Here is a 57351-nt window from a genome sequence, read left to right on the forward strand (position 1 = left end):
ATATATATATATATATATATATATATATATATATATATATATATATATATATATATATATATATATGTATATATACTATCTCCATTTTGCAATAAATATCACTATAGCACAAAACAATGAATGTCATTTTCAATTTTCACCTTGAGGTTAATTATTATTTTTCCAATTGTACACCAAAACAAACCACAGAAGGAAAAGCATGCAATCATATTTCTTCTATAACTATTGATAATTTAATGAAAGAAAAGGAAAAATGTCGTTAATGCATTGTATTTGAGAATTTCGAAGAAAAATGTTCAATAAAGTGTTCTGACGATCAAGAAATCCCACAAGAGAATCAAAATGCTTTATATAAAATGTTTTAACTTCAATTTATCTTAAACTTAAGTGTCTAAGAACTAAGATCATCCCCTATGGCTGTGTTTGGTAAGAAACCTTGTAGCTTAATAGTAATTCTGGTTTTATGTTCAGAGACATAAATACCAAATTATTTTACACATGGGGATTAATATTCCGCAAGGCAGCTTAAAAATTTGTAGAGTTAAAGTTGGCAATTAGTGCAAGCAGAAAATGGGAAAGTAACGTTTTTGGTTTCAGAAAATATTTTCATTTTTAATCATGAAAATGTTACATTGTTTTCAAACTGTTTCATGTTTTCAAATATTAATACAGCAAACAGTAAAAAAATACTTTCAAGTTGGCAATTATGCAAGTAGAACTTTTTTTTCACGCATAACTCCTAAGCATCCTTTGCTGACTTGAAAGATAAATGCTAGTACAAAATTGAAGCAAATAAACCTTTTTCATCCTTTTGCCTCTATACGCACACAATTAATTGAACATAAGTTTAACTGAAAATACATGTTGGATCATGCCCTACTATTTGTTTTGGTGGGAGAGAGGAGAGGGGGACTTCAATGGCTAAAAGTAGTGTTTAAACATATATTAACTACCAAGTTTATCAACCATTCCCTTCAAAATACAGCAATATAGCTGATTTTACTCACCAGTCCAAAGTCTTCTCATAAATAGTCAAAATTAAGCAGCTGGAACCTTTTTCCCATCTTCTATAAAGAAAATTGCTTTTTCTGGTACCTGCAGAAAGAAGGTAGATTTTCAATCATATAAAAGTTCTCTAATATTGGGATAAAGAGAAAACTTATAAAGAAACAGTGACATGATATGCATAATATAGATAAGAGCTATATAAAAAGCAGGGAGATTAGCCTCAAAACCTGCTCAAATAGACCATGGAAGATAGAACACAATGCTAACCACCTCTTTTACTCAGATCCATATTTTCCAGGCTTAAAAGTTACATGGGTAGATTATACTTGTATCATGTCTATTCATGAGCATTGGATGTGTTTCTTGAGGGTTTAATGTTACTATACAAACAAATCCAGCATAGTCTAAATTACTAATTGGCTCTATTACGTAGTTATACCCCTAGGTTAATGAAATGTTCCATTAATCAAATAGTATCTTTTCCACAAATGAATAAGCAAATTAGAACAAAAATTATACATACAACAGAAAAATGATAGCACTACATTTTTGAATTAGTATATCACTTAATGGTTACTAGTGATACACATTAAATACTCCCTCCGGTCCTTTTTATAAAAGACAATTGAGTTATAATTTGGTCAACAAAAGTTGATGTATTTGGTCTATATACATCAACTTTTGTTGACCAAATTATAACACAATTGTCTCATATAAAAAACACCGGAGGGAGTAGATTATAATGTCAAAAATTAGACAACAAAAATCACTCACGTCAGGCCATGTATCTGTAATGAACTCTACGATGTCATAAGATATATCCCCTTGAACATCAATTTGCTCTTTCTCAGTTGGGCCCTGACACCAATCAAAGAATAGTATAAGACATTATATGAAATTACTAAGCAACTATACATGTCCAATATGTATACGCAAATAAACCTTGACAACAGAGGCTCCTGTGGCAAACTTTTTCCCGAGTTTCTTTGAAGCGTCACTGAGCTTGACACCTAACATGCAATAAAAGTGTTTGAGTTAAATACCACCAACACATGTGTAATGATAACACAAGGCTATGCTTATATTAATAAAATAAAAAAAGCTTTGAACAAGGTTACTCCAAAATTAAAGGCGTGGCGTGGATACGTCCCAAAAATGTTTCTCAACCCCCCAAAAAAAAAACTCAGTATTAAATTTGGGAACGTAAGGGTATCGTTTCAGTATGTACCAAACTGTACCCACAGCCAAATATATACAAAACGTTGTTCAGTAAAAAAAAATAAAAAAATTAGGTTTTCCCCATTCCTTTTGTTGATAATGATGATAATTTATCTTTTACCTAGTGGATTCTTTACCTATTTCCTGCTACCCAAATTACAATATACTTTCCCTATTTTTTGCTATGTAAATGTCCCCTCCCCTAATTTCTAATTCAAGTGACTGAGTAGCAATTCAGTACCAATTCTAGTCTCTTATTCAGGAAATTCAAGTTCTTTTTCCTCTCAAATCTAGGTCTTTATAGTAATTATATACAATTACAATTTGGTCATGTTTAAATAGATTTTTGGGATGAAAATACTTATTGTAATAATCTCATGTCATTCCATTTCTCTTCCAAACAATGGAATAAGAACTTTATTTCTTTTACTCAAATTCAGTTTCCTTCCATTCTGCATATCATCATTCATTAGATATCCAAACAAAACCTAAGAGAATGAAAAACATAACTCACCAAAAAGTTCCAAGCCTTTCACGGTGGTGATACTTTTTCGTTTGTTACGTACAACCTTCTCAATAATAACTTCTTGCTTATCCTGAAATGAAAATACTGAGTATTGGAATCAATCAAATGATTGGAATCATGGAATTTAACATCAAGATTGCATTCAAGAATTCCAACAACATGCCTTTTTCTTTATCTTCCCACCAGGAAGACGCTTGACCTCTTCTTGCTTCGTTGCTTCAATATCAAAACAGGGAATTGATACAGAACTCCATTAACAATGACAAAGAAAAGATAAACCTTTAATGTGGTCCATGAACTATAGAAATATAAGAAATAGTCTCTAACTATTCTCACTCCATCTAGCTAGTACCTTAGTTACTATCAAAATAGGAGATGGAGTAGTAGTTCAGGGACTAACATGATAGTTTGTGAATTTATAATGAACTACTCACTCTGAAATGAGAAAGCTTATAGCATTTCATTAATAATAATGGATTGAATACATGTTGGAATATCAATAATAATGTGGACATTGGCTAATACATGAACTGCCTTTGCTAATACATGAACTGCCTTATTGACTTGTCTCCTAACAAACTCAACACAAGAGTTTTAAAAATCATCTAATATGGCACCAAACTCAGAGAAATATTCCTTATGACTATAAAAGTTTTCAACAACACACTTGGAATCTAGTTCAAAATCAACCGTCTCTAACTGCAACTCATAGACCCAATTTAAAGCGAATAAAAGGCAACAAGCTTCTCCTACATCAACCAAACACAACAGAGATAACCATTCCGTTCTAGCCAAAACAAAGCCTCAATGTTAATCTCTAATACACATGCCCATCTCTCTAGAATGAAACATAAACAAGTAGGATTTAAAAAAGTACATGTATTTGGTCCAAAATACACATATTTTTTAAAATTTCTTCGGCTTATATTTCATTTCTTATGGATTATTGATTATATTTCTATAGTTCAGGCCATATAGGGGAGCGAGGTATAGTTTGGGGACCAATTCGAAGGTTTACTCAAAAATAAATTACAATAAAATGCTAAACAAAATATCAAAATTATTGGTTACATTGATAAATTAGGTCTTAAATTTATAGAATTCGCTTTCTTCAACAGCATTCAATTACAGAAAAAACATAAACATAAATAATAGCTATTAAGATACATAAAAAAAAAAAAAAAAAACCTGAGGAAGCAGCAGCATCACTAGAACCAGAAGATATAGCAGTGCCTTGTAACTTATCAGCAACTTTATCAGCTTCCTTCTCATTAGCCTCTGCACAAAAACAACAATAATAATAATTATGACGATGAGTAATAAATAAATAGAATAAATCGCATTAAAAAGTAAAACAAAAATTGAATGGATTGATTATTGAAGATACCGTTAATAAGATGAGGATATAGGTCAGGCACATTTTGGATCAACCAGGGTTTACATTTATCGAAATCGGATCCGAATTCACAATACTCGGGTGGTAAACTGCAAACTTGGCAGTATTGTACCCGAACCGGTTGGGGTTTCTCTGCCATTGTTACGCAGTGACGTTAACTTTAACCTTTTTTCGCCGCTTCCTTCACTTGTTTTAAGAAGAAGAAGAAGAATGAAGAATAAAAGCGATTTTTTTCGAAACGCAGCTTCTGAATAAAGACGGTGTGATTAGAAGACGGTGGAATTTTTGGAATTTACTTATCGTGTCCATACGACGTCGTTTTGAGGTGACCTCTTTTATCAAATTAATACTCCATCTTGTCCTTAATAAAATTACAAAAATCGCAAACGTGATATTTTTTTTTATTTAATTATACTTTTGATTCCTCTATTATTATTAATTTATGAAATTAATTATCTTATTTTAAAATTTTAATTTTAAATTTTTTATTCAGATTTTTTAATTAAAAAATAATAATTTGACATATTTTAAATGACGTGACATATAATTCAATATGTTATTAATTAAATTAAAAATATAAAAAAATTAAAATTAAAATCTTAGTTTTTACAGCGTTTTATTTCAAATTCATATGTATTAATCAATCTACGTTGTCATATCATATCTCACATTTTTTTAACCATCTCATGTTATCATTTTTTAGTTAAAAAAAATCAAAATGAAAGATTAAAATTATCGACTTTTAAAATAAATAATCAATTTCATAAATCAATAGAAATAGAGAGGTTAAAATTACAATTAAATTTTTTTTTACAACCTATTGGGATGTGTTAGTTGATCAAACAAACTTAATACTTTAAAATTTAAAATTTAAAATTTAAATGATATTCTAAATATATCATAACATTAATTAAATATCTTTATTCACACTATATGATTATATTTTATTTTATTATCATCATTATTTATAAGTTTAAAGAAGGAACAAACCTGAAGAAGGACGGTCATCAAGAAAGTATTCTATAAGTTAACTTAAATAGGATTCAACACTAAAAAGGTACTCAAATCAAAATTTGACTATGAATAGCATCATGAGTTTTCATGTTATGAATATCAGTGAAGTCCCCATTTACTTTATAAAAATATTTTTTGTTTTTATTTATTAAAATGTGTGTTCATTTTACTTTGATAATAGATTCTTGATGTAAATAATTGTCATAGATAAAAGATGAAATGCTAGTTGATGAAGAAGCATTTTCAGAAACAATGAAAACAATTGTTTGATATTTTCATTGTTAGAAATAACAAATAAAAGTAACACAAATTTTAAAAAATAAAAATAGAAAAATTTTCAGAAAATAAACAACTTATTGATCTTAAAGATCAAGGTTAATAGAAGACTAAAAGAATTCAATTCTGATGTTAAAAAGGCTTGAGACAAAAAGGCTTGAATCATAAGGCTATAGTCAAGATGACTAATATTATGGAGGTTTAAGTCAATAATACAAGCAATATGATATGCAAGGCAATATAATAAGTCCATCAATCATCCTCTTCTGTATCATTGAATTTCACTAATTTCGAGATAATAAAGATATAAAAGCCATCTACTATCTTGTGAGTTGATGTGTCTAATTAGAGTAAATTAATATTTAACATATTTCTTTAATGGTGCTCCGCTTTTATATAAGATAGTTCCAACCAATATAACTTTCTTCACTGCTTTCTCAGTCATCATTAAATCCTACTTATACATATGCATACACATGTGATATAACAAATAATCATCAATGTCACTATTACACACGACACAACTCATATCCTTAAATGTGGACATCATAACATATTAACATTATAAACAACAGAGTCCTAATAACTAATTCTTATTAATTATTAGTTTAACACCTATGAATCATCACTTATCAATAACCCATCATTACCAAATATTTTCTCCCTTACCTAATCAATTAATCTATCCTTCCTCATCGATTATTAACTCACTAATATATTAATATCTTTATACTAATCGATTATTTAACCTAATCTATTGAGTATATGTTCAACTTAATCCCATATTATATCCACCTAATCCAATATTATATCCACCTAATCGATTAATCATTCTCCAAAATCAATTACATAATCAAGATCAAAGAAGACAAATGATGCTCTAAATAACTTGATAGTTACTTTATTTAAACAAGTCCAACTCATGAAGAATTGAAGTCCAAGATAGTGATTTGCATAATCCAAATTAAAGAAGTTAAGAAATGAAGGTTGCATCTATATGTTATCAAATTTTAATATTAGTTTTATTTAAAGTAGTAGAATGAATTAGTGAAAATATTTGGGTCTAATTGTAAAAACTTGAATTGAGCCAAATTTAGAGCGTTTGTAAGGTGGTACCAATATAAAAGACAAACCCCTAGCTAATGCAAAAGGAGATTTTAAACATTATTTTTGTGAGGCTTTGCTCTTTAGAGTTCTTAAAAGAATTCACTTTGAACTTATCAAAGTTGTTAATCCTTGTGGCGTTCTTGTTGGCTTATCAATCTCTAAATTGTGGCGCTATTATGTTCCTGGTTTGTTTGCTGAATTATAGTTTTAAGTTTCCTTTACATCAAAACCATAATACACAAATTTTATCAATTTTCGTGTTTCTGTAACATGCAATCATATATTGAGTTCTACATACTCTTTTTCAGTGATTCAACAGCCTAACCTGCGTTTTATAACGTCATATTTCACCTCATTTTGAAATTGTTCAATTATGAGTTTTGTAGCTCCGGTTATCGCCTTCTCCAACAAAACATGATTTTGGCTTCAATATATAAGTTTCCAACCTAGAATTATCCTTAAAGTGATTCATGACAAATAGGACCATATTATTTAGTACCAGAGCTTGTCTCTAGGTTTGGAATCGTAAAGTTCTATTTATGCATTTTTTGGTGAAACATAAATTGTTAGTTGTATTGCTTTTGTTTAATTGTGTCGTTGGTTATTTAATTTGTGTATTGAAACAATATTATTGTGTTGTGAAAAGTATTGCACACTACTTATTTGACAAAATTCTCAAGAGTACTTTTCAATCACATTACTATTGTTTTGTGTTACTTTAATTTCTTCTAACCAATTTCGGTTCAACAATCTTGAGGTTCTTGGTGATTCAATTAAGAACTTTAAAGTTAAAAATTGAGTGGAAAAAGGTAAGAGAGATACATTATAGAAAAAACCTAAATTGAGTGAAACACGAGGGACAAATTCAAAAGTGTAAACATATGAGTTACACATGATTTTGTTTTTAAAATTTAAATTGTTTATTTAGTAGTGTCAATGGATAGTTTTAATATAAAATTATTTCATTACTTATTTAATATTTTTGTTAATTTATAATATTTAAAATATAATAAATTAATTTTTAAAAAAACTAATATGTAATTGTTCACAATGATAATTTTGTTATTTTAATATAATATATATTATAATATATCATGATGAGATGTGTATCAAATACATGACAAAATAAAATATTACCATAGTTATCATGTGTTATACACATGATATAATAATGTTTATCATGTTACTTTTCTATCATATATTTATCAAATTTTATATCTTATCATGTCTCTTTGAGGCCATAAAAGTCAGATATCGTTACGATAAAAATCGATTTAGTTTCAATTTGCAGAATTTTCTTTTGTCTGACGTGTGATAATTTTTTACATCTACACTTGACCCTTGGATCTATTGTTTACATCTATTTGCACGCAATACAAGTAAAGTAGTCATTTATTTATCAAGACCCATGAATAAAATATATTAGTTGGAATAAGCATGTAATTCACTAATTCTAAAGATTATGGTTCCCCAATGAAACAATTGACACCAACACTTTGAAGGGGATCGATAAAAAATGGAAGATATACCTCGACCTCGAGTGAAGCTTGGAAGCCAAGGCCTAGAGGCAAGTATATATCCTTCACTCTACATGTGTGAATATAATTATAACAATAATATTTTGTTGATTGGTTTTATACTATGGTTTTTTGTTTGTTTGTTGACAAAATTAATATATACTATGGTTGTTGTAGGTTTCAAAGTTGGGGTTTGGATGCTCAGGTATGACTAGAATGTATTACGCCCCTGTTCCTGAAGAGGTTGGAATCGCTTTGATCAAATATGCATTCAACAAAGGAATCACTTTCTTTGACACAGCAGATGTTTATGGACCACCCCATGGTGCCAACGAAATCATTGTCGGAAAGGTTCATTTATAACTTCTACTTTTAAGTCAACGCTTCTAATACTAGCTAACAGATCTATTCTTTAAGAATAAGCACTCAAAATTTAAAACTTTTTATATATTCATTTTTTAATAATTATATCTTGTTATTCAATCATTTTAGTCTTGTGGGTAGTTGTTTCTATAGTTTTTAAGAATATCAAAATTACAAATATATGCTTAAATATGTTTTTTTTAGTTAATTTGGTTTTTATTTGTTCATTTCTTAGGTTAAATTGGTTCTTATAAGTAGTTTATGTTAATCAATTTGGTCCAAAAAATAAGGTATATAAGACATTGATGCTTTTGTAATTTCAACACACACACATATAAGGGTTCCCGTGACACTATCTCATAAATTTAAAGAGTAAAATGACTATGACTTTTTATTTGAATTGTTGAGATTAGGGATGGTAAAAAAATTGTATTCGAGATACAGATAAAATTTGCAATTGACACAATACGAATAGTTTAACGAGTACATACAAATTAAATAAATGAATATTTTAACTATCTGTTAATTAGTAAATACAGAGGTGGGTGTAATGATATTTGTTTCTACTATACCCGTAACTGATAACAAATCACTAAAATTGATATGTTGTAACGTTTTTTGTTTATGTTTTAATGAATTTATGATGTAATATGTTATTTATTTTATATTTAATTGCAGTTTTAGTCTCTCTATTTTTATCAATTCATGAAATTAGTTTAACTACTTTAAAATATGAAAATTTTGATCCCCATTCTTATTTTATAACTAAAAAATGGTAATGTGACATACTTTAAATAAAATGGTATATGATACGATGATATACAATGATAAACACACATGAAATCGCAATAAAACCCTATAAAAATTTAACTTTCAACTTCAAAAAAATTTCATCTTGTAATTTAATTAACGACATATGAATAATTAATGTATCTAGATGGTTTTATATCATGAAATCGTATGACACATTATTTAAAATATGTCAAATCGTTAGTTTTTAGTTCTAAAATCTGATGGAGGAACCAAAACTGTCGACTTTTAAAATAGGGAGATCAATTTCATGAATTGGTGAAAATAAAAGGACAAAAACTACAATTAAACCTGTATTTTATTATTGTGTTAATGAATTAATGTTTTTATGTGTAATATTTTTGTTGAGAAAATAGGAGAAGAAATTCTAGGTAACTGCAACAAAAAAATAATTTTTATAAATAAATCCATTTTTTATTTAAAAGATGATATTTGTATATTTCGTTAATACTTGTAGATACTTAAAAATCTACAATATTTGTTAAGAGAATGCCCACACGAATATATTCAGATACGAATATTATTTTTATCTAACAAATAAAGTGGCGGAATAGTACTATCTATATTAGTAGATATCCATTGCGATCCCTAGTTGATATTAGGAGTGAAGATAGGTCAGATCGATCGATAAGGGCCTACGACCTAGTCTACGTCAAGCCCAAGCTAGATTAGACTTTTCTTTTAAATATACTAGGTCAAAGCTTTTAAAAAAGCATATTTATTTAAAAAGGTGAGGCTACAGACACATAATAAATCTTTTAGACCTATTAGGTTGACCTATTTAAATAAATATAAATAATATTTATTTACTACTATAATTAATATATTAAATTTTGATATTTTAGTTAGATATTCAACTTGTAGTAATTTTCATATATGAATCTTCTTTAGTTTTTTGACATATTTAAATCTATTATTATAAAATAAAATTGTAGTATAATATGTATAAAGTCATATTTTTCAAAATGTCATGTTAAATATCAAAATAGAACTTAATTTCATTTTCATATTAACTCACTAATCTACTTAAAAATATGTTTGATTATGTATTCATAAATGGTAAAATAAAATAAGTTTTAAGCAGGCTATTAAGGTCAAACTCAAACCTTAAAAATAAGTCTATGACTGATCACATATCAAACTTAAGCCTTGAAAACGAAGTCTAGCCATACCCAGAGGTCATCATATTCCCATGCCTAGTTGATATATTATAGGAATCATGGTCTTGATGAGATTTAATTGAATGCTAAAACAATTATACAATGTCTAAAATATTTTAGGGAGTACATATTCTTTAAACTTTTATTGTATTCTTAGTGATTAGAGATGAATAAAATGTTTGTTAAGACTAAATTCAAATTATATTAATTGTATAAAAGTCACAAATATTTTTTAGTTCGCTTTCAAAAGCAAATATAACTTTTAGTTAATTTGAATTTAAGGAAAAGCTTGATATACAAATATGTTGTATCATGGCATTTGATCTGTCAGGCGCTGAAGGATTTGCCACGAGATCAAATTCAAATAGCCACAAAGTTTGGAATTGTGAAAATGGAACCAAATAATGTCATAATAAATGGTACACCAGAATATGTTCGATCATGTTGTGAAGCTAGCCTCCAACGCCTTGGGGTGAATTACATTGATCTCTATTATCAACACCGTATTGACACCACAGTACCTATTGAAGACACAGTGAGTACTTTCCCATAAATAAATAAATAACTTATTAATCAATAAATAACTTATTTTATTCGTCGTGAGGTATAGTTTAACCTGTTAAGTTGAATATCGTTTTTTTTACCATTAAATTTCTGGACCATTGATTTTCTTTGAATGAAAGATGGGGGAGCTTAAGAAGTTGGTGGAAGAGAGAAAGATAAAATACATAGGATTATCTGAAGCGAGTCCAAACACAATTAGGAGGGCACATGCAATTCATCCTGTAACCGCTGTTCAAATGGAATGGTCCCTTTGGACTCGTGAAATTGAGCAAGATATTGTTCCACTTTGCAGGTGCTTGTTATTTAAGATTTTCTATCCTTGATTAAAATTCACAGGGAAATTGACCTCCAAAATAAGATCATTTGATCTCAAAATCAACAAAACTCAAATGACATTTGAAATTTAAAATTTCATGTCAGTCCCTAGTCGCTGTATTAATTGATTCAAAATGATAAACGCAATTGAGAATTTTTAATTTCATTGATGACTTTTATAATTTTTATTTTAGTGATTAATTTTATCGGACGCTTATAATTTTGAAAATTAATTTAGTGGAATTAAAAACAATGTTCTATTGTCCTTAAGTTTTAGCTCAACTAATAAATGCTGATATTATTATGTTGAACGTCTTATTTAGGGTTTGAATTCAAAACTTCGCACTGGGAATTAATTATAGTGGAATTTACTGCCTCTTCTAAGATAAAAAAAAAAAAAAAAAATTCTATTTTAGTAGTGTGCGTTTTAATTAAATTAGATACCTTCATCTAAAACTCAACGATGAATGCTTCGTTTCACAAGATAGTATATAAGAGCGATCACCGATGTGTATATCCAAAGTTAACAAAATATTAACAATGTGTGTTATTAAATGATTTGCACACCCTTTTATTTGGTATTTATTCTTACAATGATCTATATATCATTTTAGTCTAGATGTAATTGTTGGGTGTCGAGACACAAAAAATGATAACTTGAATTGTTAGGTTTATACATCTTTAATGAATTAACAATGTGCTATAATCTATCCTTTGCTATTTATTTTTGTGATATTCTTTCAAGAAAAAGATAATTGTTTGATTTCTAGAGATACCTAATGATCAAAATGTTGGATTTGTGTATCCCTAACAAAGTAATTTTTTCTTTTCATTTTATAATTTTGGATATTCTTCATGTACATGACTCTAGAAACAACAATTTCAGGGAACTTGGAATTGGAATAGTATCATACAGCCCTCTTGGCCGCGGATTTTTAGGTGGCAAGGCTGTCACAGAAAACTTAGCTACAAACAGTTTTTTGGTATGAACTTAATCCTTATGTGTGTGATGACAATTGCTTGGACATGCATGTTCATTGTTCACCATTCACCTAACATCTCTTTTCACTAGGTTTCTCATCCAAGGTTCCAAGGGAAGAACCTTGATAAGAACAAAATCTTATATTCTAGGATAGAAAAGTTGGCAGAGAAGCATGGATGTACATCTTCACAACTTGCTCTTGCATGGATTTGCAATCAAGGAGACAATGTGGTACCCATCCCTGGTTAGTGGTTTTAAATTGCAGTTGTAATTATATTTGTGGTTACACTGCAAATTTTAATATTGCGAAAAAAATACTGATAAATACACTCGATACAGTCTAAATTATGATTACAATGTCGTTGAGACGACTTCGAAATCATCAATTTTGTGAGCATCCAAACTGCAATTAATTTAAAAAATTATACGATTTGAATTTAGATATCTAAAACGCATAAAATTAACTCCAAATAGATAAGTGTCACCTATTAATGTGAAGGCCAATAATACATTGAAATCTAAAGCTACTAAAATTATTTTAATCTTGGTTGCAATTTCTTCAAATTATAGACTCCTCTAAATGTGTCTCCTAGTGTTATTTTGAATTAAGAATTTATTTATTGTTTTCACGTTAATCAAACACTCACAAGTGCACTTTGACCCTTCACAATGGCATACAATATATAACATCGTTATCAAAAACATTTAGGGACATTTAATTATTATTATTATTATTATTGCTAGCAAATAACATTTTTGGAACATATATGCTTTGTAGGAACTACCAAGACAAAAAATATTGATAGTAACGTGGGTTCATTTGAAGTGAAGCTCAACAAAGATGATTTGAGGGAGATTACAAATGCCATACCAATCTCTGAGGTGGCAGGGGATCGAATTGCAGATATTTATGTTAAATTTTTATGGAAATTTGCTAATACTCCACTAAAACCATAGCTTAATACTTGTTATAGATATGAAAATTAAGATATCTTTCTGTCTAGTTTTTACTCGTTTGTCACTATGGCCCTTCTAATTAATATTAATTTTATGTTTCACTCATCACATGTTAAAACTAAAGACGGGTCTGCGACCAGAAATTAACCAACAAAGACGGTAGTAAAATAATAGCAACGAAACTATATAGAACAGAAATGTTTTATTGCTGATTTTGATACTTAAAAAACAATAAACAATATAAGTGAAATTAAAGAAAGATAAAGAAAATATAATACCGAGATACATGTGTTCAAACTCAATTACTTATTTGAGATCTACATCACGAATAAAGGAACAAAACAATTCATTATGAATAAGAAATTTACGATTTGAAAGCTTTTACAATTGAAGTATTTTAATACTATTGTGTCAATCACTATGAGTACGTGATATCAATTGAATCCATTGACTTTATACGTCTACTCTGGAATTGAGAAATAAAGAATTGAATATTGTAAGGATGACGTGTGTTGTTGTTGGTAATTAAGTTGATTTTATATTTAGAATTTTGATATTAACAAAAGTATTTTATGAAAACAATATATTTGATTTCAAAGAGTATAAAAGAAGATTTGTGTTTTTGAAGACAATCTAAAATAAAATTTAATTTAGACTTATAATTGAAGAAAATATTATATTAATTAAGTTGAAAAGAAGATATTATCAAGAACTGATTCAACACTATGTTCCTGCCCAGATCAAAGCAAGCAATAGGAAGGAAGTTTCATCTAAAGAATTTGCGAAAGCACTCTTAACAAAATACGATCAATATCAATCTGAAGAATTTACAAAATCAATCTTAACAAAATACGAACAATATCAATCTCAAGAATTTGCAAACTCAATCTTAACAAAATACGAACAATATCAATCTGTAGAATTTACAAACTCAATCTGAACAAAATCAATCTAGAAGAACTGCTCAAATTGGATTTAGAAATAAAGAATTGTCTAAAGAATATACTATCAAAAAATATCTTGTTCAGAATTATTTTTGAATAAGACCATTGTTGATCAAGCTAGAAATGAATATGCAATTCAGAATTAAACAAAAACTAAACTGAAACCATAATTTTATCTATAAATAGATACTTAAGGCTAAAGAAGAAGATTATCAGAAAACTAGAAAAGAGAATAAGAACTCAAGCTCAAAATTTCAAATTCATCTTAGAATTCAAAAAGAGAAACACTTGTTCGGATGAGAAATATTTTGTAAGTGTTTTTCTTAGAGTGTGATAGTTATTGTAATAATCAACTTGTTAGAAGCAAATACTCTAGTCCAAACTTTTGTATTCAAATACCATAATGATGTTAGTGTATCTTCAATAATCTGGGGTTGTCATATTGTGTGGAGAAGACTTGGCTGGTAGAGTCAAGGTGTCTGTGTTCCTCAAAAGTTTGAGGTTGTAATACTGTTTGAGAATACTGACTTGGAGGGTCAGATGCTTTGTAATTCAAGTTGTTGAATTAGTGGATTAAATCATTCTAAGTGAAGGAACTAGATATAACCAAGTTAGTGTGAAGTTGGATAATTTATTTGTGTCACTTTATTTTTGCACTTCTTAATTTTGTTATTGTTTCTACTCCAAATAAACCATCAAGTCTGAACTAGTTTAATCAAATAATAAAAAAATTATCAACTTAGTCAAACACAATGTAACTCTCCTTCTCGTGTTTGCACCTTCAATTGTGACTTGAGTTCAAGTAGACATTTGGACAAAGGGGTGACACAAAATAGTAGTTGCGGTAGGGTTAAATCGTATCACCGATTTTCTCATAATTTGAGTAGCAATGATGTTTTGCTAGATGTCAATCATTGTTTATAATATTTTATATTATATAAACTATATATAATATTTAATACTATTACCATGTCGGTGATAACCAATAAAGATCACATATAATACTAACATCAAAACGAATGATTAAATTAAATAATATTTAATTTGATAAGATGATTAAAATACATTAACATATTTATAATCTGTTTAATTGAATATGATTTGATTAAAAGATTGACAATTAATTTAATTAATTGATTATATTTAGGTCGTATTTTGGATTGAGCCCAAAATATGAGCATCAATATTTTAGTGGTTCATTCTTTATAACTAGATGAAGAGTACACTCCCAAAGTAATCTTCATTAACAGTACCTTCGTAGAATGACCTAGCATCATGTTCTGTTTTTGTACTCGCGTGAACTATGTAGAGACACTAATAAAGCACACTTCAAAATAGATGTTCTTTGTTGGTGATTTGTCTACTCGACGTTTAACACATGCATTTTTCTACCGAAATTTTGTGCTTACGTGATTATAGGTTGAAAGGATTTTTCTACTCTTGAAATTAATTTAATTTTCTTTTAAAAGTATATCTTTTGATTCTCCATCAATAATATCAGTCTTGATAAGAGTCTTGATCGTTATTTCCTTATTTCCAACCGTTTCACATGTAACCGTAACATGTTTAAGATGATGATATGAATATGATTCATGTGTTTCTTAGTTTTACTGTTAAAATGTGCGTGATTCGAAAATCTTGATATAATATAATTTTATACAAGCTTTTGTGAAATATGCTTAAATTATAGTTTTTCATGATGCAATTCATTTACTATTTTTCATTTGTTGACATGATTTTGAATCTTTATGTTTAGTAATTGTTGTCTTGTAATAACAATAGTTTTATTTTAATTTGATTCAAAGGAGAGATCGAAATAATTTTCTGATTATCATATATGGTAAATGAGATCTACTATTGGGAATGATTGGATCGAATTACCATACTGTTTTGATATATATAATTTTGAAATTGACTTTTGATTATTATGGAATTATTGAAAATTGACTTTTGAATTTTAGAGGGGTGATTTTAAAATAAAATAAAAATTGTCTTAAAACATCTCTCTCTAGTGGAGTGGAGGAAGATATGCAAGTTGTGAGACTACATAAGCATTTGAAGGCAAAAACCATGACAACTTATTGAGATTAACAGAAAATAGAAAATTGTACGAAAACATAATTCAAAGATTTTAAAATATTTTATATTATTTCAAGAGACTGCTAAAGGCTCTGCACTCTCTTGAGACAAAAATAGAAGTTAGACTTTGAAGAACAGGAATCAGACTCTAACATTTCCCATTATAAATACATTTGACTGAAAATCACATTAATATATGTTATGTTTACATTTTAGGAGAAATAGTGTGTTTGTAGGTTTTTTTAAAATTAAAATAAAAACTAATACAGTTTAGTATGTGTTTAGTTTTATGATGATAAAAATTAATTTTAATTAAACTGATTTTGTAATATTAGTTTTATTTTAAACAAATTTTAAGATAAAATAAATTATATTTGAATAAGTAAGTTGAAATAGTAAATTTTATTATAAAAATTAAGTTTGGAGACAAAAAATAAAAATATTAACTTCAAATTAGAATTAATGTTAATGATAAAATAAAATTTAAAAGATAATAGTCTAATCTATCAAAATTATGTTTAAGTCCTAATTACTTTTACATTTTAAACACACAATAAAATGATTGAAAATATTTTTGTTATTTAAAAATTTTGGCTAAATTATTTTTTAGTCCTTTAATTTTTTTTAGAATTTTAATTATTTTTCGTTCAATTTTGATCATATAACAATACTTATGCTAGTTAAGTTGATCATTTTCGTTAAAATTGACAAAAATGATAAGTTTTGTTATTTTTTTTATCTCACTATTTTCAAATTCAGATATTTATGACCTCCTTCAACCTAAAAACCTAGATATTTTATTAATATTTCAAATTCATAACTTAAAAATTCCAATACATAACCTTTCATATTTTGAAAAATTAAAAATTCTCAAATTTATTTCTCATTCCTTCATCTTCTCCTCACTTTCTGGTACCCATTTAACCAATTTTGATATTCTATCTTCCCCTTTTCTTAAATCAATAATTAATTTCTCTTTGGTACAAAAGATAATTTGTTTTATTTTTTATTTGAATCCAGTTTCTATTTCTTAAGAATTGGGTTAGCGTAAACCCTTTTGTCTAGATTTTTTTTCTAATATAATTTTAACATATTTAACCAAAGTTGTTTTAAATATTGTTTTTGATTCATTTGATATTAAACTCTTTTTTTATCTCTTTCTCTTTTCCCTGAAGATTATGGTTTTTATGTAAAAATTGGGATAAATTTATTTCTTAAAAAGGATAATTTTAAAGATTAAGAGTAGATTTATATTTTTAACTAATTGATGGAAATACAACTTTACAAACTTATATAAAATACCTATGGAAAAAGAATGTGTGTGAATTTTTTTCATTTTTGAGTTTGAAAGGTTATATAATTGAATTTGTTTTTGATGAATTTGAAAGGTTATGAGTTTGCAGGTCATAGATTTGTTGAACTTTTTAAGTTTTTAGATTGAAGGAGATGATAAATTTATGGATTTATGAGCTTGAAGATGAGTGAGATAACCAATTTAAAGTTTTTTGAGAGAAATTAACAAAAATATCAAATTGACTAACACTTTAGTTAAGGGATCAGAACAATACATAAAATAATCATCTGACTACCATACAATTAGAAAATAAGTTAATAAACTAAAATAGTAATTTAACCATAAAATTTTCATATTTAAGTTAGTTCTTTCAACTTTTTTCTTAATTTTGATCTCTCAAATGTGTTTTTTAATACCAGAAAATATTTATTTCTAAAAATAGTAATAAAAATATATTATATAAATAGATCTTAATTGGTAGTTGAAAGAACGTTGATATCCAAGAGGTTGAGTTTGAAATTCTCCACGTGGAAGTCTATTCATTAAATTATGAATTTAATTATCATTTATCGTTGTTTTAAATTTTTTACATTGTTAGTACATCACAATTATTCATTAGTATGACTTTTGTGATAATCATAGTAAAAGTTAAATATTTCTAATGATTTGGATTGATCGAATGTGTAAAAAAAACTTATACCGACAATATATTTATCTCAAAGAAAAAATTACCATGTCTTTGAGTGACAAAAAAAAAAGAAAAAACAATGCATGTCATCGTTTCAAGCCCATAGACGATTGTTTCATTCAGTCAATAATTGCTCTTTCTCGACCAGTCGTCGTTGTGCCGTCATTTACATGTTTGTCTAGAAGTTGTTTCGTCCAATAGAGATTCAAATTCCCCAACTTTAACGCGGGAATTGCATCACAACTTTGGAACAATCACTATCACATATGTCTGATGAATCACACACTCCAGATGAGGCCATGTTTCCCAGATTTATTGTTTTAAAACACTTAAACAATTTTGCTACCCACACTCTATAAATTTTTCTTAAAATCGAAATACCCAAAATGCCCCGTCACTATTTGCATAATTCTTAAATCCAATTTTTATTTTTTTATTTTTCTCTTTTTATCACCATCACTCACCTCATAATATTTCATACTCATATCACATATTCATAACTTAGCTCATAATTCATTTGATTCATAATTCACACATCTCATTCACCTCATAAGTCTCCTATTCATATTGTGGTTAAAGCTACCAACAAGGTACGTTTACTGATATGCATTTGAGTTCGTTTTTTTTTTGTTTTTTTTTATCAAAATATGGAAATTTTACATGAATGAGTTCATGTATGTTGTAAATAATATATTATACACATACTTAAATCATATAACTTTATGTGATTTGTTTTTAGGTATGTAATGCAATTTTAGAAATTACCAGTGGTACGCAAATACAGTTCACGTACAGCTACGTGAATATAGTTCACGTAAATGCAAATAAATTTAGTTCATGGAAAATTTTATAGTAATTAGGGCAATACATACGTGAACTGATAAAACGTACACCTACATGATTTAAGTTCACGTAGTTTGCGTAAATTCAGTTCACGTATGGTACGTTAACTTAAATCACGTAAACAATATTTCTGAATTTTTGTTATGTTCTTATTGGATGCATATAAATGGACCAAGTGAAATACAATAATGACGAAATATATGATAATTTGGAACTTTATTTTGACGCAATGAATGATGATGTTGAACCTAGTATGATGGATTTCATTGATGTGTTTACCACTGACATGATGTTTGATTTGTGAGATGATTTTCTTAGATGGACTAGAAATGTTAGAAGGGAAAATAGAATTATTGTTGTCGTTTTTAGATTTGAAACCACCACAACATGATCAGGAATAAAGATAAAATTAATTCTTGATTGTGAAAATTGCGACAAATATAGACCTTAGAAGAATCTAAACTTGTAAGAAGTATTTGGACTAAAAAATGTGAATGTTCATTTATATTTAGAGGAACACCATCAAGTGTTGGTGAGAGATGATATTTGCATGTAGCATGTGGTCTTCATAACCACAAGTTGGCCAAAAAATTGGCCAGTCATTCTTTCTTAGGTCGACTGTCTCATGAAGAGAAATATGTTCTTGGTGATACGACGAAGAACATGGTCAAACCAAGAAACATATTGATGACTTTAAATGATCATAATGTTGAAAATTTAGCGACAATCACACAGTATTGATTATGGATAGCACATACATGACTTGCAAATATCAAATGCCATTATTTAAAATTGTTGGTGTAATTTCTACTAAAATGACATTTTGTGTGAGATTTGTATATCTACAGTATGAGTGTGCTGATAAATTCGTGTGAGCACTATAAATGTTGAAAGAGCGTATTACATTTGGTGAAGTTCAAGTCGTCGTTACTGATAGAGACATTGTTTTGATGAATGTAGTTCAATTTGATTTTATCAACCTATTTTTATTGTTAAATAAATGTTTAAATATGTATTTGGTCCTTACAATTATAATATTTTTTATTTTATTTTGGTACTCGTAAGTTTTTTGTTTGATTCACATCCTTACAAATACAGATTCATTTTAAAATGGTTCTTTTGTCCAAGTACAGTTAAAAAAATTCTAACACCGTAAAACTTTTTTAAATAAATAAATTAGAAATTAAAAATCTTAAGTATTTTTTGAAAGGGCGACTAAAATTGGGAACCATAATTTCTATTGCTCCACTATACACAAATTGAACTATGGAAAACTTAATGCAATTTTAACACAAATTATTAACAAAGTTGTATTCAAATAAACGGTAATAAACAAATTGCCTAACATAATTTAATAAAGTTTAATACCTAAAGTATGAGTCTAGCAAAATATATAGTTTCTTGAAGTTTTGATGCTTCAATCGAGTACATGGCTAATAAAAAAACATCATCCAAAAAACCGTAATCTAAAATCATCATCTAAATCACTCAAGTGTGTCTTCTTCATATTTATCATCTACATTGTTCTCTTCAAATTTGTCATCTATGTTGTCCTCTTCAAATACATCGCATTCATCGTCATCTTGAAATAATTCATCATCATTTTCATCATGTTATTGATACCTTGGTGCATAATAAAATAAAAACAAAAATAAATGATGAAATGTAACTCGCAAACAGAAACAGAACATAAAAAATGCACACAAAACAGAATCCCATAAAATGCAAACAAAAACAGAACTGAGCATAAACAAAATAATAATAATAATAATAATAATAATAATAATAATAATAATAATAATAATAATAGCAATAATAATAATATTAATAATTTTTTTTTTACCATTTGCGAAAAATTATAATAATTAATATAAGAATAGTTTTGTTTACGAGTTAATAAGCTTTTCCTTTAAATTTTAATAAAAAATTTAATAAAAAATTTAATATTTAAATATGTATTTGAAAAAATTCATCCAGCAAAAAATGTCGTCAATTTTAAATATTTTAAGTAATATTTTAAAAATGTAGCATTTTGTTGAAAGAAAAGTAACAATTGAAAAATATTCCTAGAAATATCTAAGGGGACAATTATTATATATTGCCAAAAAGCTACCATAGACGTTTTAAAATTATTTTCATAAATATTTTAGGGAACGTTTATAGAATGTTGCAAGAACAGTAATGACAACAAACATAAAATGTTGTCTTATCCACTCTTAAGCAACACTTTGTACACCTTACTTAAAAAAGTGTTTGCTAAAGACCATAATTGTTGTAATGCACCTCTCCAACCTCCCTTTTCTCTCTAATCTCTCCCTCGCCGATAACAAACTCTTTCGCTCCATTCCTCCTTCTTTTTCATCTCTTTTTCTTCACTATGTTTCCTTAACCTCTCCAACAATGTCTTCAACGATACTTTACAATAATAACTCTCTTCTCAACTCTCTCGTCTCTTCAATCTTCATGTTATTGATCTTTACAATAATAACATGTCTAGTTCTTTTCCTCTTTCTGTAACTCGCATGCAAAATCTCTGACATTTGCAGCTTCGTGGAAATTTTTTCACCGGAAAAATCCTACGGGAGTATAGAACTTGGTCTTATCTTAAGTATCTTGTTGTCTTCGACAATGAGCTTTCTAGACCCATTCCGCTAGAGATGGATAACCTCACTTCCTTTTGTGAGATTTGCATTGGTTACTATAATACCTATGACGGTTGTATTCCGCCGAAGATTGGTACTTATCGGTGATGGTGAGGTTTGACGTTGCTTACTATGGATTAACTGAAAAAATTCCACCAGAGCTTGGAAAACTTCAAAACTTGGATACAACTTTGGGAAAACATCTTCACCGGAAGCATTCCTCGAAGTTTAGGGAAAAATGGAAAGCTTACACTTGTTGATGTTACTTCAAACAAATTAACTGGTTCACTACCACCTTATGTATTTCAATATATTATTTAAGGACAAATCTATTAATAGTCTAGTGGTAAATAAACTTTAGTTAAGGATGATTGTTCAGAAGAATCGGAATTCGAATCAGGAATGCGAATCAAATAAAAAAAACTTAGGATAACCAAAATTAGAAAAATATTATAATTACAAATACCAAAGACATATTTAAACCTTTAATAAATTATTTGTTTTAACATGTTTACTAACACGTCCATAACAAATAATGCATAAACTCTTCTATGCTTCCTACAATATGGTATTACATTTGTCCAATTTCTACCACCCATTTGAATACACAACATCACAATTAACTCATTGATGAATTCGATACCATAAGGTAATATCAACTGACAACCAATAAGTTCTTATGCAATTTGTAATGTTGGATGTTGCATTAAAAAGTACAGTAACTAATTTAGATAAAACAATATATGACTAATTAAATATGTCATAAATTTTAAGATATTTACTATTATATCAACAAATGATGGGTCATCTTAAAAAGCCTCTAGAATAGAAAAACCGACATGACCTGGTTCTCGACATATGTCGTAAGGATGAGAAATCTTGTGAAACCACTCCATGTAACAACCCATGCAGTCTGCATGATCCTGTTCAACCAGACCAACATCAAATACATGCACAACATACTGTGTAAACATTATGTCCATTTTCTCTAGAGTGGTCGTTTGATCTACTATCTCTAATGGTGAGCCATAAATGGTTTGAAGACCGTTTTGACACTATCCTATTTGATAGATGTATATACATCTTCAGACCCCCTATATCTACCTTAGAAATAAAAAAGACGCTTGAAATGGTCACATCGCTCTATGCTTTTCATACAGTGTCCAACATATTTGATCAACATTGATTTCATCAAGGGCATTCCTAAATGGAAGAACCAAACTCTTATCCCTTATTGAATTCCATCGAAGTGATATGGGTTTGTCCTTAATATATCTAGGAGAAGGTCAACAACAATCTACACATAAAGTCATGAAATACTCATAGACCCAGGTCTGAACATATATAATAACGTATCATTAGTTTATAATTAATAATAGAATTTATCAACACAATAAACAATAATTGATTTTACCTATAAAGTGTTAGATCCCAAAAACCGTTCTGAAGTGATGCATACTAACTTCACATAGATTGTCATATAAGTAAGCAAGAGCAGCAACATCTCATACATATCTCCCATATGAGTTGAAGTATCAGAAGCACTCTAGGTAGGAAATACTAACTACTAATGCACTCTTGTCACTTAAAATGATGCAACCAACCAAAAATAATAGTTGGTCACCATAGCGCTGATTGTATACTTCAAGTAATCAACTATATCGAACTGTGGTTGTTCGCGTGACATTTAATTCAACACGAGCAGAAGCCTTAGTAATATCGAATAGTTCAACTAATACCTTTGCACCCTCATATTTGTTTAATACATTGACAATAAAGAATGCTCAAGTGATAGATATTTGCAAAAGAAATGAGACATCATAAAGTGTTATCTCTTTAATCCAAAGATGAAAGTTTTTTGTGTCTCAATGTTACCTCTCTACGAAAACAAATATGATCTATTTATTGATCATTTCATAACTACACTTTAGCAAAAGATATAACCTGAAGTCTTAACCAACCATTTCACCTTTTCATGTTCAATGACAACGTCTTTCAAAATTTTGTTCATTACTAAATAACCTTAGCTCCCCAAGATCCTGAAATAGATTAAGAAAAAAAATATAAGTTAAAGCACATTATGACAATAACTACTATAAATTTAATATGATCGAGAAAATCACCACTACATCCCATGTTCGAGTGGCCACATGGTCACCAAATATCCTAAGGACATATTTGTCAACATGACCACCAAAATATCCATTAGTCTGTGGAGGTTGATCCATTTGCTCTAATTAGGTATCCTGTTATACTCCTATTGTGCATGTTGCTCTTGTTATGCTCGATGTTGTTGTTGTTGTAATCGTCATTGTGTCATGCTCTTCCATTGTACTCAATTTGCATAAGCTTACATTATTTCAATTCACGTCACATAACTTTCATTTACATATCAATTTACATAGTTATACCAAAATTGACATAACGTACATCCCTAACCTAGATTAATTTTTCGAAACACTCAGAATCACCAATATTTTTCCATCCCAATAACTATGTTGGCAAAATAAGTTTCATTCTCACTAAAACCTATTCAAACAACAATTCCTATGCACAAATCATAACCTATGGTTACTAAATCAACAATCGAAGAAACCTAACTAAATATTATAAAGAAGAAGTAGTAGAATAAGAGACGAATGCAAATCGATGTATGTGGGAGAAGATGAAGATGATTGAAGTTGTTGAAAACTTTGATGCTTGATGAAGCTTAAGGAAGAAGATGAAAATGGATAATGATGAGGTGTGAAAAAAAAGGTAGAAAATGAATATGAGAAATGAATGGTTAAAAAATTAGGATATATATTTTTATTTTAGGCTTAAATGCAATTTTAGTTTCCCTATTTTAACTGATTCATAATTTTGGTCCCCCTATTTCTATTTTCGTAATTTTAGTCCGCCTATTTTAATTGATTCGTAGTTTTAGTCCCCCTATTTCTAATTTCGCAATTTTAATCCCCATAATTTAACTGATTCTTAATTTTGGTTCGGTATTTCTAATTTCACAATTTTGGTTCCCTATTTCTTAAAATTGAGATATTGTATCCTACTTATATATTTAATTATTAATATTATTTCGGTCAATGATGACGTTGTCTTATTTTATTTTTAATGATTACTTGGACTTCTTTTTAAAAAAATTGTAGCTCATGTTTTAAAACAATAAAATTCACTACTCATATTTTAAAAATAATTTTTAAAACAATTGCTAACTCTGATTATTAATTAAAATAAACACAATAAAATAAGATGGTTAAAAATACATTTTTAAAAATTATTGTGATTTTATGTACACCTTTGAGGAAAAAAATAGACGTATACCGCTTATAACAATAATTTTTAAAAAGTAAAAATAGATTATTGATCCCTTATTTCATATTATGGTTATTTAAATTAATAATTGGAGCTAATATTTTTTTTTTTAAAAAACAATAATATAATTGTAACAATATTATTAATAGTAATTTAAATTACTAGCTCTAATTATTAATTAAAATCTCAAGATAAGAAAAAATGTCTCAATTTTAAAGAATAAGGGGACCAAAATTGTGAAATTAAAAATAGATGTACTAAAATTAAGAATCAATTAAAATAAAGGGATTAAAATTACAAAATTAGAAATATGGGGACTAAAATTACAAATCAGTTAAAATAGAAAAACTAAAATTACAAAATTAGAAATAAAAGACCAAAATTATGAATTAATTAAAATAGGTGGATTAAAACTGTATTTAAGGTTTTATTTTAATGGTAAAGAAAATTTAATCTTTTTATTAAGGGGAAGTAGGGATGACAATGGGTAGGGTTTGGATAAAGTACTATAGTATCCGTTCTCATACGCGCGATTTAAAAAAACACCAATACCCATGTCTGTATCCTCTTGCGTATCAACTTTAATACATGTACTCTTACCCTTTCTGGATACCTAAGTACTCGTACTCATACCCATTACCCACGTTTTTACGAAAAAAATTGATAAATAAATAATATTGTTGTGATTAAATTTAAAAGTTATTCAAATATTTGAAATCCAATCATATAATATTATGAACCAAAATATTTTCTAAGTCAAAATATTTCAAATGAACACTCATTACAATACATATTTAAATATTCATAATAATATTTTATGAAGTTGCAAGTCATACGACAATATTATTTGAGATAATTGATACAAAGTTACAAATATAATTATAAAGTCACAATTAATAAGATATAACTATTAGTTATCAGATAACAATTATTTACTTATTTATCATAATAAGATTCTTAAAAAATTTATAAATATTTATTTTTTAATTATAAATATTGTAGTGATTAAATACTATTAATAAATATTAAAACATAATAAAAACATTAAATTAAATTAAATACTAATATAATAAAGTAATAATATATTTATATAAATACAGAAGTGGTTAATCACCCGTCTCCGTACCTATCCGGGTATAATTGGGGAAGCCTTGTAACTATCAAATATGAATCAAATACGAGGAGGTATAGCGAGATTGAAATTTAAAATACCTAAACCCGAAAACTAAAAACATATAGCGATCAAGGTGCGGCGCCACCTGACAATCCCAAGTCGCCCTACTGCGCCGCTGCAATACAGCCGCCAAAGTGCCGCCGCATCTCGACAGTTGCCTTGCCGTAACCGTGCCGCTGCAATACCGTGGCCGCAGTCTTGCTGCATCTCCACCGTTGCCTCACCGTAGTCAGCGTCAACATTTTATAGGTATCAACAAAACATAACGTCTGTTCTAGACTGTTTAGGTCAGTGATATGTGTTTGATTCATATGCCTTCATCTATTTAGCACCAACACTTCATAAACATTCTCAAATTATCATCAGTTTGGATGTGTCAGTTTGTTACCAGTTGCCAATTCGGAAAGAGGTAGGTTTTAAAGAAGGCTTTAGCAACCAAGTCATTCTCCTCCGTTGATTTCGGGAACTCAGAACTACACTACCTAATAGCTGATCTATCTGACCTAGTTCTTGCCAAGCTCCAGCAATTCCAGTCGATAAGCAGCGAGGCACTTGAAAACAAGGGACAGGGAACTTCTTTAACAACCGTGAGCTAGGATTAAGGTCTCACGGATTACTCCTTTTAACAGATAGGTTTGTTAACCCGGAATATTTTTTATATGTCACTGCCCTATGCTTTATTGGTCTTAATGTTTGAAAATTTGTCATGTAATCATGTGTTGGTTACTTGTGCAGCGTGGTGAGCCTTGTTGCGTGAAAAGATTTGAGATTGAATTCATTCACATCAAACAGAACCACCATATTCTAAAGACAGGTTTTTGCTTGTAAGCGGAAACATGTCTGCTACTACATCCCAAATAGAAGAACAAGCAGATAAGGTCTCAATTAGAGCCATCCACAAAGGGCTAACCCTATGTGAACAATGCAAATCTAACCCATCAAAGTACAAGTGCCCTGGTTGCTCCATACAATCATGCAGTCTTCCTTGTGTAAAAGCTCACAAACAGCGTACCGGGTGTACTGGAAAGAGGAACCAAACTCAATTTGTTCCTATTTCTCAGTTCAATGACGATATCTTATTATCTGGTACTTACTCCTGAAACTTTGTGTTATTCCTTTGAATCATCAGAACCTTTATGTAGCATTGACACTTTAGATTAAAGGCATATCCGATGTCTAACACCGCCAAGACACATTTGCTTTTATTTTCTTAAATTATTATTTTTGTCTACGTGTCAGTTAGTTTGGTTCTAGTGTCTGTGTATGTATCAGTGTCTTTTGCTATTATATTTCGAGTCCATCAAAAGGACCTTTCATTTTTGGTTCCTTAAGATATTTTACATTAGTGTTTTTTTATTTAAATTTAAAATCCAATGTTCTTATTTGGCAAGATCTTATACTTATTTTGTTTATTTTTCTGTTTTCTTCATCTAGATTATAATTTGCTTGAGGAAGTGAAGAGGGTGGCTGAAGCTTCTGAGAGAAAGAGAAGTAAATTAGGCATGTATACATATTTTAAGTTACCTTATCACCTCAAAAGCCTACGAGATGCTGCTGGAAGCCGGAGCACTAAACTGTTTTTTCTCCCTAATGGAATGTCAAAAAGAGAGAATAATAAGTCTCAATATAACCAAAGGTATTTTAATCTTTCATGACAAATATTTGTTGTTTTAGGAGGATGGTATTAAAGAAAATTTTTCCTCTTATACTTACCTCATCATTTTTTCCTTGGTTTTTTTTTTCCAACTTTCTTGTGTACATGATATGTAATATACAAAGGCCAGGTTTGGATAAACAACTCAATTAAGCGTTTATAGCATAAATGCTTATTATATAAAAAAGACCATGTTTGAACTTTCTGTGTGTACATGATATGTAATATACAAAGGCCATGTTTGGATAAACAACTCAATTAAGCGCTTATAGCATAAATGCTTATTATATAAGTGTTTATATATAAGCTATTTCTATAACAAAATATAAAATAAAGTCAAACTATTTCCATATAAGTTATAAATTGTTTTCATAAGCTATCTTGAAAAACTTATGAGAATAAGTTTAAAATAGCTTATGGACATATCATAAGCTTTTTCTATAAGCTCTCACAAATAATTTCACAAGTACTTATGCTAGTAGATAAGTTCAAATAAGTCCATTCAAACAGGCTCAAAGTGGATATGTTTAGATTAAAATTTTATTGAGGTGTGGCTTCTTCTTAATGCATTGATTGATGCCAGATGGAGATATTGATTTTAAGAATGTTTCATATCTAGATTTATTGAGAGGTGGAAGCTTTTGTTTCAAATAGATTACAAATATGTTTTATGTTATGCTTTCAGGAAGAAGTTTATATCTTGGACAATAGAATGGCGTTTTCACTCAACAAATATTGTTTTACACGACCACGGGTAAGTCACTTACATGATATCTTTGATTTTGAGTCAGAAGATGCACATTATCTACTTATTTTGTGTGCTTTTGAGTTAGAGAATACATTTTTAAAATGATATTACACTCATTTCTTCTAGAGTTCATGAAAGTACAAGCTTTTGCTCTGTTCTTGAGAAGCACCTCAAACCTGGTCCTTGGAATCATCAACTAAAGGAATTTTGTAATGACCAACTGGATCGTCTCAAGCTCTTCATTCGTAAATATCCAAAGGTGGTTTTCTTTACCTTTTATCTATGAAGCACTGATACAGGCAAAAACACCAAACATAACACTAGCACGAAAACACGGATAATAATTTGATAAAATGGAAATGACTAAAAGTAACCACACATGTTTGTTTTATGTCGATATCGGACACCAGATACATCTTCAATATGAAGTGTCGGGTGTTACATAGCTTTTTATGTGGTTGAAATCTAGTATAAAAGTTGGCAGACTCTTGCGTCATTGATTGAATATATCAATACTTTACTTTATTTTAGTTATAAATTTCATATTTTTTATCATATTAATATAGGGTCCCAAGTCACCCTTCAAAGAGTTGGATATGAAAGCACCAATCAGAGAGCAATTGAAAAATGTAGTCATTTTGGAGTTTCCTGTTGTTTTTGTTTTCTTGCCGTCTCACAACATCAATTTTGAAGTTATTAAGGACGTCGATTGTAGTACACCTAAATCACCGCTGAAAGATAGTGAAATCAACCTAAGTCCAGAAGGTATAACGTTCAGGGAAGAAGTAGTGATAGAAGATGACAACAGTGATCCTAAGGTTTTTGATCTCCTGAAGTTCGTGGAAACCGTGGAACCAAGTTCATCGCATCAAGCACCAAATGATTCATTAGATAAACCAGTGTTTGAAGGAGAGATTGAGGGTAATCTTTCCCCCGCTTCTCTGATAGACAGGGAACTAAAAATGTCTGAAGGTGTGACATTTGACTTTGAGCAAGAATTTATGGATGATATCTATGCTGATCTTATGTCTCACTTGAATCCTGATGAATTCCTCAATTTTGATAATGAATTTGCCAAAAAAGATGAAGTAGATCTGTTTGGTGCTGATGGCGAGTTCCGCGTGCCAAAGGAATTGGAGGAAGGGGAAATTCTAGAATGATTGGTAGCTATAGTATTTGTTTGGACCTTTGGTGAGAAATGAAATTATTGCGTTCAAATGCATATTTACCGTTAAATTTCAGAAGCTTCAAGATGTAGCTTTCGTGTGGACGTGTGGCTGGTGTCCTGCGAACAAAAAAAAACAGACATATAGCCATATTTGCTGAAGGTCAAATTTTGGTATTCAATTATTTTACTTGTTTGCTAGCATACTTTTAAAGAGATTTTTTATTACAATTTCATGGATTTTTCCAAGCTGTCTTTTCTTGCTTCCAGGGTAAATTCAAAATTGTATTATTAATCTATAATAATTTATATAAAAGGATATAAGGTGAGATTTTGGTGCTGCTTTTGTCTTTCCAGTTACATATTACAGATGAAAAAGCAACTGAAAAGAGAATTTAAAAATTTGCACATGGTTTTGGTTTCGATAGCAGTTCCTTTAAATGGAATTAATTCAATCATATTAAAAATGGACAGGTAAGAACATTTCTATAGTTTCTCTGTTTTTCAACATAAGATCCAAAACAGAATCTATGATGTAAATAAATTACACAACTGAATTTGAATAAGTAGATTCCACATCAGTAAAATCTAATGAGTTTATGGATCCCATTAAATTGTATAATTCAGTAACTTATGGATCTCATTGTATTTTGTGATCCATTTACCAAATCACCATTCTATATTAAAATGAGAAAACAATGGAACAAAAGAAAATGAGAAAACAATGGAACAAAAGAAAATGAGAAAACAATGGAACAAAAGAACAAGGATGCATGATATGATAACTTCAACAACATTATCTAGACACAAAACAATATTAAAAGTAAAAATTGTGAAGTCTCAACCTAGAGTTAACTAGACAGTTGTCACCTTAAAATATGAGCTAAACCACATAGTTACAAAATCTTACTAGTTACCTAAGAACAATATGGATCTTCTAAACAATACACCTAAAATAGGAAAAATAAAATGGAACTTCTTTATTTGATCTTCTCCAATGCAATAATCTTCAATATGTTTGCTTTGCTAACCTTATGATTTTCCTCAAATTCAATGAATTACTAATTCCATCATTGCATTAGATAAGAAGTTTGAAAACAAAGTTATAGCTTCTCTCAAGTAGCACAAGTCAAAATGAACTAAGAGTCTTTTGCACTATATGGAGTCGAAGGATGGTTACTGTGTAAGATATTCTAAGATCCTTAGATATGTTAACAAAGCTCTCCTTTAACAGATTGTTGGAAGAATATGAAATATGATAGAAGAATTGTAGCCGAGTAAATAAACTTTTATAAGATACAAATAGAGTAAGATTCAACATGACCAAAGCATGCAAGAATTATTTAGGAAAATTAATGAAATATGTGCTTACATTCTTATAACAAGTTATATTTAACAAAACATATAATATTTTATAATAAATACGTAGCCAACATGAAATACTGCGAGAAACAAATGGAGAGAAGAATCTCAACAAACAGAGTCATGCTGCTCATTAGCTTATCATTTATAAAATTGGAGGCCGTTGAGTAAAGTAAAATTATCATTCGTGAAAATGACATTACAAAATATAACAATTTGCAAACAAAAAGAGAGTAAAGATCAAAATAAAATCCATAAAACAAGATTCATATCATTAACCAAGTTTTAATTTCTCATATACTTAATAATTATTATTATAACAAGCCAATTTGTAAGCATGACAAATCTTAATAACCACTATCATAAAAACCTCTCTAGTGAAACGATTAAACATTAAACAAGAAAAATAATCGATCATGTATTCGTCCAATGAGAAAGAATACTTTTCTTCAATCATATGTGGTATTGTAATTAAATCAAACTATTTCATCATATTTTCTTTTAAAGAATAAATCATCGTTATTTTCTTCTCTGGAAGGATGCTCAATGCAAAGTATAGACCAAATAACTAAAAGTTTAGTCCATAATTTGTTCACACCGAACTCACCAAAAATTGATATGCAAAAAGTACTCGTCTCTAAAATTTGAATTATTTGATCTTGATTCAATTACTTTGGATATGTCGATTGTATAAATGCGGTTTTTCCAAATAATTTTAATTATTTGTGGTGTTGTTAATTTATGTTTTTTTCTTCGCAATTATTGAATTATTTTACAATTTGTTTTTGAAGAAGAATTATTTAACAATTACCTCAAAATGTTTGTCTACCATGAATACAATTTGGTCCTCGGAATTATAAATTTTAGAATCACTCAATTTTATAAATTGAAAAATACTTCCTTAAAGTTTTAAAGTATACAATGATAACTCCATTGATTTATGTTGTAAGAGCATCTCAAATCTAGAGAGTTTAACTATACTTTATTTTGTAAGTTATATCCCTTAACTATTTTTATCTGTGTAGTGTGTTGATTTCTTATCTTCTGTTGCTTAAGACTAAATTGCATTACTTAGATCATCTCCAATTGAGGGTAACTCCAATGATTTCTTTAAAAGGAATGGGTTAAGGTATTAAGCTAACAAACTTTCCACAGCCTAATATCTAGTGATCCTCTAAAAGTTTAGTAGAATGATCATCACAAGTATCTCATCTCACATTACTTTCGATATCTAATGCTGCATTGTTAGATAAAAGTGGTTTTTATAATACCACAATTATACTTGGCTCGGGCTAGTTGAACCAAAAAAATGTCCTTGTCCGCAACCAATTGCAATACTAGTTTGGTCACGTAGGCATGATTAAGGGCGTTGAGATTCTTGAAGCCAAGTTCGCCTTCTCGGTTTAGCTTACGAATTATTCCCAAGTGATCAAATGACATGTTTTATGTTTAGTTGTACCCCCAAATGAAGTTGGGACATAATCTCTCTGCTTCGTCACATATAAAACTAGGAATTGACATGAGTTGCATCATGTAATCAAGAATGCTTGATATATAGAGATAAATCAACAATAGTGACTCGTCGATGGATATGAGGACTACCAAGGTGTGCCCCAAGATTTGTAGTCGGGTCAGTCCCCAAACTTTGACATAAAGAAGCACTTTTCCTAGTTGACATATTTTTAGAGAAGAAAACCTTGAATTTCTGCATGTTGATGTTTTGGCCAGAACTATGACATAAGTCTTTCAAAATGGATTTAATGAGTTGAATTTGTTTTATGGTAGTGTCAGCAACCAAAAAAATATCATCAACGAAGAACATGTGTGAGAGGTAGAATCCCACACCCTACCAAAATTAAGAGGGTGTCATTGGCAGTCTGTAACCGAATCTTTAATTTTTTGTCTCAATCTCTCCAGAGCATTTACAAAGAGATAAAGAGGGATATGGTCCCTTTGCCTAAACCGTCTAGAAGTGCCAAATGGATTGGTTTAAACACTATATCAATTGATAGTCATAGATTCAAGGGCAAGACAATGTCAAATATTCTTTAGCATCAAAGGCAATCCTAACATGTTAATGGACTCCATGATAAATTGTCATTCACGTCTATCATAAGTTTTTTCGAGATCAAACTTGGGAATCATGAAACCTTTAATATCATGTAGATGAGATAGGATATGGATGATTTCTTAGAGTACTAGAATGTTATTAGAAGTATATTGTCCTAAATAAAACTATTTTGATTATGGGATACCACATAAAGTATAACACTTATGAGTTTCTGAGCAATAATTTTATAAATAATTTTATAGCTCCGCGTTAAAAATAATTTTATCACTGGTACATAAATAATTTTATAGTTCGCATTAAATAATTTTATCACTTGTACATAAATTTGTTTTTACATAAGTCAAAATTGACATTTTACATTGAATCTACAAACAATGTAAGATGTTGCATATTTTCACATCGGATAAATAATCGATGTGAAAGCTACATTTTACATCTACTATATATAAAATACCGATTTAAATAAATACAATGAATGAGGTTTCACATCGGTAATATATAAAATGATTTCATATGTGATAAGTAGTTTAAAAAATGATTTCACATCAGTGTTATATGAATGAGGTTTCACATATGATAAGTAGTTTAAAAAATGATTTCACATCAGTGTTATATATAGACCGATATAAAAAGTATTTCTTGTGTGTGTGTTATATATAGACCGATATAAGAAGAATTTTGTGAGTGTGTGTGGTTATATTAACAATCCTCCCATTTGAACAATCAGTAAACAAACCAACATGTATAAAAATCCTTCGATATTAAATAACAAAAAATGACAACAACAATAAAAGAACATTGTTACAATTATAAACAAATTACGTAAACCAAAGATTTAATAGTTACCTTTAATCTTCAACTTTATTTATGCATTGCTCTCGAATCATTGAATATCTACAATTAATACCATATGTAAATCACAATTAACACTATACTCAAATTACTTATTAACCACAATAATATATAACTCATAAGTAGTAAACATATTATTATTTTATAATCTGTTAATTGTGTTTTTATCAATTTCTCGGTAATGTTAGCAAAGACAATGTTGAACATATACATCATCACATAATAGCCACACTCGTGACCTTATATCCTTGAGTAAAAATGAAAATCATAGAGCAATTAGTATCAAAAAATTCTATTGTGTTGATAAAAAAGAATTGCTATTGTAGTATATGTGATACTTTAAAAAAAAAGTATATTTAAAAAGAAAATATATTTTAACATATAAAAAGTAATGAAAACTCAAATAATTACCAAACATTGATCACATTAAAAATAAACAAAATATACTAATTTTTATGTGTTTTTAGGGAGTTGATTTCCATTTTAAAAATTCTAAATGCGGTCTAATATATATCACTTTTTGACATGAAAATCTACAAAATTAAATTTTTGTATTACAAGGACATTTTCATTACTTATTTGTATTACTACTACATAAAATGTTAATAATGTATATTTACCCTATTATAGTCAAATAAGATAGATTAATAAAGTGGGTTGAGTCTAGCAAAGTAGGCTTAAACTACTCCTGCTTCATGGTTAACTCGGGTTCAGATTTAGATCTTTATTGTGAGAGGTATCTTTAATTGAAATACTTTTCAATTACGTTTTCCATATTATATAAATAAATAAATAAATATCATTAGAAAAATGCTACAACCATTTATTAATTTAATTTTTTTTGTATTTTCCCTTCTTCTCTAGAGTTTAAATTAATATAATTCTTTTACTTCTTTATTTCCTCGATTTCCTCGATCCTCAGCTCAGGCGAGTTAAGATATCCGACCTCCAATAAATCGTTTTATTTATCCATTACATATTTGTATTTTATCCTTGATTAAATTTATATATTTTTACTAAAACCATTGATTGATTTATTGCATATTTTCATTCAAGGATATTTATCTCAAATAAATCCTTTAATTTTTTTTAAGATTTAATCTTCTGGCTTGAAAAACATATATTCTTTCAATATTTATTTATTTATTTTATTGCTATTTAATGTAATTAATGTGACATTTAAAAAACCATAATTAGATGAGAAGAATAATAAAATTGTATGTGCTTTTTATTCAAATACATTCTTTTTGTTTGGTTTTTCATTCCTCCACTGGAAGAAATCCCTATTTGAGTTTTTTTTTTCTTTCTTTTTTATATGGGAAAAGAATGAAAATAGATTGCATATTATCTAATTATGAATTAGTTTTTGCAGGAGCAATTTCTATATTTCATTTTCGTTTTGTAAATATCAAAAACAAAATAAATTGAATCTTTTCCACTATTTAATAGTAAGCTATTATTTTGAAGAATAAATATTTAATTGTTGAGTATTATAAATTTAAATTTAAATATTATTTTCTATTTTTTTTGTTGTCAATATTCGTCTGGATTTCCAAATTCATTTTTTATAAAAGTTCAAATTGTTAACACTATTGATTTGTATATTATTATTTAGGTGTATTTAGATCCAATAAATTATTTCAAATTATTTATTTTTTATGTGACAAATTTGAAAATAATTCATAATTGTCTCTATTCAAAATTATTTTATTTTTTTAGGGAATTTTTAATGATAATTACATTGAAATTGAAAATGAAATTTCAAAATTTAATCTTCTAACATTTATTGCTCAATAGTATATGATTTGAATTTGTATTAACATGTAATTAACACTTTATTATTTGAAAAACAATGATAAAATGAAGATTATATAATAGTGCAATATTTACTTTTTATTGAAATATATTTTTTTATTTGTTATGATTATAGATAAATTGTTGAGTAACAAAAGATTATAGATAATTTGTAGATCAAATATGTTATATATTATAATGTGATAACCTGTGTCAATATGAATAAAGTTTGACGAGAAAACAACTCTGCTTACGATGATATGCCTAACATATGTGTTTTACAAATATTGTAATCTTGCAAAAAAGACAAATTTGAAAATTTGAAAAATTTGCATGTATAGTGACCAAAAAAGTTATAAAAAATGTTGCATTTAATATGGTTGAGATAAGCAAGAGAAGTAGACACATCTAACATTAGATTCAATGAACATATCAAACATATCATATGGTAGGAACTCTTATGCTATTGAGAAAACTCGTTAGTGTTGTCTACACATATTGTATATAAAACATAATTTATCTTCAACTAAATAAATCTATCGGAAGGAGAAATTATATAATGAATAAATTATGTACAGAATTTTAAAATGAATGGAAGAAAACAAACACAGCAAAGAACAAATGAATCAGAAAAAAAAATCAAGTATCTTTTATTGTTCCTTTTGAGTTATGACACAATATATTGTTTAGTTTCTATGACATTCATAAAAAGAAATAAAAAAGTAAATGATAAAAACATTGTCGGAATTAACATTGAAGACGAGTCCACGCTTAAAAAAATAAAGTTAAAAGGTACTTCTAACAAAATAATGAGTTATCGTTGTCTCACGATGAGTCATCGGGGTAGTTAGTCCCTTCTAAATTATTAATTGACATCCTGATGTAGAATATTCTTAAAGCAATCCATCAACCAGAAATTTATCACAATTAAATTATTAATTAACCTTTTTTTTTAATCAATCCTTATCATTTAACAAAAATTGAAACAAAGATTTTTCATTTAGCAGGTAACGTAAACAACTATTTTTACTCGAAGTTAGTATAACAATCATAAAACTAAAATAAATCTCGTTGTGCATAAATCATTTTAGTGGTTAATCAATACTCTAAAATTTGATTTCAAACACTTAAATTATTTTAAAAGGATAACTAATATTTTAATACCATAAAATAATTATTCATCAGAATTTCAAACTTTTCCTTGAATTACTTCTTAATACATCTTACGATTTTTTTTTTCAAACTATTTTTATAATCAATATGATTACTAAAATTTTACCAATACCTTAACCATCAAAAATACCCCTCAAAATATTTAAGCAGTCTTAAAACCATATATTTCAACCTATATTTTAAAATAAAATCAAATCATGTATATAAAAATAGATACAAAATTTTGTAACACCAAAACTTCTAAAATAGATATATTTTTTTCTTCCTAATTTCTGAAAACTATTTTTACAACAAATCTTCTTTAAAAAAAACAACACATAGTAAAACTTGACATAAATTATTTTTCTATTGTGTGGCTAATCTAAATTTTAAATATTAAGAATCAACACAACTCCAACACAATTTATTTCTTTGAAATAAGTCAACAATGACTCAAACATAAAATATTTCCTTTTGTAAAATAAATCAACTTTAATTCCTTCACAATTTTCTTTCTTTTTAAAAGTCTAACTTTAAAAATTCAACAAACCTTGAATATTCGAAAAATACTATTGTTAATATAATGAATTTTATATTATTTTAAAATCATTACGAACGTCATAATTTAATTTCAAAAGCAATATAAAAACATTAATCATTTAGATATACATTATAAATAGACACCAAATCAAATTAAGTTTAATTCCAAATCAAATCATTTAGATACACACTAATCGTTTAATTCCACAAGATCCTGTTCGATTCTAATGTACTAGTGTACACATTATAAATAGAAGCCATAACACACATCAATTTCAAACATCTCCTAACCAACAATGGCGACTAATAATTATGCCATATTTTCAATTTCAATTCTTATGGCTATGTTATGCCTATCCAAAATCAAATGTGAAAAATCACACAAATTACAACCATTATTTAGTTTGCCAGAAACACTAGCCTCAAAGCTTAGTCGTGACCCACAAATCCTTTTAGAAGCCTCAACCGATTATGGGCACATAATTCACAAAAGCCCTTATGCAGTTTTGGAGCCATCATCTATCGATGATATTGCAAACTTGATTAAGTTCTCAAACTCACTTTCTAACCCATTTACCATATCTCCTAGAGGAAAAGCCCATTCAGTTCTTGGACAAGCCATGGCACAAAATGGGGTTGTGGTGAATATGACTCAACTTAATGGGTTTAGAAATGGATCAGGGATTGTAGTGTCTAATTGTGATGTGAAAAGCCCATTGGATTGTTATGTTGATGTGGGTGGGGAACAATTGTGGATTGATGTTTTACATGCAACAACTAAACTTGGACTTGCACCTCTCTCTTGGACTGATTACTTGTATTTAACTGTTGGTGGTACACTTTCTAATGCTGGAATTAGTGGACAAACATTTAGATTTGGACCTCAAATCTCCAATGTTCTTGAATTAGATGTTATTACAGGTATTATCACTTTATTCAATTAATTTTTCGGTTAAATATATTTTTCGTCTCTGTCTTACTTAGTTTTTGTTTATACTGATACTATGAAATTTCATTTGTTTGGTGAAATTAATTTTATTTTGTTGGTCTAAATAAAATAATGTTGGTCTATATAACTATTGGAGTGGTATTTAACAAATGTTGATAATGTTAGATTGAATATTTTGTCGTGATTTTGAATCAGATTGTATGAGTTAATTATGATAAAATTTACCATATATTTTAAAATAAAAAAATTATTAGAATGATAAACAATGGTTGGTCAAAATAATTAATGCTAATAAAAAATTGGTTTTTTTATTTTTTATTTTTTTTTGTAAATGTCAACTAGAGATGAGAATAGGCTATGCCATCCGTAGAGGCCTATGACATGACCTACTTATGGTCCTACCTTATCTGACCTATTTAATAAAAAGGCTAGCCTCATACTATTTTTAAAGCCTATTTATTTAAAAAGGTCAGACTCAGTCTTATAAAAAAGACTCTTAAACCTGACCGACTTATGTATATATATATATATATATATATATATTACTTATTAATAATATTATTTCCTATTTTAAATTCTATCAATTAGGCAATTACTCAATAATTGTTCCATATTTTATAGTCGTTCCATATTCGGTAGCGATTCCATATTCGGTAATCGTTCCATATTCAGTAGCAGTTCTATTAGACAATCACTCAATAGTTATTCCATATTTGTTTCAGATGTAATAATGGATGCATTTGTTTTAGGAAAAAAATCTATTGTTTGAAAACAAAAATTATTTTTAATGGTTTAAATGATGTTTGTTTCATATTTTTTTAAAATCATTTTGTTAGAAAAATTATTTTTTGTTTAATATATATAGATATGTAAAATATAACATTTAAATATTTTAATATTAATTAGACTTTTAAATAGGCTTTCAGGCAAGACTAGACTGGAAAAAAAAGTCTATGATAGACCATAGGACAAACTTAGACCTAAAAAATTAATGTAGGCCAGACTCAGGTCTTTCAAAGTCTGACTTGACTTGACCTATTCCCACCCCTAATATCAACAATAAAAAATAATTGTTTTGTTTTGTGTTTCCATATTTGGTTTTGTTTTTCTTAACAAAATATGTGATGTTGTTACAATTTTATTTTATAAACTTTTTTATTTGAATTATAGGTATAGATAACAAAACAACGATAATAATAATTACAAATTATCCTTAATTAATCCATTTAATTTGTAGGTTGTGTGATTTTATTAATTATTTAATATTAAAATAAATTATTAAATTGGTCCATCGTCTATTAATTTTTTAGATTTGCCTCTTACTTTAGACATCGAGCAATATTTTTTAGATTTAAGGTTAATTTGTAGTTAATTAATTTATTTATATTTTGGAGAGAACAATAGACGTTTTGTAAGCTATTTTAAACGATAAATATTAATTGGTAGTATAAATCTTAGAAAAAATAAAATTAGCAACAAAAATTTGTGAAAGAAAAATTGAAATTCTTCTCCATTCTCCTCGTCACTAAATCTAGTGAGGGAATAAGAGAGATCTCTCATTTGTCTTCTATAAATTTCCCATTTATTTAATAGTCTCATATATGCATTAGTACATTACTACTAAACAATATATATAACTATTCTATATAAAATTAGTACAAAAAAAAAAAACTTCTCTATTTAATGAGCAATTTTCTTCACTTCCAAACTATCCAAAGGGATGTTTTTTTTTTTTTTTTTTTTTCATGCAGCATCAATAAATATTAAATAAATTTAACTCAAATGACTATGATAGCTTTATAATTCCCAACACACAAATGAGTAATATTGTTATATCATGTTTATATGTGGTTTTTTTTTACAGGGGAAGGTGAGTTTGTGACTTGTTCAAGAGAGAATAACTCAGAGTTATTTTATTCTGTACTTGGAGGATTAGGTCAATTTGGGGTGATAACGAGAGCAAGACTACCTCTTGGACCTTCACCAACAAGGGCAAGTTTTATCATTCTTTATTTCTATTAACCTATTTATATTTAAACGTTCAAGCTATCAATATTCAACCAATAAAAAAAAAAGATATGATATCGATTGTATATTCCATTATTTATAAACTTTTACTTTGATTGCTTGTAGGCGAAGTGGCTGCGTCTAATTTACGATAACTTTTCTATATTTTCGGCAGACCAAGAACATTTAATCTCATTCAATAACAAAAATGACACCAATGCAGCAGATTATGTGGAAGGCATTCTTCTATTTAACAAGCCATTATTAGATCTTTCCTTTTATCCAACTCCTGATCAGCCAAGGATAAAATCCTTGGTAACTAAATGTGGCATTGCCTATGTTATAGAGCTTGTCAAATATTATGACACAAATACTCAATCACGTGTCGATGAGGTAATTTCAAACTTAATTTGTTTGCTATTTTCTATTGTCTTGCTCTAAATTTATTTTCATTGTTTTAATCAAGATTTGAATTTAGATACACTTAATCAATTTGACTTAAACTGAAATTCATTAACAACTTTTATTCAATTAATTGATTTGTTTAATACATTTTTACTTAAAATGTACTTTTGGTCTCTCTATTTTGGAAAGAAAAAAAAAAGAATTTAGTCCCCCAATTTATGAATCTAGAATTTTAGTCAATTTGTTTCACAAATTTTCAGGATTTTTATGTCTACCACTTAATTTAGAGCTTATTTTTATGATGTAGAATTACATTTGATGATGTGTTATTACTGGTTCGAAACAAAAAGTGAACCAGAAATCTCATTAAATATATTTGGTTATATTGATCAAATGTAAATATCTTCGAACAAAATTCACCATTTTTGATCCAAATCAACAATATTATGAGGAAAAGTCTTAACACTTGTGAAACGAGAGGCCAAAATCCCAAATTTAGAAAAAAGAAAATTAAAATCATATTTTAGTTAAATGAAGATTAAAAGTGAAATTAAATTTATATTTTTTTTTATTCTTAATATAGATATTTGAATCAATATTAATTTAACTTTAATTAACTATGTCATTGTTTGTTGACCAATAGGAAGTTGACAATTTGGTCAAAGAATTGAACTTTGTTCCTACGTTCATGTTCGAAAAAGATGTAACATACGAGGAATTTTTAGACAGAGTCCATGTAGAGGAGTTAGTTCTTAGGTCAAAAGGACTCTGGGAGGTTCCTCACCCTTGGTTGAATATGTTCGTACCTAAATCTAGAATTTCAGATTTTAATGAAGGTGTCTTCAAAGGTATTATTCTCAAGCAAAATCTTACTCCCGCAATTCTTCTATTCTACCCGATGAACCAAAACAAGTAAGTTTGTTATGTACTTATTTAGCAATTTGCATTTTATAATTATCTTATATAACAAAGACACAAAATAATCATTTTACAATTTTCTTATATGAGAGTTGAACCTTGTCTTTGACATCTGGAGGAAATTTTATTCATCTTAGAATTACATACTTATGTGAGACTTAATATAATCAGTATATCAATTGATAATTTACAGGTGGGATGATAAGATGTCAGCAGTTATACCAAATGAAGATGTGTTCTACACTTTAAGTCTTTTGAATGCTGCAAGTGGGTTAGATGAGGTGAAGGCATTTGAGGCTCAAATCCAACAGATATTACAATTTTGTAATGATTCTGGTATTGAGATTAGACAATACCTTATAGGAAACAAAACACCACAACAATGGATTCAACACTTTGGCACCAAATGGCAACTTTTTGAAGATAGAAAAGCTAAATTTGATCCCAAAAGAATTTTGTCACCTGGGCAGGGGATATTTCAGTAGACAAAGTACTAGGTTTAAGTTACTGCCCCATCTTAAAATTTATGTTAATTTGAGTTGTTGACATGATTGAGTTACTTACCTTTTGATTAGACTTGTATTTATAACTTTGATTTTTTTGCTCTTTTGTTATAGTGGATAGTTAGAAATACATTTTTCTTTTGATTGACTACTATATGTTTGAAATTATGAATTTAATCGAGGTGATACTAATTATCGATTGATAGACCTTGCCTTTAAGTTCATTACATTATTATTAAAGTCTTGATCTTGCTAATGAAGTCAATTTAGAAAGTTAGCAATAATTTTGAAATATTAGGAAATTCCTATTATTAATAGTAATAATTCTTGAATATTAGAGGCGATAGAACTTATAAGTTAGAAAAAAATTGATGAATGCGTTAGAGTTTGACTTATTTTGTAAAATGAAAAATAACTTTTGTTTGAATTACTCTTGATTATTTTAAAAAAATTAAATTGAGTTTTTATTGTTTATAAAGTAACAATAATCTATACTACTGATTTTATTTACTACTTAAAATAGCTGAAAATTTACACCATATTTTACTATGTGTTGTTTTTAAGAAAATCAAAAAGATATGTTGTTATGTTGGTTTAGAGGGGCTGATGTGAATATTGAATAGTGAGTGTGTTGGGATATTTCCTTTGGAATGATTGATTGATTGATTCTGATATTAGGAACTCATTAGAGTTTAACTTGATATTAGAGTTTTAGATTTTAAGAACTCAATAGTGATTTATAATGGTACTAAAAAAAATGGGGAGTCACATGATAAAATATCTACTAATTGAGAAAGAGAAGAAAAATAAATAAATAAATAAAGGTTAAAAAAATTGATTTTAAAGCGTGTATTTTAATTTTAATTTATTTGAAAGTGTTGATGATTGTATCTAAATGATTAATGTTTTTACATTGCTTTCGAAATCAATTTAGGACATTCGTCGTGATTTGAAATAGTATAAAATTCATACTATTAGCAATAATAATTCTTGAATATTCAAGGTTGGTTGAAATTTTATAGTTAGACTTTTAGAAATAAAGAATTGTGAAGAGATTAAATTTGATTTATTTTATAAAAGGAAATATTTTATGTGTGAATTATTGTTTACTTATTTTAGAGAATTAGATTGTGTTGGAGTTGTGTTGATTCTTAAAATAATATATATATATTTATGGTGATTTTATTTAAAATTTAGATTAGTCACACAAGAGAAAAATAATTTACGCCAAATTTGACTGTGTGCTGTTTTTTTTTTTTTTTAAAAAAAAAATCTTGAAGATTTGTTGAAAACATAGTTTTTAGAAATCAGGAAAAAAAAATATAACTATTTTAGAAATCTTGGCGAATTAAAAATTTTGTATCTAATTTTATATACATGATTTGATTTGATTTCAAAATATAGGTTGAAAAAAAATTGATTTTAAGAGTGCTCGAATATCTTGAAAGGTATTTTTTGGTGGTTAAGATAATGGTGAAATTTTAGTAATCTTTTTTATTTTAAAAGTAGTTAAAAAAATCGTAAGATTTATTAAGAAGTAATCCAAGGTAAAGTTTGAAATTATGAAGAAAAATTATTTTATGGTATTAAAACATTAGTGATCCTTTTAAAATTATTTAGGTGTTTGAAATCAAATTTTAGAGTATTGATTAACCACTAAAATGATTTATGTACTACGAGATTTATTTTAGTTTTATGATTGTTATATTAATTTCGAGTAAAAATAGTTGTTTACTTTACTTGCTAATTAAAAAATCTTTATTTCAATTTTTGTTAAATGATAAGGATTGATTAGAAAAAAAGGTAAATTAATTGTGATAATTTTGTTGTTGTTGGATTGCTATGAAAATATTTTACATCATGATGTCAATTATTCAATTACTTATATGCATGTATATGTGATTATGTGAAGGTGAAAGTGTTTGTGTTTCAGGCGTTCTAAGTGTTGGGAATTTGTAAATAGTTTTAGAGTAATTGAGAGTGTTTAAAAGTAAAATAATTTTATATTTATTTATTTTAATTGGTGATTCATATTGATGCAAGTGTCCTTACTTTTGTTGTTATAACTAATTGTAAATTACAATTAAATTATTAGGAAGGTGTAATTAAATGGGTTTTTAATTTGAAGTAAGGAGTATGAGTTGTAGCGCCACATTCGCACTCTTGAATCATATTAAAGATACTATTAATTACCCATGTTTGAATTTGAATGACTACAATTATGCTTAAGTAGTTGACTACATGAGTAGGAGGGACTAGCTACCCCGATGACTCATCATCAATAAAAGAGACAACGATAACTCATTATTTTTTTAGAAGTAACTTTTAGTTTTATTTTTTTAATAGTTAAAAAACATGTACATTGCTTATATCAATTGAATGAATTTAATTCTTAAATATATGTTATTGGGAAATAGTATCTCTATCATTAGTTTCTTTTTTCTTTTTTCTTTCTCCTTGATTATATACAAATTATGTTAGATGTGTTTAATATTTTAAAAATTGATCTATTTGTCAGATCTAAGTTAAATTTGTTAATGTTTGGTTATAAGATTTAGACTTTATTTTAAGGAATAAAACTAGTAATATCTGGTTTGAAAGAGCTAGTTGAAATCAACGACGTACTTGGAATGTGTTTCATTTAACAAAACTAAATGAACTACATTATTATTGACAAAATCTATATGTTATGCTTTATATGTAAATTACAGTGAGTAACTCTATCGTATTTTATTTCATAATTGAAATATAAATGTGATAGGCATTTTATTTAATAATTGAATGATAAATGTTATATGTTTAATTGATTTATTTGGTCATGTTAGTCTATCATGCTATGTTAGTTGATTTTTTTACATGTTGGGGTTAATTGAAGATTGAATGTCTTAAATATGTTAATAGACTAAGTTTGAATCTTGAAGGTGGTAAGTTAGATATTAGTTCACTCACCACAAATTTCGAGGACGAAATTCTTTAACAAGGGGAGAGTTGTAACACCCCAAATTTTATAATAAACTATTTTATTAAGTAAATAGGATTTTAAATAATTAATTTGATGTTAAAATTATTTTATAATATATGTTGATAAACTTTGGGATAATTTTTGTCATATGGGTGCTTTCTACGATGTGCTAGTTTTATAAATATTATATTAAATATGCGATATAAATAATAAATATTATATTTTATTATTTGATAATTTTTTTTTAAAAAATAATAGTATTTTAGTGTAATATTTTAAAGAAAAAGATTTTATATGATTTTACGTGTATATACGCGTACCCAATTAATGTAATATTTTTCTGTGCGCTTTACTGGTGTTAAGTATGCACGTAGTTATATTTTAATTATTTATAACTATTTTCTATTTTTAGTTGTTTACTTTATAAATAATTATCTTGAGATAGTAGTAATATTGTATTTAATCTTGATTATTATATACTTTTTATGGCATTATGATTTTATATTTATTTATTTTGAATTAGTAATTAATATAAAGTGTTGCTGTTATATTTATTTTATAATTTCAAATATTTTCTAACGTAGTAATTTAATGTAAGTATTTGGAAAAATAAGTATAATTATAGTGATTAATTTGAATATGAGTGTTTTGGTTATTAATGTATTTTAAAAGATTAATTATTTTATTTTATAAATTATTAATTTTGAAATATTAATAATGTTTTACTAATGAAATTGTGTTTTAAAAAATAAAATAGAAATAGTAATCGTAAAACCTAAAAGGAGGCTAATGGGCTTGACGTAAAGGATTTAAATTGTTAACAAAATAAAATAAAAGAATAAGGAAGGAAGCTTATGTTGTTTCTTATATTTAGTTAGTCAATTAAATACATTTTTTCAGATTTTTAACAACCTCAATTTCTCTCTAAAATACCCGACTTCTCTGTTTGTAGAATTCGTTATTTTGTACCGTTTTTCTTCACCGTAAGTCCGATTTGATTGAAATCAATGCAAATGGTTTTCTAATGGTTTTCTGATTTATGGTAATTTTCCTTGACCGATTTTCGAATTTATTTTTTTAGAATATCTTCTCATAATTTATTTTTGACGTTTACCCATAAACTGTCGAGTTAGATCGATTGAAGGACAAAGAGTCAAAGAACAAAGATTGTTTGGGCGTGGAATCGTATTCATAGGTGAAAATGTCGAAATAAGGTAAGGGGTGAGAGATCGTTTGAATTCATGAGTATAATATATTGTGAGATGAACGGGAAAACCGTATTTCCCAACGATTCATCCGGGGCTCGCTACGTACGGAAGTATCTCTTTAAGTGATAAATTAATTAATATGCAAAATGGAAATTGTGAGATTAAAGTATGGAATAGAAATACTTATAAGATGTTGATTGATTCGTTAAATGTGTGGTATTTAATATTATTGTGATATTTGATTTAATTTCGTTAAATGTTGGACATTTGATATTATTGTGATATTTGATTTAATTTTGTTAAATGTGTGACATTTGATATTATTGTAATATTTGATTTATTATCGTTAAATGTGTGATATTTGATATTATGGATGTCGAATGAATTTTATGTTTGATTAGACATGTTTAGGTGATGTGATAATAAAAGGTGGATGCATTTTCATAAGTTTTATGTGATTATGATGATGTATAATTAATAATAATGATGTTATAAATTTGTGATAAGTCTATGTGATGATGTATGATTGATGAGATTGATGTTATACGATTGTGATGAGTATATGTGATGACATGTGATTAATGATAATGATGTTATAAATTGTGATGAGAATATTGTGATTCCAATTTATGTTTGAGATGAAAGTCTTAATTTTTTAAAAACATGATGGCATGAACTCAAGTTAAAAGGGGGACTAAGTATGTATTACTGGGGAGAAAAATTTAAACGATCAAATGCTTTTAAGTCTCACCAACAACAAGACTTTGTCATTATCAAAAAGGGGGAAAATGTAAAATACTTATGTTATAAAACCATTCAAGTTATTGTGTAATTTGAGGAAAGTATTGTTCTTTCTTCAAGTGTTGTAAACTAAGATAGTGGTGTGTTATCTTAGGGTGATTTTAGAAGTTTGTAGCAGAAATCTTAGAGTTAGACTTATACTTATTCTAACAAATAGTGGAAAATCTCTTTTAATGTGCAAGATGACTGGATGTACCCTTGGTTATAAGGGGAACTAGGATAAACTGACGTATTCTTTATTTTTCTGCCATTTATACATTTCCATACATCAATCCTAAACAGAAAAATAACCCATTAAATCTCTAAAAACCAAAAGATATAAATACACCTAATTCACCCCCCTGATGTGTTCTTTATTTTTCTGCCATAACCATCTTCTATTATATCCCATAGTTCACAATTGTGTGATATGAAAATTCTTGAATCTTATCTTTTTGGTACTCAAAGTTATCTCCTTTAAACATAGGAGGTCTCTTGATATACCCACCAAGATTTTCGTTATCAAATTTAGACATCTTTTACTCATTAGATATTTTATTTAACATGATTAAGTGCTCAATCAAGAAATTGAACTCCGATGCTACGTGAAATCTTGAACATTGTAAAAAATACGTAGAAAAAAATATAAGAAATGTTAATTTGAATTGTACTATAATCATTAAATTAAAATAAATTTTGAGGTTCTCTTTATAAACACAATACAAATTTAAAAGAGTTTTTAAATATCCATTGAAATAAATCTTTTGCAAGTTAAAAACATAATTAAGAGGAAACAAAAAGATATAAATAATTATTTTAGTTCACCACATAATTAATAGCCACGTTCGGAATGATTTTCCACCAAATCAAATTAAGTTATGGTTTTCATTGGAGTATATGATAAATAATAATAAGATTCATTTTCTGAAGATATTTTTGGAGTCATTTTTCTAACTTAATTTTTCTTTTTGTTGTACGGAAAAAAATACGAAAGAATACGCAAGTTTAATATATAATATATTTTATTATTGTATATAAATAATTTTTATAAAGGGTTTGACCGAGATGTGAATTGATTTAATATTGGGAAAAGTTGATCCGATGAGAAAAAAATAGGAGGCGGGCCAATTTCTATTCAAAACTAAAATAGGAGTTAGTAGACATTGCAATTGAACCTAAACTGCCCTATATTTAACAGGAAAAACCGTTTTTAATAGATGCAGGTACGAGTGTGGATTTTCCTCGCTTTTTAAAGTTATGGGAGGGTGTCGGGAGGTGTTTCGTCAAATTCGTCCCGCACCCACATCCACCTAGCATAAACACAATTACTTCAATACCTTTATATATCTTAAAATAGTAACAAAATCCTAATTTTGTCATTCTTCCTTCTTTTCCCTTGCTGCCACCGTCCACTTCCACCCTCACTTCTTCTGTCTCGGGCACCCAGCTGTCTGTAAGATTTATGGGTCACATATGTAATTAATTAATAAAGTGTGTTAGGGTCATTATATAATTAGCCAATAAACTAGGGGTCAAATAATATATAATAGTTTATGGCTAAAGAACATAATAGTTATGAAAATTAATAGTGTAGATACCAGGCAGTTTCCAATTTAATGAGGGGCTGAATTGGAAATACTGCAATTTGGGATATAACTAATAATAGTTATATATAGGGGTAATGGTCTCCAAGGCAAACACAACAAGACTATTCAGTTTCAAAACCCTAAAGGAGAAAACTCTCTGGTTCTCTCTATCCCCGTCAAGAGAGCAAGGTCTTCAGGGTGTTTTGCTGAGGAAGATCACCCAACCCATTGGCTCTATCATCATCATCCTAGGATTTCATTAATGGCAATTCCCACAGGTACGCTTCCGCCTTTGGTTATTCATCATGTAATTGACATGGATTATTAACAATTGGTATCAGAGCTTACCATGTTTAATTCATGATGAAATTCGGTTATTGTCTTTGTTTTAAGATGAAATTTGGGAATTTTGATATATATATTATGGAATCCATATTTTTAACGTGTTTGAAAAATTAGGGTTTGTAATTTGGGAATTTGAGAATTTTGATATATATATTATGGATTCCATATTTTTCTTTGGTTCCGGTTATAATTTTTTTTTTTTTGTGTTGATATGCCATTGATGGTTTGCTATAAAGATTTTCTATAATTGTTGATTGTTTTGGATGATTGGAACAATTAATGAGTTGTGAATAATGCCATGAAATTCTGCCATATTTGAATAATGATTGTTTTATTTTTTGGGTCCATTACATGAAAGTTAGAGATGGTAAAGGATTTTGTCTTGAGAAATTGAAGATAAAACCGAGCAGATTCTTATGCAAAATTCAAAGATTAAAACCGAGCAGATGGTAAAGCATTGGATTTACAAATAAACTTTTAGTGTTAGCAGGCATACCACTTTATGATTGGAAAGTTTTCTTTTTTTTTTGACAGAGCAGAAGTTACTGTTCCTGATAATAGGGAAGTGTGACGTAGGTAGATTGTTGGACTAGTTAGTTGCTAGTGTGACTGAGCAGTTGCACACTCTATTATATTAGGAGATTGAAAACCAATTAAACATACGTGCCTGCCTGTATTGTTATTATTAAGATATAGGCATCCTGCAATATATTAGAAGTCTTCTTGCTGAATTTAGCTAGAATATAAGTAGAGGAAATTAAAACGCTGAAGATTTAAATTGGATTACCTTAGTTTGAAGATTTAATAATTTTAAGCAACTTCCTTAAGGGCTTTTAGAAAATTTATTTATTTATTTATTTATTTATTTATCTTTTTTTTTTGATAATTATCAAATGCTAATGAAATAATGTTTATATTAGTAAACAATATTTTTTTTTATATATATATTGTTTTATTTGGATATAATAAATATATGTTCAAGTCAAGTTTGACATTTTGAATGAGTTAATTGAAACTTGACGTCGCCAAAGTGACCTCTCTTGTCTAAATTGCTCGTGAAGAATGTCAAATGGTTGTGTATATATTTATTCATGCGGGTATTGACCGGCCCAAAGGAAGGTTAATATTTGGCAGAATTACATGGTACACCTGCGATGATAAATGTGTGACAATTATTTGGTATACATGTGAGCAGTAAATCGGCCCAAAGGAAGGTTTATTGTTTGACATGTCTTATTGTCAATATTTGATCGTTGCAACAAGAGTACCACTAGCAGTTGGTGTTACTGTCCAAAGACTTGACATCAATGGTGCACTGGGTATCTTGAGATGGGTTAAATTCCATGATGTGAACATATGTATTTATTCATTTATTGATTTATTTTCCTATAATGTGAGTTTCTAAGTTTCGTTCTTTATTTAATTTACAGCATCGGTTGCTTCCATATCTGCAAATTTGAGTTCTATTCCTGTCCTTAATGGGACAAATTTTAAGGAATGGGAAGAGAACATTCTGATTGTTCTTGGCTGCATGGATCTAGACCTTGCATTAAGAATTGATCGACCCTCTACTCCTAAGGACTCTAGTTCTTCTGAAGAAAAATTAGAGTTTGTTGAGATGGAAAAACGCTTTGTAAAAAGTGATAAGGCTGAAACAAGTTCTTTGCTTCAGAATTTAATTTCCATGAAGTATCAAGGCAAGGGAAATATAAGAGAGCACATTATGATGATGTCCAACATTGCTTCTAAGCTTAAAGGTCTAAAGCTTGAGTTGTCAGATGACTTACTCATTCATTTAGTATTGCTGTCTCTTCCTTCGCAATTCAGTCAGTTTAAGGTGACTTATAATTGTCAAAAGGAGAAATGGACTCTTAATGAGCTCATTTCATTATGTGTGCAAGAAGAGGACAGGCTGAAGCAAGATAGGACTGAAAGTGCTCACTTTACTAGCATCTCTAAAGACAAGGGCAAAAGGAAAAGAATTGAGGAGCCCAAGAACAAAGCTGCTGCTAAGGGTCCAGAACAAAAGAAGCAGACTAAGGATAACAACTGCTTCTTCTGCAGGAGTTCTGGACACGTGAAGAAGGATTGTGCCAAATATCACGCTTGGCGTGTTAAGAAAGGTATGATTCTGTCTTTGGTCTGTTCTGAGGTTAATTTAGCTTCAGTACCTAGAAACACTTGGTGGTTAGACTCTGGTGCAACTACTAACATCAGTGTTTCAATGCAGGGTTGCCTGAACTTCCGAAAGCCTAGTGATACTGAAAGATGGATCTATGTAGGAGATGGGAAGAAGGTAGAAGTTGAAGCCATAGGAAAATTTAGATTATTATTAAGTTCCGGTCATTATTTGGATTTAAAAGACACTTTTGTTGTACCGTCATTTAGACGGAATTTGGTCTCTATTTCTTATTTGGACAAATCAGGATATTATTGTTCATTCGGGAATAAAGAATTTACTTTGTCTTTAAATTCGAATGTTGTTGGAACCGGTTTACTTTCTGGTTATGATAATCTTTATTTGTTGGAAACTGTGGCTAACTATAATGAAACCTTGAATGTGGAATCACGTGGTACTAAGCGGAAAATTGACAATTTCAATTCAGGAGTGCTTTGGCACAAACGTCTAGGTCACATCTCTAAAAATAGAGTTGAACGACTTGTGTCAGATGGAATTTTAGATTCCATTGACTTCACAGACTTTAACGTTTGTGTAGCATGCATTAAAGGAAAACAGACTAAAGATAAGAAATTAGGCGCATATAGAGCTACAGACGTCTTAGAATTGATACATACGGACATCTGTGGGCCATTTCCAACTCCTTCTTGGAATGGTCAACAATATTTTATATCATTCATAGACGATTATTCTAGATATGCCTACCTTTACCTAATTCACGAAAAGTCCCAATCAATAGACGTGTTCAAATCCTTTAAGGCAGAAGTTGAGAATCAACTTAATAAAAGAATTAAAAAGGTCAAATCTGATCGTGGTGGTGAATACTACGGCAGATATGACGGTTCAGGTGAACAACGTCCGGGACCATTTGCCAAATACCTAGAGGAATGTGGAATCGTCCCACAATACACTATGCCGGGGTCACCCAGCATGAATGGTGTAGCTGAAAGACGAAACAGGACTCTTAAGGATATGGTAAGGAGTATGATTTGTCATTCCACCTTGCCAGAGTCACTCTGGGGAGAGGCATTAAAAACAGCAGCATACATTCTTAATAGAGTACCAACTAAGACAGCGGCTAAAACACCTTATGAGCTTTGGATTGGGCGTAAGCCTAGTCTGAAGCACCTTCGTGTTTGGGGATGTCCAGCTGAGGCAAGGCCTTGTAGGCCGAATGAAAAGAAATTTGAACCCCGAACAATTAGCAGCTATTTTATAGGGTACTCAGAAAAATCAAGGGGCTATAAATTTTATGATCCTAATTTGAGAACAATTTTTGAGACGGGAACGGCAACGTTCTTTGAGGATATTGAGTTTGGGGGGAAGATTAAGGTTAAAGATTTTGTCTTTGAGGAAGAATCGGTAACAATTCCAGAACTGATTCTTCCACCAATTGACTTTCCCATTATTGAACAAACTCAAGATGATCTGGTTGTTCAGGAAGAACAAAATCCAGATCAAATTCAAGATCCTCAAGAACAAGTGCCTCAAGAGCCAGCTCCATTGCGGAGATCCACTAGAGAAAGGAAAAATGCTATTTCAGATGATTATGTAGTATTTATCAATGAGGTAGAGGAAAATGTTGGCATGACGGAAGACGACCCAGTCAACTTTCATCAAGCCATGCAAGATTCTCGTTCAGATAAGTGGATCGAAGCAATGAATGAGGAGTACAAGTCTATGCAAGACAATTCAGTTTGGGAACTTATCCCATTACCTGAAGGAAAGAAACCCATTGGTTGCAAATGGATTTTTAAAACCAAGCGGGATTCCAATGGTAATGTGGAGAGATATAAGGCACGTCTTGTAGCTAAGGGTTATACTCAAAAGGAAGGGATTGATTATAAAGAGACTTTCTCTCCGGTTTCATCGAAGGACTCTTTAAGAATAATCATGGCTCTTGTTGCTCACTTTAATTTGGAGCTTCATCAAATGGATGTAAAAACAGCTTTTCTCAATGGCGACATTGATGAGACGATCTATATGGTGCAGCCAGAAAACTTTGTGTTGGGAGACCCAAAGAATATGGTGTGCAAACTAAGAAAATCCATTTATGGGCTAAAACAAGCTTCTCGTCAATGGTACCATAAATTTCATCAAGTAATTCTCTCATTTGGTTTTGAGATGAATACAGTTGATGATTGTGTGTATCATAAGTTCAGTGGGAGCAGACATATTTTCCTGGTCTTGTATGTTGATGACATACTGCTTGCCACTAACGATATAGGCATGTTGCACGAAACTAAGAAATTTCTATCAAAGCATTTTGAGATGAAAGATCTTGGTGACGCCTCTTTTGTATTAGGAATTCAGATACACCGAGACAGATCTCGAGGTATTCTTGGATTGTCACAAAAGAGCTATATCGATAAGGTTCTCAAAAGGTTTGGGTTACAGGATTGCAAACCAGGGGACACCCCAGTTGCTAAGGGAGACAAGTTTAGTCTCAAACAGTGCCCTAAGGGAAGTTTGGAAATTCAAGAAATGCAAAAGATCCCTTATGCTTCAGCTGTAGGGAGTCTTATGTATGCCCAAGTATGTACGCGTCCAGACATAGCGTTCATAGTAGGGATTTTAGGCAGATATTTAAGCAATCCAGGTCTTGACCATTGGAAAGCAGCCAAGAGGGTCATGAGATATTTGAAGAGAACAAGAAACTACATGCTCACATATAGGAGGTCAGACCAGTTAGAGATCACTGGGTACTCTGACTCGGATTTTGCGGGATGCCAAGACAGCTTAAGATCAACTTCAGGCTATGTCTTTCTGTTAGCTGGTGGAGCAGTTTCTTGGCGTAGTGCCAAGCAAGGTCTTACTGCTTCATCAACCATGGCAGCAGAATTCGTAGCAATTCATGAGGCATCTGACCAGGGCATTTGGCTGAGAAATTTTGTCACGGGGCTGCAAATAGTTGAAGGGATTGAAAGACCACTCAAGTTGTATTGTGACAATAGATCAGCAGTCCTGTATTCTAACAATAATAGGAGCTCAACCAAGTCAAAGCACATTGACATTAAGTTCCTAGTTGTTAAAGAGAAGGTACAAAGTGGACAGATATCCATAGAACACTTAAGGACAAACTCCATGATTGCGGATCCACTCACTAAAGGTCTACCACCCAAGGTCTTTCATGAGCATACTGCTCACATGGGTGTGCTACAGTTTGAGGAATCTTGATTTTAGTGGGAGTTTCGTCCATTATGTAATTCATGTTCTATGTTTAATTGTAAAGTACAAATACATTGTATTTGGACTTTCTGATCAGAAATAAAGTTTAAAGTATTCAGTTTTTGGTTACTTTGTACATTTAAGTTATGGTATGATCTCATTCGATAAAGTAGGACCAGTTGAAAATTGACATGCATTGACCAACTTCATGTAATTTTCATGCTACACTTTTCATAATGGGTCTATGTCATTTAGTTGTGTCAGTACGGGTGATCATTGATGGGTTTAGTTATGCTTATTATGACGAAAGCCTCTTTGGTTCCATGTGCTGATATGATTAATGGACGGGACAATTTGGATTATACTCAAGGTAATTATAATGACATTTTTGACGTCATAAAGTCTAACACACTCCTAAGGATACATGTGTGACCAGTGGGAGATTGTAAGATTTATGGGTCACATATGTAATTAATTAATAAAGTGTGTTAGGGTCATTATATAATTAGCCAATAAACTAGGGGTCAAATAATATATAATAGTTTATGGCTAAAGAGCATAATAGTTATGAAAATTAATAGTGTAGATACCAGGCAGTTTCCAATTTAATGAGGGGCTGAATTGGAAATACTGCAATTTGGGATATAACTAATAATAGTTATATATAGGGGTAATGGTCCCCAAGGCAAACACAACAAGACTATTCAGTTTCAAAACCCTAAAGGAGAAAACTCTCTGGTTCTCTCTATCCCCGTCAAGAGAGCAAGGTCTTCAGGGTGTATTGCTGAGGAAGATCACCCAACCCATTGGCTCTATCATCATCATCCTAGGATTTCATTAATGGCAATTCCCACAGGTACGCTTCCGCCTTTGGTTATTCATCATGTAATTGACATGGATTATTAACACTGTCCTCCCTCCTCTCTGTGCGCCGTCTTCGTTATCTTTCGTGTGTCGTCTTCTTCATTCTTAATAACAACGACACTTACTCTCTTCTCTTCACCGCTATAATTTTAAGGTTCGATATCAGGTTTTCTGCATATGAGCTAACTACATAGTTGTCACCTTACGTATGAGCTAAACCACAGTTACAAAATCTTACTAGTTATTACCTAAGAACAATACGAATCTTCCGAGCAATACACCACCTAAAATAAGAAAGATAGAATGGATCTTCTTTATTTGATCTTCTCCAATGCAATAATCTTCAATATGTTTGCTTTGCTAACCTTATGATTTTCCTAAAATTCATGAATTACTAATTCCATCATTGCATTAGATAAGAAGTTTGAAAACAAAGTTAAAGCTTCTCTCAAGTAGCACAAGTCAAAATGAACTAAGAGTCTTTTGCACTATAAGGAGTCGAAGGATGGTTACTCTGTAAGATATTCTAAGATCCTTAGATATGTTAACAAAGCTCTTCTTTAACAGATTGTTGGAAGAATATGAAATATGATAGAAGAATTGTAGCCGAGTAAATAAACTTTTATAAGATACAAATAGAGTAAGATTCAACATGACCAAAGCATGCAAGAATGTATTTAAGAAAATTAATGAAATATGTGCTTACATTCTTGTAACAAGTTATATTTAACAAAACATATCATACCATATTTTATAATAAAAACGAAGCCAACATGAAATAGTGCGAGAAACAAACTGAGAGAAGAATCTCAACAAACAGAGTCATGCTCCTCATTAGTTTAATTATCAAGTTCCCTAACATAAATTATTTCTACATAAAATTGGAAGCTATTGAGTAAAGGAAAACTATCATTCTTGAAAATGAAATTAAAAAAAATAACAATTCGCAAACAAAAAGAGAATAAAGATCAAAATAAAATCCATAAAACAAAATTCATATTATTAACCAAATTTTAATTTCTCATATACTTAATAATTATTATGATAACAAGCCAATTTCTATGCATGACAAATCTTAATAACCACGGTCATAAAACCTCTCAGAGTGAAATGATTAAACATTAAACAAGAAAAATAATCAATCATGAATTCGTCCAATGAAAAAGAATACTTTCCTTGTAAATGACAATGTGACAACAATATGCTTCTCCTTTAACATCAACATCAAGCTCTTTAATCATACGTGGTATCTATTATATATATTTAAAACAGACCTCGAATGCCACCTCACCCCCGAATGCCACCTAATTCTATTTCATCCACCTATACAAATATTTCACACATCAGCCAAAAAGCTGACGTGGACCTCTCCTCCTTTCTCCCCTCTCAATCATGCTTTCAATCCTTAATCTCCTTCAATTTTCCTCCTTCACCAACTTCTTTAATCTCTTTAATCCATATTTCTCATCTTCCTTCCACAATTTCTTTAATACCTCCAAAATCTATTTGATAATATTATTTTATAATAAATTTATAAATTATAAAATTATTTTACAATTATTTATAATAAATTTATAACTTAGAAATTATTTTACCATTTTATAATAATTTATAATTTATATTATTATCAAATTATTTTATAAGTTATTTTATAATAAATTTATAAATTTTTCTATAATATTATTAGTCATTTGTAATAATTTATATTATTAGTCATTAAATTCAATGGAAAAAAACCACCTAATCACTCATAAATATCGACATAAATATCTTTCTTTCATGGACAATTATATTATTCCACTTATGGTGATTAATGATTTTATATGTTAAAAATTCAATTACTCGTTAATGTCAATCCATTTATAATTTCCTTTAATTTATGTCAGTCCATTTTTTAGTAACATTTTATACAATAAAAATATATATTCTATTTGATAAAAAAATACACAA

The 57351-nt window shown here is 28.9% G+C and overlaps 4 protein-coding genes across 7 annotated transcripts; 3 read left to right on the forward strand and 1 right to left on the reverse strand.

The window, feature by feature from the left end:
- Positions 1–783: 783 nt before the first annotated feature.
- LOC101503115 (translation machinery-associated protein 22) lies at positions 784–4416 on the reverse strand. Its single transcript, XM_004487992.4, has 7 exons — positions 4140–4416; positions 3941–4030; positions 2916–2968; positions 2741–2822; positions 1951–2018; positions 1783–1866; positions 784–1095 (listed from the first exon to the last, which is right to left on the reverse strand). Exons 1-7 carry the CDS (start codon positions 4285–4287, stop codon positions 1039–1041), a joined length of 582 nt encoding a protein of 193 aa, XP_004488049.1. The 5' UTR covers positions 4288–4416; the 3' UTR covers positions 784–1038.
- Positions 4417–7908: 3492 nt separating this feature from the next.
- On the forward strand, positions 7909–13247 carry LOC101503441 (perakine reductase-like). Its single transcript, XM_004487993.4, has 7 exons — positions 7909–8112; positions 8240–8413; positions 10727–10930; positions 11079–11251; positions 12161–12257; positions 12347–12500; positions 13035–13247. The coding sequence occupies exons 1-7, from the start codon at positions 8062–8064 to the stop codon at positions 13211–13213; spliced, it is 1032 nt and encodes a 343-aa protein (XP_004488050.1). The 5' UTR covers positions 7909–8061; the 3' UTR covers positions 13214–13247.
- Positions 13248–26156: 12909 nt separating this feature from the next.
- On the forward strand, positions 26157–30096 carry LOC101503989 (uncharacterized). Of its 4 annotated transcripts, none has more exons than XM_027332858.2 (7): positions 26157–26476; positions 26556–26822; positions 26925–27275; positions 27624–27825; positions 28529–28597; positions 28718–28850; positions 29158–30096. In XM_027332858.2, exons 3-7 carry the CDS (start codon positions 27026–27028, stop codon positions 29749–29751), a joined length of 1248 nt encoding a protein of 415 aa, XP_027188659.1. In that variant the 5' UTR covers positions 26157–26476; positions 26556–26822; positions 26925–27025; the 3' UTR covers positions 29752–30096. The 4 variants fall into 4 exon arrangements, with proteins under 4 accessions (XP_027188659.1, XP_004488054.1, XP_027188661.1 ...); XM_004487997.4 differs by having other exon boundaries at positions 26570–26822; XM_027332860.2 differs by having other exon boundaries at positions 26157–26438.
- Positions 30097–37823: 7727 nt separating this feature from the next.
- LOC101511173 (cytokinin dehydrogenase 2-like) lies at positions 37824–42291 on the forward strand. Its single transcript, XM_004488016.1, has 5 exons — positions 37824–38448; positions 40341–40468; positions 40610–40876; positions 41532–41800; positions 42000–42291. Exons 1-5 carry the CDS (start codon positions 37824–37826, stop codon positions 42289–42291), a joined length of 1581 nt encoding a protein of 526 aa, XP_004488073.1.
- Positions 42292–57351: the final 15060 nt, after the last annotated feature.

Source organism: Cicer arietinum, chromosome 1, assembly GCF_000331145.2.
Source record: "Cicer arietinum cultivar CDC Frontier isolate Library 1 chromosome 1, Cicar.CDCFrontier_v2.0, whole genome shotgun sequence".
In the NCBI taxonomy this organism is placed as follows: Eukaryota; Viridiplantae; Streptophyta; class Magnoliopsida; order Fabales; family Fabaceae; genus Cicer; species Cicer arietinum.

Bases quoted from the DNA above. Each gene is read 5' to 3' on its own strand.
- LOC101503441 (XM_004487993.4), top strand. From the start codon at position 8,062: ATGGAAGATATACCTCGACCTCGAGTGAAGCTTGGAAGCCAAGGCCTA. The intron at 8,113-8,239 runs GCAAGTATATAT...TGGTTGTTGTAG, and splicing joins TTGGAAGCCAAGGCCTAGAG to GTTTCAAAGTTGGGGTTTGG. The intron at 11,252-12,160 runs GTGCTTGTTATT...CAACAATTTCAG, and splicing joins GATATTGTTCCACTTTGCAG to GGAACTTGGAATTGGAATAG.
- LOC101503115 (XM_004487992.4), bottom strand. From the start codon at position 4,287: ATGGCAGAGAAACCCCAACCGGTTCGGGTACAATACTGCCAAGTTTGC. The intron at 2,969-3,940 runs GTTTTTTTTTTT...TTGATATTGAAG, and splicing joins TGATGCTGCTGCTTCCTCAG to CAACGAAGCAAGAAGAGGTC. The intron at 1,867-1,950 runs GTTTATTTGCGT...GATTGGTGTCAG, and splicing joins CAGGAGCCTCTGTTGTCAAG to GGCCCAACTGAGAAAGAGCA.
- LOC101511173 (XM_004488016.1), top strand. From the start codon at position 37,824: ATGGCGACTAATAATTATGCCATATTTTCAATTTCAATTCTTATGGCT. The intron at 40,469-40,609 runs GCAAGTTTTATC...GATTGCTTGTAG, and splicing joins TTGGACCTTCACCAACAAGG to GCGAAGTGGCTGCGTCTAAT. The intron at 40,877-41,531 runs GTAATTTCAAAC...GTTGACCAATAG, and splicing joins CTCAATCACGTGTCGATGAG to GAAGTTGACAATTTGGTCAA.
- LOC101503989 (XM_027332858.2), top strand. From the start codon at position 27,026: ATGTCTGCTACTACATCCCAAATAGAAGAACAAGCAGATAAGGTCTCA. The intron at 27,276-27,623 runs GTACTTACTCCT...TTCTTCATCTAG, and splicing joins TGACGATATCTTATTATCTG to ATTATAATTTGCTTGAGGAA. The intron at 28,598-28,717 runs GTAAGTCACTTA...CATTTCTTCTAG, and splicing joins ATTGTTTTACACGACCACGG to AGTTCATGAAAGTACAAGCT.